Raw genomic sequence first — 70583 nt, forward strand, 5'->3', positions numbered from 1 at the left:
GAGAGGAGCTGTTGCTGCTACCACTCAGAGAGTGACACTCCCCCGACTTTTCCTAAGCCTGCATCCCATCTTGCTATTACTCCTAGTAATACTGTAGTGGCCAGGAATCCCACTCATGATCAATGCTCCTTTGTGCTGAATGAGGTACAGACATAAAAGACAAAGAGTTTACAATCTAAACAGAGCCAAGACTGTGCAGGTTGATGAAGAACACAATGGAGGGGGAGAAAAAGGCAACAGTAATAGAAATATGTTACATCCTAGAAAAATGCTCAGTTTGAAAACTTAAAAAGAAATAGCCAGAGATGCGATGTTAATGATTTGCTAACAGGCCACCTGCCTAGCCATTATCATTAGCAAATTTACCATTGGAGTCGCATCAGAAGGGGTTTGAAGGAAGATGCCTATACAAATCGATTTGGAGAAAGCTCTTTATGCATGCAGGGCAATGTGGAAGGCTAAAGGCTCTTATGGGAGAGCAGATGGGCAGCTAACGGAGTTTGCTAGCTCCGATGGAGTAAAAGGGGCGGTTATAAATCAGTGAGTTCAGAAAATAATAAATAGGGAGGCGCAAACTTGTGAAAAGCCTTGAAGGTATAGACTTTAAACTTGTGTTTGATGTGATGAAAAAGGGGGAGCCAATGGAGGGACTTGAAGATTGGGGGGTGGGGGAAGAGGGAAACACAATAAAAGAGTTGAGCTACTCTGTCCCCATATCTACTCTGGCGACACCATGAGAGGACCCAACCACATCAGCCACACCATCAAGGGCTCATTCACCTGCACATCCACTAATGTTATATATGCCATCATGTGCCAGCAATGCCCCTCTGCCATGTACATTGGCCAAACCGGACAGTCCCTCCGCAAAAGAATAAATGGACACAAATCGGACATCAGGAATGGTAACATACAAAAGCCAGTAAGTGAACACTTCAATCTCCCTGGTCATTCTATTACAGATTTAAAAGTCACTATCATTGAACAAAAAAACTTCAGAAACAGACTTCAAAGAGAAACAGCAGAACTAAAATTCATTTGCAAATTTAACACCATTAATCTGGGCTTGAATAGGGACTGGGAGTGGCTAGCTCATTACAGAAGCAGCTTTTCCTCTCCTGGAATTGACACCTCCTCATCTATCATTGGGAGTGGACTACATCCACCCTGATTGAATTGGCCCTGTCTGCACTGGTTCTCCACTTGCGAAGTAACTCCCTTCTCTCCATGTGTCCGTATATAATGCCTGCATCTATAACTTTCACTCTATACATCTGAAGAAGTGAGGTTTTTACCCATGAAAGCTTATGCCCAAATAAATCTGTTAGTCTTTAAGGTGCCACCAGACTCCTTGTTGTTTTTGTAGATACAGACTAACACGGCTACCCCCTGATAGTTGAGCTAGGAAGACAGTTTGGCAGCAATGTTCTGAATGGGGCTAAGAGGAGTAAGGCTGCAGAAGGCCAGGCCAGAGAAGAGGCCAAGACAGTAGTTGAGATGGGAGAGGATGAAGGCCCGGACAGGCACAGGCAGAGAGGAAAGGCTGGAGCTTGGAATCACTAAGGAAAAGCAGCAATATTCAGATATGGCCTAGGTGGGCGGGAGGAAAGGGGGACAGATTAGGAAACAGAATGCAGGTCTGAGCCTGGGAGATCAATGATGTTGTGATCAGCTCCCCTTCACCTCCCATCCTGCTTCAACTACCCCATCTCCTGGTAGCCTCCCCACGACCCCACCCCTCTCTACTACCCCATCCCCTCTCAGCCTCCCCACGACCCCACCCCTCTCTACTACCCCATCCCCTCTCAGCCTCCCCACGACCCCACCCCTCTCTACTACCCCATCCCCTCATAGCCTCCCCACGACCCCACCCCTCTCTACTACCCCATCCCCTCTCAGCCTCCCCACGACCCCACCCCTCTCTACTACCCCATCCCCTCAGCCTCCCCACCCCTCTCTACTACCCCATCTCCTCTCAGCCTCCCCACCCCTCTCTACAACCCCATCCCCTCTCAGCCTCCCCACGACCCCACCCCTCTCTACTACCCCATCCCCTCTCAGCATCCCCACCCCTCTCTACTACCCCATCCCCTCTCAGCCTCCCCATCCCTCTCTACTACCCCATCCCCTCTCAGCCTCCCCATCCCTCTCTACTACCCCATCCCCTCTCAGCCTCCCCATCCCTCTCTACTACCCCATCCCCTCTCAGCCTCCCCATCCCTCTCTACTACCCCATCCCCTCTCAGCCTCCCCATCCCTCTCTACTACCCCATCCCCTCTCAGCCTCCCCATCCCTCTCTACTACCCCATCCCCTCTCAGCCTCCCCATCCCTCTCTACTACCCCATCCCCTCTCAGCCTCCCCATGACCCCACCCCTCTCTACTACCCCATCCCCTCTCAGCCTCCCCATCCCTCTCTACTACCCCATCCCCTCTCAGCCTCCCCATCCCTCTCTACTACCCCATCCCCTCTCAGCCTCCCCACGACCCCACCCCTCTCTACTACCCCATCCCCTCTCAGCTTCCCCACGACCCCACCCCTCTCTACTACCCCATCCCCTCTCAGCCTCCCCACGACCCCACCCCTCTCTACTACCCCATCCTTTCATAGCCTCCCCACGACCCCACCCCTCTCTACTACCCCATCCCCTCTCAGCCTCCCCATCCCTCTCTACTACCCCATCCCCTCTCAGCCTCCCCATCCCTCTCTACTACCCCATCCCCTCTCAGCCTCCCCACGACCCCACCCCTCTCTACTACCCCATCCTTTCATAGCCTCCCCACGACCCCACCCCTCTCTACTACCCCATCCCCACTCAGCCTCCCCAGCTGCACTAGCACCTCCTTGCGCACCCACCCAGCCTCCACCTCCCCAGTTGCCATAGCTGCCGAGAGGTTTCCTCACCCGCCCACACACCCAGCACCGCGGCCCCTCTGGCCCAATGGGGAGAATGGGGCGTGTCCAGGCGCCGGAAGGGGCGTGGGCTAGCACCGGAAGTGGGTGCTGGAGCCGCCGCAGGGTGTGTGTAGTTGCGAAGCGGCCGCCGCGCTCGGAGTCTCCTGACCCGCCCGGGACCGAGGTGTGAGCCCTCCGCCAGGTGAGGGTCTCGGGCCCATCCCCATAGCTCCGGGGACAGCGTACGGGGAGTGGGAGCCGCCAAGAGGCCTCGGGGCCTCGCCCCTTCCCTCCTCCCCGCGGGGGAGGGGGTGCTGCGCGGCCCGACAGGCCCAAGGGCTCGCGGAAGTAGGAGGGGGCAGGTCCCCCAGCCTCGGCCGGCCCAGCTCCTCCCTCTCTCGGGGTGGCAGGGCCCGGGGTGGGAGGGGCACGCGGCGGGCAGAGGCCTTCGCAGGCCGGGGAGCTGCCAAGGGCGCGCTATGGGGCGCCTCCCCCCGGCTGCAATGGCTCGTGTCTCTCTGGGGAGCCGGGCGGGGAAGTGGAGCCGCCCAGGTAACGGTGTGACCCACTCCCCTCCCCCAGGCTGCTGCAGGGCCTGAACTGGCAGCACCGCCTTTTCTAGGCGCTCTCAGCCCAGCCCCACGCAGGCTGAGTCACCTTCTCCCCCGAGGGCTAGGCTGGCCTCGCACACCTGTGTGCAGCAGGCGTCGCTGGCAGGGGCTGTTCCCTTGGCTGTGATTGACAAAGGCTCTTCGGCTCCTACCGGCTGGGAAATGAGCCTCCCCCTTCCAGGGTCAGTCTCATTCTAGACCTCTCCTTCCAAAGGCTCCCTGCGATCTCTCTCGTGGGCCAGGATGCCCAACTGCCTGCGTTGGGGGCCCCCCCGCTATGCTGCTCCACACTAATCAGATTCCTATGCTGCAGGCATTGCCTACCTTAAATAAAAATCTCTTGCTGTGTTCAGGAGATGGAAATAATTTCCATGGCACTTCGTAGCACCCTTTTCACATAGGTACTTACGGTGTTGTTTCAAACAAATAGGGAGGAGGTAAAGGTGCAGCCCTGACATCTTTATAAAATAATTTGCGGGTGTAGGAGCACAGATACAATTTCTACCACAATGGGGTCCTGGTCCATGACTATAGTAATACAAATAATAAAGGTGGTATATTATTTATTACTAGCCTCTGCTGTGGCACAAAGCAGAAATAAATGTAGGCAGGCACTTGGGGAAAGAATACTGTTTCAGGCATCAGGCACAACTTGTAAGACTTGTTAGAAAAACCCATAAACTGCCCTGATGAGGTTATAATCCACAAGACGTTATCTTGTATAGTGCAAGTATCCGTGCCATGCAGACATTGTCACTGAGGGAAGATTCCAACTAAACTGTAGTAATTTATTTCATTTGGTCTTTTTGACATTATAGTAACTGTTCCTAACAAGGAAGCAAATTGAATGATATATAATACTTTAAAAGCTAAATTATACTGTACATGTAACATTAGTAGCTTGAAAAGATTTATAAGGCTGTAAAACTTTTATAGCTTTAGGAGTGGTTAGGTTACCTAAATCAGAAATCTCACGAACTGTCTCAGTGCGTTTTATGCAGGAGGATGTATCTTTTTTGATAGTTCCCCAGAACAGAGTCCATTTAAAAAAAAAAAAAAAAAACCTTGAAGGTATAAATTAACTCTCCCCCCTGTATTCCAGAGGGGAAAACTCTATTTATTTTTGGGTCTTAGATCCCAAAGTGGTGGGCAACTAGCAAATAGCTGATTGCAAGTGAAGTGTCCTGGCCATGTAACTATATTTAGATTTTGAGTTAATTTGATATGGACAAAGTGAAACACCATTAAAGCAGATGGGGTCCAGTGCAGACTTGCATGCTCAGTTTTGTCAGTGCACCATCTTCTGACTTGCAATATCATTGCTATTCTGGTTCTCACTATCCTTTAAGCAGAGCAGACTAAGTGTGTGATTTTTGTTATGTGCACAGACTAGGATGAGACTGAGTTGGATGGCACAACTGTCACATAAATAAGGTTTAGAACTATGTTCTAGAGAAAGAAGGCTAGCACCCCGATACACATTACATTAAAACTAAAACATTGTAGTGGTATGGCTTTTTATTTTGCCTCAGCCTTATCCCATCCTGTAATAGAAATACTTTCACTTTAATATAAGTGAAGGTGATTTGCTGTAATATGAACACATTTTTTTTGGCATGAATTTTACGCCTGAGGGAAGAGATTTTTTGGGAAACTCACTACTTTCATCTGGACCCTAGCCAAAAATGATTATAGTAGTTGGAACAAAAATCTAACCAGATTAAGTACATTATATACATTCCTGTTTCCACTTGTAACTGTCCTTTATTTGTACAGCACTATAGATGTGCATAATAGTTTGGACAGAATGACAGGTCCCTGCTCCAAGGAGTTTACAATCTAAGGACTTGTCTACATGGGGAAATAGCCTGGAATAGCTAATGTACAATACCTATTCTGCATTAGCTCCACATATGGACACTCTTATTCTGCAGTAGGGGTGCCTTTGTCCAGTTTAGTTTAATCGACTTTAGAAGTGGGTTAAACTAAACTGCAAAAAGACACACTTTTAGGGTACATCTCTACAGCAGTTGGGAGATGTGACTGTAGCCATACCTGGCTCTAGCTAGTCCACTAAAAATAGCAGTGAAACTGCAGTGGCATGGGCTTGTCACCCGAATATATCTCTAGTGTCTCAGAGGGCTTGCACTCAACGGCTAGCCTGTGCTTGTGCTGCCATGGCTTTGATGCTATTTTTAGCTAGCTAGCTAGATCAAAGCTAGTTTGGGAATGCCTATGCTTGCTGCAGTCACACCTCCCGACTGCTGTGTGAAGGTACCCTAAAGTGCAGAGCTAGAGTGGAATAGCTATTGGGCTTTCAATTTTTTTAGTGGGGGGAGGGATAGCTCAGTGGTTTGGACATTGGCCTGCTAAACCCAGGGTTGTGAGTTCAATCCTTGAGGGGGCCATTTAGGGATCTTGGGCAAAAATCTGTCTGGGGATTGGTCCTGCTTTGAACAGGGGGTTGGACTAGATGACCTCCTGAGGTCCCGTCCAACCCTGATATTCTAAGATTCAAAATTCACAACTTAACTTATTTCACCGTAACTTCCCTGTGAGGACAAGCCCTAAGTAAATAACATAGCAAGGGGTGGCAAAAAGATGTCGGAAAAGGGTTGTGTATATATAGGAAGGTGATTGTGCAGAAAGAGATCATAAGGCTGGCTTATTGTCAGTTTTTTCTCCCAAAGTTTTAATGAAGATTTGGGGCAGTGTTTGGGGTGGCAGAAGGGTGACCAGATGTCCCAATTTTATAGGGACAGACCTGACATTTGGGGCTTTGTCTTATACAGGTGCCTATTACCCACCACCCCCATCCTGATTTTTCACACTTCCTATCTGGTCACCCTAGGTGGTGGGCACATTGGAAAGCTAGCTGAAAGAAATGAGTTTTGTTGAAGGTTTTGGAAGAGAGTGAGGCTGCATGACATAAGGTCGGAGAGGATATTCCATGTATTATACTACCTGTTTAAAGCCATAGAATATGGAAAGTGCATTTTACTAATCTTACTGGTCAACCTGATGGTGATCAAGGAGAAACCTAGCTTTCTGTGTTTGGGTAAAATCTTACTGGGAATGTACAATTTCCTGATATGTCACTTTTTAATAATACATACTACCATGGGGGGAGCACTTTATTTCCATTAGCTTGGAGTGATGAATGGATTTTTTTCTTTGTGGAAAGGAAATTAATGAGAAATGCTGATGTCAGTGAGTAATCTATATTTAGTTTCCAGTGTTCTTCCTCACCACTCCTAAATCCCTAGGTCAAGATAAAGAACATAACTCTAGCTAAGTGAAAAAAATAAAAGGTATTAAAAGGCAAACAGGCTTCTTGTATTTAATTTGTAGGGAGCTGAGGAATGCACTGATTTAAAGAGTACCCATCAGCAGTGGTGCCTGCTGTGTGAGCTGCATGGTGGATATCATCTGCATCATCCAAACTGTCTCTTGTCAATACTGTAGTTCTTGCATTAGCATGCACATGACTGCATTATGAAGGAAGCCTTTCCCTTTGTTTTGGAGGCAATTGTCTCCTTTTGAATACCCATGTAGGCTCCAAACTTATGGAACTGAAGTGTGGGATGCTATGTAATTGACATGGATTTTTCATTTTGGGGTGAATTGCCGCATTAATGTCACTAGCTAAAACCAAATAAGATATGTTGAGATACTGTTCACTTTTGGTAGGCAAATCTGCAAATATCTCCAATACTATTCTTCTGCTCTTCCAGTACTAAATTTTATAGCAGTTTTATGATGGGAATAAATGCATATGAGTCTGAAACTACCAAACTTATCCCTTGTGACCAAATCTAGATTTAAACTAACTTCTCCAAAAGTGAAAGGTTAGTGTATTAACCCACTTTTCTGCCTGACTCCTTATTGATGTATATGGCAAACCAATAATTGCAGTCCTTTCTTTCCCAAATCTTTTCTAATGGAGAAATATTTGTCTAATTATTTCTACATAACAAGCATTGATCCTTTTTTTATAGTTTTAATGACCTATTTAGCATCAAAAGAACAGGTCATTGAAAGCAAACTTCAGGACAATGAAGGCTTATTAGTACTGCTTTGCCAGTTCAATATATTATGTAAATCAGATATTTTTCAGTGCCAGTTTTTCATCTGTTTTCTACAGTGTTTAAATGCAGTTACATCTGATCTGATTTGACTGTTGGTCTTGAATAGCTCTTGAAGGTTGGAAGCAGTAAAGCCTATAAAAGCAGGCATGATCGCTGTCAGGTAGCTTGGACCTAAAATATGATTTATCATAGAGCGCTTGTAATCTGGTGGGGAATGTTGAGTGTCTAAACTGTCACTAAAATTTACATAAATCCCAAATTCACCACCTTTGTCTTTGCTTGCAAGTCCTGTGGGTTTACGTTGACCTTGGGTGCCCTTTCTAAAATGACTGCCTTTCTCCCGCTCCTTACTTCCCCTCTCACCCAAAGGAGCCAGGGACAGCTATAAACTACTGCAGGGGTTGGCAACCTTTCAGAAGTGGTGTGCCAAATCTTCATTTATTCGCTGTAATTTAAGGTTTCGTGTGCCACTAATACATTTTACATTTACAGGGGCCGGCGGATGGAACCCCAGACTGGCAGCGGGCTGAGCAGGCCAGTGGCCTGGGGTTCCGTCCATCCAGGCCGACAGCATGCTAAGTGGGGCCGGCGGTGGGGACCCCAGGCGGGCAGCAGCGTGCCACAGTAAATCAGCTCGTGTGTCGCCTTTGGCACATGTGCCATAGGTTGCCGACTCCTGAACTAGTGTCTTTTACAGATACCTACCTCTGGCAGTACAGTTATTAATAAGAAGTCCAATCCGGGCCATGTCTACATGAGCAGGCAAACTCAGTTGAAACCTTTTAATTCCCTTGTAGACACAGTTCAATACCTTTAAGATCACTTGAGCTGGTTGTGGTGTTGGAACCTAGGCTAGACAGGACCTAGATATTTTCTCAGCTCGCAGGAATGGGAAGTAGGGTGATGGCTTCAGTGGCTAATACATAGGAGTGTTAGATTCAAAGTTCTAGTATCTGAGTGCTTACTGGCTTTGAACACTGGTTGCTGGCGTTCTTGATCAGAGATAGTGTGCAATCATAACCTTTTGGAGGGGTTCTAAGCCCTCGTTTGGCAGGCTCTTAAATCTGCCACTAATGTCTCTCACCTTCTACTTAGAACTAACAAGCCCTGTTCTCAGAACTCTTCCCCATGGCTGTGACTTGCAACAGCACCCTTCCCCCCCAATAAAGTATCAGTGCTACAGTAGACAATTCCTGTCAGTCTCTCACTACAGATGTCATTGAATGTACTGCTCTTAGTTGCAGGTAATGGCCACTGGTGACTTCCACTTGTGGCCTACGAACATGTCCAGCCCAGGCATCGCAGAGATGCTTGTTCCAGGCTGTGGCACACTAATATATTGTTAGGAAGGATGTAGCTTTCAGCTCCTTTATGGGAGGGACCAGCTATAACTGATAGTGGCTTTTTTGTTTTTTTTTCAAACATCACTCCTTTCCTTGTGTCTTTTTTTCCTTCTGGCAAACACTTCCCTCTTATGGAGCTCAAGCCATCATAGCTCTGCAAAGCCCTTCTCCAAGCTTCTAACAAGGTAAGCAATGGAGAATCCAGACTCTAACAGTGTTCCTTTATACAGCAAATCCTTGAGTGAGAGTGATTGTAGGTGTGTACTGCCAGATTATCCACATTTTGGTGTGGGGCAATGCCTTTCTTATTGGAAGAAAACACTGTGGTATTTGAATTCTTATGTTAAATTTGTTTTATTGAACAGCACTTCATACTTTTGTAGCAAACCTACTAACAAGGAAAGATTCTAGTACAAGTTAAAATAGTCAAATCAACGCCTAAATTGAGGCTCCAACACTGGCATCTCAAACTCTGTTACAAATATACACAATTAATGAAGTTCTTATTGAGTAAGTCAAACTTTTTTAGTAAGTAGTATGAGTTATCTTTAAGATGTACACATAATTTAGACCAGGGGTGGGCAAACTTTTTGGCCCGAGGGCCACATCTGGGTGGGGAAATTGCTTGCAGGGCCATGAATGTAGGGTTGGGGCAGGGGGTTGGGGTGCGGAGTACGGGAGGGGGCTCAGGCCAGGGGGTTGGGGTGCCGTAGGGGAGTGGGGTGCCGTAGGGGAGTGGGGTGCAGCAGGGGGCTCAGGGCAGGGGGTTGGGGTGCAGGGAGGGGTGTGAAGTGTGGGAGGGGGCTCAGGAAAGGGGGTTGAGATGCAGGAGGTTCAGGGCAGGGAGGGGTGCGGAGTGAGGGAGGGGGCTCAAGGCAGGGGGCTAGGGTGTGGAGTGCAGGAGGGGTTCTGGCTCCGGCAAGGCACCGCTTACCTGGAGCGGCTCTGGGGTGGCAGTGGTGCGCAGCGGGGCTAAGGCCAGCTCCCTGCCTGCCCTGGCCCTGCGCCGCTCTGGCACCACGTCCCTGCGGCCCCTGGGGGAGGGAGGGCAGAGGGCTCCGCACGCTGCCCTTGCCTGTGGGTACCTCCCCTGAAGCTCCCGTTGGTCACGGTTCCCCGTTCCCGGCCAATGGGAGCTGCTGGGGGCGGTACCTGCAAGCGACGGCTGTGTCCGGAGCCCTCTACCTCCCCCCCCCCTCCCCAGGGGCCGCAGAGACGTGGTGCCGGCCGCTTCCAGGAGTGGTGTGGTGCCCGCAGTGCCATGGGGGTGGCAGTCCCACGGGCTGGATCCAAAGCCCTGATGGGCCGTGGGCCATAGTTTGCCCACCTCTGATTTAGACAGTCAAATAACTAAGGATCGATAACATGTTTTGTATGTCATGTACTAGTGTTTGGGCTGAACAGTCAATTTTGTCAGACTTTCTTCTGTACTTTCTATGCCTTCCCTATTCCCTCTGTGGTTTTCCTTATGTGCCCTTAAGTGAACCCACTGACTGCCATGAAGGGACTTGCATTTAAAGATAAATATATCATATTAGCATCATGTTAATAAACTCTCCACAGTTCCTAAACTGAACTCTGCACAGGTAATTTGTTTTGCGATCCATAGCACTACTTGTGCTGTGCTGCTGGAAAAGCACAGACCAAATATAACACACACTTTTTTAATGACAAACTGCCAACTGCCTTAGAATACTTGTCTCTAAATTTCAGCATGCAGACTACTTTTCAAAACAAAAATCCAAATCATATGGTAATGGTATTGTGTAAACTGCTTGTGGTAAACCTAGAGCTGACTACAATGGAAATGTCTCAAGAGGCAGTGCAGGTTTGAGGAAATTGGAGTCATACAGTTGTGTGAGATATTGTAGTATTTATGGCTGGCTTTCATACACTATAAAACACTGTTTATATAGACATACTTTGATCTTCAAATTAACAGTGAAAGTTTGGGGGTCCCCAGCTGTGAACTAGTTACTGTGTTAAGCATGTAAATTGAATTCATTTCATAATTAGAAGTCTAGCAATTTGGGATGTGGCAAGAAGGTGGTGGAATATTGTTGCCTTGGAATACAGAGCACTGCATCTCTACATCACTAGTTCATCTGAACTGGTTCATGCTGGTCGTAATGACCAAAAAATGTTGCTATTTGACTGATCTGTCTTTTCAACTTACATTTTTACTAGGCAGTATATTTATTAAGGCTATGTCTACACTGTGCACTTAAAGGTATGATTTCCCCTGCTCGCGTATACGTACTTGTGCTAGTCCTTGTCAAGCTAGTGCAGGGGTTCTCAAACTGGGGGTCGGGACCCCTCAGGGGGTCACGAGGCTATTACATGGGGGGTCGTGAGCTGTCAGCCTCCACCCCAAACACCGCTTTGCCTCAAGCATTTATAATAGTGTTAAATATATAAAAACGTGTTTTTAATTTATAAGGGGGGTCGCCCTCAGAGGCTTGCTATGTGAAAGGGGTCACCAGTACAAAAGTTTGAGAACCACTGAGCTAGTGCAAATATTAATAGCAGCGGAGCTGCGGTAGTGTTAGTGGCAGTGGAGGCATGGCTTAGCTGTTTTGAGTACAAACCCACCTGAACCTCATGGGTATATACTCATCATGGCTAAGCTATGCCTCCACTGCCATTATCCTATTCAGATTATTATCATCATTATCCAGATATCCGCTGCTATCTATATTCATGCTAGCTCAATGAGAGCTAGCGCAAGCATGTGGCCTGCTAAACCCAGGGTTGAGTTCAATCCTTGAGGGGGCCATTTAGGGAACGGGTGTAAAAATCTGTCTGGGGATTGGTCCTGCTTTGAGCAGGGGATTGGACTAGATGACCTCCTGAGGTCCCTTCCAACCCTGATATTCTATGGTTCTATGTGTATGTGAGCAGGGAAATCACACCTCTAGCTTGTAGTGTAAATGTAGCCTGTGTGTGTGCATTACAAAAAAAACCTCTCTCCCACTTGGCACCCTTACTTGGAGTCATCTTCTTTCATATGGCTTGGGTAGGTAGCATGACTACAAATTTATATCTAAGTTTGACAGCCAGCACATTGCTGTAGGCCTTCGGCAAAAGAACGAAGGGGACACTCAGATATGATGTGCTCCATCATTTGTGCCTGGTGACCACAGTTGCATTCAGGTGTTTGCCTCATTTTCCATTTAAGGAGGGTTTGTCCACATATCCCATGAGTTGTCCTGATGTGATTCAATCTGCATCAGTCTTTCGGACATAAATCAAAACCTGGTGGTTCCTCGGCGGGATCAGTGATGAGCTGACTTGGAGTCCGCAGTAGCCAGTGATACAAACTACTATGTCTCCCTAGAGTAGATCCTTCCTGGTAAAGATAGAGCCATGTTAGTGAAGTAAAGTAAGGTAACTCACTGTTGGTACCTATTTTTGTCTTTGGGGGGAGCGGCAATCTTAATATCATCAATTTGGCACCTTTATAAAGTGCCAGATTCCACTCGTTTAAAAGCTGTTTTTGAAAGAGAACCAGACTTAATGCAGAACTGTGTGTCAAGAGGACTCCATTGGCTTCTTTCAGCAAAAAATCTGTATTGATCCAGTGGCTCACAGAACAGGCACATCCATAAGGTGACGGTGCATGTACCACACAAGTCCTTTGTTCAGACTTAGTTGTATACATGTTACCATTGTGCCTGGCAGACACGCACAACATAGGAAAAGCCATTTTCCTTACTAACTTCAGCATCCATTGTCCTAAGGCAGAAGTTCTTAAACTGTGTTCAGTGGAGTGTTGGCTGGTCACATAGCATATGTCTGACCTTATTTCCAGCTGCTAAATTGCATTTCAAAAAAGATGAATGTTTCTTTCCATGTAAGCAATTACTTTACAATTGCATGACTGTCATGTGGGCCACATCCTTTCTCCCTCAATCTCTGTATTAAAATATGGTTGACACTGAAAATGCTGCAGGATAGCAAGGTTGATTGTCTCAAAAATCTCGTGTAGAGAAACTCAGATATAAGAAATAATATTCCTGGCAGGGCAGTATAAAAACATTTTCTCTGGTACCAAACACTACAGCTTTATTTTGCTGTTTTAAGTATCCACAAAAGCATTGCATTTTACATCAAAGTAAAAGAGGGCTGCTCAATGACAGCAGGAGCTGTCCAGTGTTTCAGATACTCCTGCTCTAAGAACATTATTCCTGTCATGGAAGAGTACTAGAAGATACAATAACATGAAAAAGTTCTGGTTTTCTTTTTTGGCAAGTGTTTGAACATGCAGCCTTTCCTCTCAGACTTCTGGTATTATTAGATTGGGGACATGGTATCATGATAGAATTGGAGAAGTCTGTCGGGGGGCGGAGGGGGGAGACTGATATGATTGGACATAACATCAATATTAATGTCACATTTGAAAAGGTAGTGTTCACGTTCTTCCAGGAGTGTGATTGGTTGTGATTCTTAAATGTTACAGAAGATGCTGATTAGGCCTCAGCTGGAGTATTGTGTCCAGTTCTGGGTGCCAGATTTCAGGAAAGATGTGGACAAATTGGAGAAAGTCCAGAGAAGAGCAACAAAAATGATGAAAGGTCTAGAAATCATGACCTGTGAGAGAAGATTGAAAAAATTGGGTTTGTTTAGTCTGGAGAAGAGAAGATTGAGAGGGGACATAAGCTTTCATGTACATAAAAGGTTGTTACAAGGAGTTGGAAGAAAAATTGTTCTTAATCTCTGAGGACAGGACAAGAAGCAACGGGCTTAAATTGCAGCGAGAGGTTTAGGTTGGACATTAAGAAAAACTTCCTAATGGTCAGGGTGGTTAAGCACTTGAATAAATTGCCTAGGGAGGTTGTGGAATCTCCATTATTGGAGATTTTTAAGAACAGGTTGGACAAACACCTGTCAGGGATGGTCTAGTGCAGGGGACTGGACTAGATGACCTCTCGAGGTCCCTTCCAGTTCTATGGTTCTATGCTCCTCTTAGTGAAATAACCAAAATACAAAGTTAAACTCCTGCTAGTAACTCACTACATTGATCAGGAAGAAGACAGACTTCCCACTTATTAATGATCATGACTTATACCGCATCCCTTTTTACCTTTATCATTCGTTTTCCACAACCTGTGCAATCAAGATAAATTATTTTTTCTCCTTTTAAGGAATAACTATGGATAAAAGTGAGCTGGTACAGAAAGCCAAACTGGCCGAACAGGCTGAGCGCTATGATGACATGGCTGCTGCTATGAAGGCTGTCACTGAGCAAGGACATGAACTGTCCAATGAAGAAAGGAATCTACTCTCTGTTGCCTATAAGAATGTGGTTGGTGCCCGTCGCTCTTCCTGGCGTGTAATTTCCAGCATTGAACAGAAAACAGAGAGGAATGAGAAGAAACAGCAGATGGGAAGAGAGTATCGTGAGAAAATTGAGGCTGAATTGCAGGATATCTGCAATGATGTTCTGGTAATAATCCAGCAGCAAAAATAACAGTAGTTAGCATTGCAGCAATTTCCAGGGAGGCTTAAGGAGCCTCACTTACTGAGAGGCTAAAGATCCAGGCAGGAAGATAATGTCTTATGGCTCTGGGTAAAGAACTTGGCTGGGTGTAGTAATTGAGTATTCTAGTTTCTTTCATGTAACTATATTCAGTTTATCTTGGTGTTATCACCTACCAAATATAAAAACAAAACAAAAAAAATCTACTAGCCAAAGGCACAAAACCTGTTCGGCAGAGATTAATATGGAAGATGATTGGGGGAGAGGGGTAAGACACCAGAAGGATCTGTGGCCAGCTGCCCTGGCAAGAAGCCCATCACTTACACTCAAGTGTGGGATTCTTAGGGTGCTGTTCCTGTTCGGTGGTGAGGGGGAGTGGGTGATAGATGCTCCTATGTATTTTAATCACCTGAAATTTGAAGGCTCTATCCATATTCTTTTGTGGACAGGAGAGGAGCTAGCGTTTTCACCCACACCAGTTTCCTGGCTTCTTTGAAGTTAGGGGTGGAGAGATTCTGCTATTTTGTGGTTGCCTAGTCAAGACCCTATTGCATGTGAAGAGGAGAGAGTTCCTGGTACTCCTCTCGCAACCATTTTTGATTCCTCTTCCTCTGAATACGCAAGTGCAGCCTCCATTGCTACTCATAGCTTTAGACCACTTCATTGCTGTCCACTGTTCTAAACAGCAGCAGTGAAAGTAATCAGACTCTTGTGAATCTCACTCTGCCAAACAGCAGCAAAATTATGAATAGCAGTGGAGGCCCTGGAGCGCTGTACCTGCGGACTCATGAACACAGCACTGCGTCAGTTCGCATATGAAAGGCTGTCCTCGCAATCAGGAGGGCTATCAACTTTTTGAGAGCTGAAATTTTGCAGAAATGACTGGTATAGGTCCTCAACTGGGAAAGTTTCCTGCTCCCCAGTGGATTTTTCTCCAAGCTTTTGTAGTGGATAATAAACTTCATGTGTGTACACTTAGAAGTTGCGTTAGCATGTTAAATGCTAATACTTACAATGGTGGTTAAAGCTTTGTTTATCACTCCTGTGGCTTTCATGACAAAAGCATTTGTGTAATTCTGTGATGCTTCCTCTTTCAGGAACTCTTGGATAAGTACCTTATTGTCAATGCCACACAGCCAGAAAGCAAGGTCTTCTATTTGAAAATGAAAGGCGATTACTTCAGATATCTTTCAGAGGTGGCATCTGGGGACAGCAAACAAAGTAGGTAGAGTTAAAATCTTTACACACACACACCCCTGATCAGAAGTCAAATGGCCACTAAGCAGAATGAAGTATGAAGAGAAATGTTTCTGTTTTCAGTGAGGCGTATTTATATAGATTTCAACATTCACTAACTATTAAAAACAAGCATTGTGCTACTTGCTCTTGTCATGCTGTCTGGAGTGCCTTCCTCAGGGCAGACTGTCAGAAAACAGGGCAGACACCTCAAGCTGGTGCTGTGTTCTATAATTAGATTTCACCAAGCCAGTGACATATGTGAACTCCTGGATCACTATAAAGGTCTTACCACGGAGACACAGATACTCCCTTTAGACTCTCCAGTCTATCTTACCACCCAGACAAACTGGACTTTGTGAGAAAAGGTCTCTTAAACCAAAAATCACACCACATAAGGTTGCTCTCAGGCCTGAGAGACAGGTCACTTCCCCCCGATCAGTTGGTACTCTAGATCTTACACCAAAGACAATGCTGGTAGCCAATTATATAGTAAACTAACTAAAGGTTTATTAGCTAAGAAAAGGAAATGTGTTATTGAGAGGTTAAAACAGGTAAAATATATGCACAGGTTAGTCACAGTTTGTAATTCCAAATGGTGGCAGTGATGTAATAAACTGCCAGTTTCCAGAAAGTCTTTTCAGGATACCCAGGTTGTCTCTGGGGATCTCTGCTTTGCATCTAGTACACTTGCCTGTACTAGTCCCAGCAGACCAAAGGTGCAGGATCTTTCCTTGAATCCATACTTATAGCTTCTTCTCACAGGAAACAAGCTGACAGTGTCACTACCCACATGTTTTTTTCTTTGATGACAGAGTGAGGAATGCATTTTGAGTCTTTGACCTCTCATCATCTTACACAATGAGCACTTGCTTTGAAATTAACTTTTTTCTGTTAGAGTTCTTCATTTGCATTCTATAAGGCTTCTTTCTCATTTGATGGGTTATTTAGTTACAAGGGTATACACAATGTAAATGTTGCTACTACGTTATAACAGGATACAGATAAGTGAAAACAATGCAAGTAACATCCAGTTAGTTTTCATGACGTTTAAACATCAAATATACTCTTATACATTTAACAATCACTTTGATCTATACTAATACACAAGTGAATAGGCCTGGGGCTTTGGCATGAGCTGGCACGTGGTCTGCCAGCATCATAGCTCTGACCAAACTGTCCCCCTTCCCAAAAAAAACCCATTATACGTGAGCCTCTGTAATTAACATCAAGCCAAACACACTGCCATCCCTCAGCCTACTCTGTCCCCAAATGTCTCCCATCCCTGAAAAGGTTTTGCCACCTGTTTTGAAAGTTCAGCAAATCCAGGATCTGGTAGCCTGAGAGGAGGAATGCATTATTTCCTCCTGGAAAATGCCATGCTGGTAGTACCCTCCTAATTATATCAGGGGATCTAGCTGAAGTAACTTCACTGGTTGCAAGTGTGGTATCACATTTTGATAGGTGGACTCTCAAGTAACCAGGTCCTAAACCAATTAGAGTTCTCTAGGTTAAAACTAACACCTTGAACTCTGCCTGGAAGCCAGTGGGCAGTCAGTGCAGTTCATGGAGCAGGATCATAGGGCTTAGACCAGGGGTGGGCAAACTTTTTGGCCCGTGGGCCACATCTGGGTGGGGAAATTGCATGAAGGGCCATGGATGTAAGGCTGAGGCATGGGGTTGGGGTGCGGGAGGGAATGTGGGGTGTGGGAAGGGGTGTGGTGTGCAGGAGGGGGCTCAGTGAAGGGTGTTGAGGTGCAGGAGGGGGTGCGGGAGGGGTCTCAGGGCAGGGGGTTGGGGTGTAGGAGGGGGTGCGGAGTGCGGGAGGGGGCTCAGGGCAGGGGGGTTGGAGTGCTGGGTACAGGAGGGTGCAGGCTCCGACCCAGCGCCGCTTACCTTCAGTGGCTTCGGGGTGGCAGCGGCACGCAGTGAGGCTAAGGCAGGCTGCCTGCCTGCCCTGGCCCCGCACCTCTCCCGGAAGCGGCCAGCACCATGTCCCTGCAGCCCCTGGGGGAGGTGGGGCAGAGGGCTCCACGCGCTGCCCTCGCCTGCGAGTACCTCCCCTGAAGCTCCCATTGGCCGTGGTTCCCTGTTCCCGGCCAATGGGAGCTGCGATGGGCGGTGCCTGCAAGCGAGGGCAGCAAGCAGAGCTTCCGGGAGCAGCGCGGGGCCAGGGCAGGCAGGGAGCATGCCTTAGCCTCACTGTGCCACGGGGCTGGCAATCACACAGGGGTGCAAACCGCACCCCTTCCCACACCCCACACTCCCTCCCGCACCCCAACCCCATGCCTCAGCCTTGCATTCATGGCCTTTCATGCAATTTCCCCACCCAGATGTGGCCCACGGGCCGTAGTTTGCCCACCCCTGGCTTAGACAGTCCCTCTAGAGCTTGTTGTGCTACCCATCAGCCTGGGGAAGGGGACTCGTAGTTCCTCTGTGCTCCCAATTTTTAACCCATGGAGTTCAGGACAAGAGATTGCCTCTTGGACGCTTCCTTCTCAGAAGCATTAGGGAATGGCTCATTAGTTTTCTTCAGCGTTTACCTTCCAGAACTATTTCCTGTTCCTCTGTTGGCTTCTAGCTTTTAAACACAATGCAGTTGGAGTTCAACAGTACTAACCACAACTATGTCTGATGTTTTTTTTTAATCTTGGTATGAATTGTTGCATTTTAAATCTTATGAGCACTCCTGCATTAGTAGCTTAGTTTTATCAGTAGAGTTTTACCATTAAAATTATTGAAGGAAATCCCTCTGTGCTTGTTTTTTACATGTGGATATTTATTAACCTTCTAATTGGAATTGTTACCTGATGTCCAAAGTTTCTAAATTGCCCAGACTAAGGTGGTGTTAAATAATCCTTGTCTTAAATACACAGTGACTTACCATGCATTAATCTTACTGATATCGCTTTTTGCAGCAACAGTATCAAACTCTCAGCAGGCTTACCAGGAGGCATTTGAAATTAGCAAGAAAGAGATGCAACCTACACACCCCATTCGGCTTGGTCTGGCTCTCAATTTCTCTGTCTTTTACTATGAGATATTAAATTCCCCTGAAAAAGCCTGTAGTCTGGCAAAGACGGTAAGCAGACTCCTCTTATCAATATTTTTGTCAGGGGGGAGGAAACTATTGAAGGCAAAAACTATTAAAGATGTACAGTAGTACCTCTGAAGGTAGGTTTGAGTGATCTGTTCTTCTAAAAGCAGCTAGCTTCTCCTTCAAGAGTACTCTGTCAGCGGGAGGATGCCTGCCTCAGAGGTGCTGGCCTCCTTTCACATGAATATCTGTATCTTAATATATTTTCACATAAGCTAGCAAAAGCATAATAGTCAATTGACTATTGAAAGTTACCCTGTGAGGAATAAGACAAGCTGCCCTCTTCACACTTTCACAGGATTCTCCCAGAAAGTACTTGCTTTGGAAATTTAAAAATGTTTGCATTAATCTAGAGCCCCTAAAACTGAAACTAATAACACTGTCTTTAGTTGAGCATATTTCAAAAATTTGATGTGGCAGTTTCTCCAGTGTGACTTTACCAGTGCTCTCCATTCATGACCCGTAACATCGCAATCTCTCTCCAGAGGCCAGAACCATTTAGGTTTGATTGGCATGGCAAACTATTTGATGGTTTAATTGTGCCCAAATAGATCACAAGTGAGTTAGTTTTTTCTTTTTACCTCTCCTTTAAATTAGACCAAATCTCTTTCTGAGAGGCGAATAGTTCCATGTGGTATTTTTATTAGTTCACCTCTACTTGCTTCAATTGAAAACTGTCAAGTAACAGCTTGGATAATGATGGCATTCAGAGTTACTTAGCATATACGTACAGTGCACTTTGTTTAGGGGCCTAGTATTTTGTAGCAAGAAGAGATTTTTCCCTTGCAATGCACTTACTACTGTTAGTTCTGCTTTTAAGTTATTGGGTTGTAAATCAATCTGCTTTAGAAATGTGGCTATGTTTGTGATAGAAATATATTTAAATAGAAAAGGGGGCCTTATTCATGGCAGCAACCAAACATGCTGCATGGACTTTGATGGAAGATTTTATAAAACAAGTTGGTGGCAACTATGGTCATACAGTAACTCCTCCCTTAGTCGTCCTGGTTAACGTTGTTACGTTGCTGATCAATTAGAGAGCATGCTCGTTTAAAGTTGCGCAATGCTCCCTTATAAGTCATTTGGCAGCCGCCTGCTTTGTCCACTGCTTGCAGGAAGAGCAGCCCGTTGGAGCTAGCTGGTGGGGGCTTGGAACCGGGGTGGACTGGCAGCCCCCCTATCAGCTCCCTGTTCCCCTAAGTTCCCTGTGCGGCAGCCGCCCAGCAGGCTATCAATTGCCGGCAGTTCAGCTGTCCCTCCCCCCACTGCCATGTGCTGCTCCTGCCCTCTGCCTTGGAGCTGCTCTCCAGAACCTCCTGCTTGCTGTGCGGGGGGTGGAGGTGGGGAAGAGAGGGGGGCTAATGTCAGGGTGTCCCCCTCCCTCTGTTCCTGCACCCCGCTTACCCCACTTCCAAAGAGCAGGGGGGACATAAGGACAGACGGAGCTTGCTGGCGGGAGCTGCTGTCTCAACTTGCTGATCTATTTAAAAAGGCAGTGTTCTTAGAGTGGGGTCAGCGTACTTAAAGGGGCAATGCGCATCTCTCTCACTCACTCACACTCTGTCTGCCATGCTGTCTTCCCTCCCTTCATTCGTGCTGCCTTGTAGAGTGTGAGGCTACATTAACAACAAGGTCTTAACCCTTGAGGGCTCAGCCGATTGCTAGTTCATCATTTAGCAGTAAGGCATTCCCTGGGAAATATCCCACCCTCTAACTTCACCACCTCAATCAAGCATCACAGTCATCATCGCTGTGTACCAGTATTAAATTGTTTGTTTAAAACTTATACTGTGTGCATGTGTGTGTGTATATGTGTGTACGTGTGTGTGTGTATGTGTGATATATATATATATATAGAGAGAGAGAGAGAGAGAGGGGTGTGTGTGTGTGTATATATATATATAGAGAGAGAGAGAGAGAGATGTGTGTGTGTGTATATATATGTGTATATATATGTATGTATATGTGTGTATATATATATATATATATATATATATATATATATATATATATATGTAGTCTTTTGTCTGGTGAAAAAAATTTCCCTGGAACCTAAACCCCTTATTTGCATTAATTCTTATGGGGAAATTGGATTCGCTTAACATCGTTTTGCTCAAAGTTGCATTTTTCAGGAACATAACTACAATGTTAAGTGAGGAATTACTGTATTAGTCTTTAGTGGAATGTACATTGTTTCTTCAACTGTCACACTGTTTCCTATTTCTTTAGTTGCCTTTCTATGTGCAGCAGATATGACCCTGAAGATACCTCCAGTTTTTCAGCTTTATCTCTACATGCCCACTGCCTCTAATTCAATCCTTTGAGTCCTCCATTTTTAGTGAAGACGCTCTAAGGCAGGGGTAGGCAACCTATGGCACGCGTATCGAAGGCGGCACGCGAGCTGATTTTCAGTGCACTCACACTGCCCAGGTCCTGGCCACTGGTCTGGGGGGCTCTGCATTTTAATTTAATTTTAAATGAAGCTTCTTAAACGTTTTAAAAACATTATTTACTTTACGTACAACAATAGTTTAGTTATATATTATAGACTTATAGAAAGAGACCTTCTAAAAAAGTTAAAATGTATTACTGGCACCTGAAACCTTAACTCAGAGTGAATAAATGAAGACTCAGCACACCACTTCTGAAAGGTTGCCGACTCCTGCTCTAAGGAACTTGTCTGACAATGCTGCTTTTTAATTGGGTGGCCGGATTGCTTTTGAGCTATGTGAAGCAGTCCATTCTGTGGGAGTGAGCACATTCACTTCTTGAGTATTCAGTGCTGGCCTGGGAAGTAGGGCTGGTCCAAGAATTAATCTTAAAACTCATGTAACAAAATAGAATTCTTCCAGTCGGCCAGTGGCCTTGTCTTCACTTCGTTGCAGTTGAGCATGGCTGGTACTTTTTTGGGAAAGGAAAAATACTCCGTTAGATGTTGTTGTTGGTTTTTTTTTTTTTTTTTGGGGGGGGGGGGGGGAGGGGTGTCACTGAATTGTAAATATAATATGGGAAAATTTTAAGAAAAAAATTGTGTAGATGCAACTGAATTCATCTGAGCACAGAATTTGAAAATCGTGTCTCTGTTCTGTTAAACTGTCTTGCCTATTTCAGGCGTTTGATGAAGCAATAGCTGAGCTGGACACACTGAATGAAGAGTCTTACAAAGACAGCACTCTGATCATGCAACTACTTAGGGACAACCTTACTGTAAGTATCATTGGGACAAACTACTACACTTTGAACTTGTCACTGTTGTAAATGTTAGGCTGTAATTGGACCTATCTGAGAGCCATTGCCCTTGTATGTTAAATAAAATGGCAGTTGCTGTACTAGCACAAGTCAGTAAGCCTTTCTGCAATCAGTTGTCATTGAAAGGTGCACTTTTGTTGTCAGTTTCCCAAAAGCTAACTTTCCTCCCCGTGCATACTGCCTGTAAGCTTCATTTGCTTTCTGTTCCTAAGCCTCCATCCAGCCTTCTGTTTTTAGTTCATTATTCTTTCTTTGCCACTAAATTCAACCATTTAATATTCTTCCATTAAGAAAATTGCACAACCTACAGCTAATTACCCCATCTCCCCTTTCCTGACAAACGTAATTAACTGCATGCTTTCAGCATAAACATGTGTTTGTATTTTCTTACAGCTATGGACCTCGGAAAACCAGGGAGATGAAGGGGATGCTGGGGAGGGAGAGAACTAATGGCTGTCACGCTTCACTATATGTTCAATGTCACTCTGTATCCTACACATATATCCCTTTGTGCGACAAGCAAAAAGAATAGTACATCGACTTTCACAACCTCAACGTAGCAAAAACTGTCTGTGGGGTAAAAACAATTGGTTGGTGTTTTGTGTACTTAAAACGGAGATTGGTTCTACAACTGCATTCTGAACTTTCTTATTATGAACATTTGCAGTTTTGATTACCGTGTTTATATTTTTAACTCAGCACTGTGATTATGGGTTTTGTGATTGCAGTTGACTTTACAAAACTCTTCCTGGTAGAAACTAGACATTAATTATGTAACTCTGGAAAGCTTAATCTGGCACCAAAATAGTCGAAGTACAATTCTGTTGTAAAGTTGTACAGAAAGTTATAAAAATTATATTGTGACACTGGGGCATGGAAGGAAAACAATCCATTGTATGGCATTCCAGTTCAGTAACACACTTCAGTGAATTACTTTAACAGGCACACTCTATAGACATTTTTAACCAAGTGTGGTGCACCGCTTTCAGTCAAAAGCTCATTCTAAGTAATCTGACCTTTCTGAGGGTTCAGTTTTTTGGGAGTTTAGCAGCCTGATTTCCAAACTACATTGGCAAGTAATTGGGGTTTGACTTTGAAAAATGGTCCAGTGCTCATACGACATGCATGACTAAACCCCCTTCCCACTGCAATACATTACTTCGTTACAACTTGGACTGTTCTTTAGTAGTGAGATTTCTTAGTGCACTGCTGTCAACTTGCAACAGGAAAAGACTAATATTGTATGAATGGCCTTATTAGTTTTTGGATAATACTGTTAAGAGTAAAATAATACAAAGATTGCATTTCACTTAGGAGAATTAAAATCTCTTTGGGTATTCCCACTCCAAACTCGATCTGGAAACATTTCTAATATTCCACTCTGCCATCTTTGAATTCACTTTAGAGAAATCTTCCTCCCATTGAGTTGATGTTCATCCTCACCCTCTCACCTGCTTTTAAACTTCATTAAAACATTTCTGGACTCCTACATGTGTTCCATTATTTGTGGATTATAAGTGATAGGGTGATGGAGAGAGATGTGCGCTAGTGGACAGGTCTCTCACTCAGATGTTTGAGAGTTGTCAGTGCTGCTGTAGTCTTCAGCTCTTAATGTCTGCCCCCTTAAGCCAGTTCCTGGTATTACCTAAAATTTTCAAGATTTCCCATTATTTCTTACTGGAATGCAGACCTTACACATTTATAATGCTTGTTAGGAACTTGCGATATTAGAACTCCAAATATCCTCATTTAGTTGTGTTCCCAATCAGGTCCAGTCAAATAAGACCTAATAAGAGTTGCATGAATAATGCAGTGGAAAAGATTAGGAATATTCATCTATCAGTCTCACAGTATCATCCCTCTACCATTTCACCTAGCTGTAGAATCCATCTGTTTGTCTGTCCATCTGTCTGCTGGAGAGAGAATTTCATGCACTGATTTTAAAACTCCCCAATACTAGCTGAACAAATAGTGCAGTTAATACTTGGCGCTTGATAAATGCAGTAGTGATGAATGTGGAACCGAGCCTGTCTGTATATCTGGTAGCTCTTTTTGCTTTGTTTTTACTGACCAGTATTCTGCCTAAAGTTTGCTTCTGTGATGGTTATATTGCTAGCACACACGTGGTTGTGAGAATAGTATAGCAAAAAAGAAATACCTGGTTATTGATGTACTAGATATGTGTATGTCTTTTAAACGGTTCTAGTTTCACCTTACACAAAATAATCAGGAGAGTGTAAAAGAATTCAAAAGTGAATAATAAAAAAAATTTTATCAGTTCCTTGTGGTCTGTTATCTTTGTCACACTTGTGGCAACAGAAAATTGTGGTAGTAGAATCACCACCTCATTATAGTAATGTCCAGAATTTGGACTCTGTGTGACTTGTTGACTCTTATGAAATTAAGTGGTTCAAATATTTAAATAATTCCTTTCACTAAGAAAATAAAAAAACTCTGCTAGAGTACTCACTTTGTAGTAGAGGACTCTGGTTCTGTTGCTTGATGTCCATTCTGTTAGGTGTGCATGCCTGTACATTTTCATGTTGTGGGGGGAGATGAGGAAGAAATGGACCTATAAATATCCTTATTTAATTTGCTGAGAGTCATTGAGTATGGTAATGGTTGAAAACACAGTATATGAACAACATCTAGTGCAGTGACTTCTTCTGTTGATTGCTAATACACAAAAGATTCTGCCCTGGGTACTAGTGTAAGGTTCCTATCTGACTTATTAATGGTGCTTGCGTAGGAGATGCTGAGAGCACTATGTGCACCTGTAAGTCAGTCCCTGGAAATTTCAATAATATTTAATCTCTCATCACAAAAGCCACAGCTCTGCATCTGATTGTAAGATAGAGCTCAACAGTTTTGGAAGGGTGGGGATCAGTCAGTGGAGAGAGGGTTATAAGAAAGCTAATCTGACAAATGAATAGTGGTTCTTTTTCTTATGTTTCACACCTATGCTAGCTTGCCAAAATGCTTAGGTGTAGTGTAATCCTTCCCCAAATCATATTCTGTCGGATACATTGCAGTGAAGTCACTTATACTGGACAGCTAGCCTAATGCTGTGACCTCTCATGACAAATGTTTGTGCATGGAGTTTGAATCCCTTGCCTCAAACAGTATGTATCTGGGGATATGCATAAACATGACTAAGCATTTTTCATAATGGTAGTAGGTAGATGGTTTCCCCCTATTTTATAATTGTCACACAAAAAAGATCCTAACAAAGATGTCTTCCCCCCCCCCATTTCTTCTTTACCCCCCATCTCCTCTAGTCATATCTCTGGTGTGATCAATAGAATAAGGTAAATTTTTCAAAAGTGCCTAGTTGACTGGGGCATAGAGGCGCCTATTTCTCAGTGAAAGAAACTTAAGCTCTGTGCCCAAGTTACTTAGGCACTTCTGAACATTTTTTCCAGTGTCTGGAAATAAATTCAAAAGTTCCTATTTTAAGGCTCAGTAGTTTGTTGGAAAACTATCCAAGCTTGGATGGCCTTCCTCTCCCCACTTCCCCCACAGCTTACTAATAGACCTATGCACCTTTATTTTGCTAATAATCTAAAACTTGTAAAAGTAGGGCCTGCTTTCCAACAGGGCTCAACCAGGCTCCTATTTGCATGTCAGTTTGCTGTTTTTGTACATTATCAGCTGTATGCACAGCTAATAAAACTTACACTACACGGGTATCAGTGGTAGTGCATGAAAATTAAATGTGTAAGTGTGTGTGCAACGTTGCACACACACAAATGGAGGCCACATTCTGAAAATTTGCTCACAGTGAATAGTAATAGTCAAATTATTTTATGATCCAGGAGTATCCTGAACCCTGAAAGCAGGTTGACTGGGGATGAAAAAGGCAGTCCATCCTACTGTAGCTTTATAACTGTTGTAATGGCCTGTTTGCTGTACAAGGGATTGAACTAATCTGATATCTAGGGGAGCATCTGACAAAATTATGAAGAGCAGGATTACTCTTGGCAAGCCTCTCAAGGCAAGGTAGAGCCTGAGTGCGGGAGGGATTTTTGATGTTGCCCCGCAGCACTGCACTTACTACTTTGGAAGAGTATTGGCACATAAATTCCATCCACATAAAAACCACCTCTTTACATATTTGTACTGTTCAGATTTTTAGAACATTAGGGAGAACAATAGCTATGCAGACTCAAGTTACCTCAGCTCCATTTAAATGGTATTCTGTAGCTAAATGGTGTGTGGTAAGACACTTCCCCCTCAAGTCTCTGAAGGTCCCTTTCTCAAAGTACACACACCCACACACACATCCTCAAAGGGAAAAAACCCACAAGGGAAGTACTCTAAATCTCTTATCTATGATGGTGTTCCTTTTTTCTTCCATGCCCTTGAGGATTCAGTATGGTAGATTCAATTGTAACTATGCTGTAGCTACAACTTGAATATCAGGAGAGGTTTGAGAAGATTCAGAGAACTCATGCATTTTCTTTACTTTTAGAGGTTCTGTACATCTTGGCATCTTGCCCATTGTAGTAGGCAGTCTCATTTAACACTATTTCTTGTCACACTAATGGTACCGACCTTTGTTGCCCCACTCCGTTCAACTGCTTTACCTTCTCTACTAGAGAAGCATAGTGTTAAAACCTAGCTAGTTGGGGTTCAAGCACTAATCTGTCCCACTAATCTTGCATTGAATGATTTAACCTCCATTTAGATGTATAGTTATTAGGGCTGTCAGGTAATTTAAAAAATCGTGATTAATCGCGCTACTAAATTATAGAACATCATTTATTTAAATATTTTTGGATGTTTTCTACATTTTCAAATATTTCAATTACAACACAATACAAGATGTACAGTGCTCACTTTATATTTTTGATTACAAATATTTGCACTGTAAAAAAATAGTATTTTTAATTCACCTAATATAAGGTCTGTAGTGCAATCTCTTTATCATGAAAGTGCAACTTACAAATGTAGAATTATGTACAAAAAATCTGCATTCAAAAACAAAACAATGTAAAACTTTAGATCCTACCAGTCTAATCTGTCCTACTTCTTGTTCAGCCAATCACTCAAACAAGCTTGTTTTCATTTGCAGAAGATAATGCTGCCCGCTTCTTGTTTACAATGTCACCTGAAAGTGAGAACAAGCGTTTGCTTGGCACTGTTGTAGCTGGTATTGCAAGATATTTACGTGCCAGATGCGCTAAAGATTCATATGTCCTTTCATGCTTCAACCACCATTCCAAAGGACACGCGTCTATGCTGATGATGGGTTCTGCTCGATAACAATCCAAAGCAGTGCAGACCGACGCATTTTCATTATCTGAGTCAGATGCCACCAGCAGAAGGTTGATTTTCTTTTTTGGTGGTTTGGGTTCTGTAGTTTCCGCATCAGAGTGTCACGCTCTTAAAACTTCTGAAAGGATTCTCTACACCTCGTTCCTCTCAGATTTTGGAAGGCACTTCAGAATCTTAAACCTTGAGTCGAGTGCTGTAGCTATCTTTAGAAATTTCACATTGATACCTTCTTTGTGTTTTGTCAAATCTGCAGTAAAAGTGTTTTTAAAATGAACAGCATGAGCTGAGTCATCATCCGAGACTGCTATAATATGAAATATATGGCAGAATGCAGGTAAAACAGAGCAGGAGACATACAATTCTCCCCCAAGGAGTTCAGTCACAAATTTAATTAACCCATTATTTTTTAACGAGCGTCATCAGCATGGAAACGTCCTCTGGAATGATGGCCGAAGCATGAAGAGGCATACGAATGTTTAGCGCATCTGGCATGTAAATAGTTTGCGACACCGGCTACAAGAGTGCCATGCGAATGCCTGTTCTCACTTTCAGGTGACGTAATTAAGAAGTGGGCAGCATTATCTCCCATAAAGGTAAACAAACTTGTTTGTCTTAGCGATTGGCTGAACAAGAAGTAGGACTGAGTGGACTTGTAGGCTCTAAAGTTTTACATTGTTTTGTTTTTGAGTGCAGTTATGTAACAAAAAATCTACATTTATAAATTGTACTTTCATCATAAAAAGCTCACACTACAATACTTGTATAAGGTGAATTGAAAAATACTATTATTTTACAGTGTAAATATTTGTAATAAAAAATAAGTGATCACTTTAGACGTTGTATTCTGTGTTGTAACTGAAATTGATATATTTGAAAACGTAGAAAAACATCCAAAAATATTTAGTAAATTTAAATTGGTATTCTATTGTTTAACTGTGTGATTAAAACAGTGATTAATTGCAATTACTTTTTTTTAGTTAATCGTGTGAGTTAACTGCGATTAATCGACAGCCCTAATAGCTATCTGCTATTTTGCCAGTTTCTCCACCCTTTGTAGACACATCTGGATTTAAATCCCCAACTCTTGTTACAGCATTTATACTGTACACTTCCTACCTCTGACCCTGATAATGTAGCTGTTTTTTTTTTTTTTTTTAAGTAGATCGCAGAGCTTTATAGTGCCAGCTACTGCTGTTTGCTGGTGCTGATCAGCCTGCCTCAGGAATGACACCTTCCCATCCTTGCCCCTGGGAACCTAGGAGGCAGGCTTGTCAGCGGAGGCAATGGGGAAGTGAACAGGTATGTGGGGGGACAGGAAGGTAAAGTATGGGAAGAGAAAAGAGGGGCAATTATTATTTTCCTTACTTTAAGCCCATATACCTGCAAGGGCTTGCTTGGAAAGAGAAATCCCTGGGTGCTAAGCCATAGCAGGAGGGCTCTCCTGTTATATAGCCCCACTGATCCTTTGGTCCTCATACACCAGGCCAGGCTATGGTCTGAGTGCAGTGCTCAAATAGTAGTGATGGTGTTGTGAGGCGCTAGGGCAGCACTGGGCTGTGTTGAAGGAGAATCCAATTTTTCTGCTGCTACGGCTCACAGCACAGGAAATATTCTTGTTGAGCACATGCAGATCTGTTAGGTTGAGAATGTAGGCAAATGCTAATGCTCCACTGTCATCCCTCCCTCTCCTGCCTGTTTTCGCTCATTCCTCTTGTGAACTGAGAGAGCAGAGGCAGCATTGCTGTGAGGAATGGAATCTTTGTGCCAAGAGACTGGCACTTCAAGCATTCTCTGTAGTGCTGCTAAAGATTTCTGCAGTGTCAATTGCAATTAACATTCTGGGAAGTTGCCAGATAAGCTATCGTTAATATTAATGCCATTGTTAATTTATGCACCTTATCACTCAGACATAAAACCCAAAGACTCCCCAACTTCACAGCAGACTCCTGTTCAAAGTTAGAATATTACCAACCACAATGCACACATCCAGTTCCTCACTGCCAAGCTCAAATGCACAAGATGAATTTTGACCTCAGTGCTGGATTAAGATGTATTACCTATAGGCATAAAAGTAGGGCTAAAGTCTATAATGTATTTACACATGGAAAAAGTATGAGGTTAGACACAGAGCTCAGGTTATGTATCGTGAGATTGCACATATCTACTTCTTCACATGCTGGCTAGTTGCCTGAAAGGGAGTTTGTTATGGAGCAGAGGTGTCACTGGATTTAGGTGATAAGGTGTGAGTTAAGGGTTTCGTATCTTGATTTAACTACCGCCTCTCTGGATTTTTAGTGGCTGTTTTTACAGAAAATACATTTGAGGAGTTTTAACTAAATATTGTAGATTGGCCACAAATATTGAGCACTCTCATAGTCTTATAGAATTTAAGGTCAGAAGGGACCATCATGATCATCTAGTCTGACCTCCTGCACGTTGCAGGCCACAGAATCTTACCCATCCACTCCTGTACTAGACCCCTAACCTCTGGTTTAGTTTCTGCTATCATTACTGCAATGTGACTAGGGCTTGGGTGGACTGCAGCAGTCATTCTGCAGCAGCACCCCGTCTCAGCTTTTCTTTTAGGAAGGGAAGAATAACTTTTCCAACCATTAATATAGGTGCAATTGTATTTAAGTAGGTAGAACATGATTACCCACTTTGGGCTAGAACCAGCTTGCGGCCTTTAATCCACCTGTACTCTTTACAGAAAGTCCATAGGATCTAATTCCAAATGCTAAGGAGTTTTGTGTGTCACCTAAAAAAGGTAACGTACAGCTCACTAAAACCATGTTGGATCTCTATTGGTATATGACTGAAGAGGGGAAGAACACCACTTTAAATCTCCAGCTCCTCTTGCAGCATGTGGGCTTTCCTTGGTTTTCTTGTCATGTACTCAGCAGGCCTAAACCTTCTTTGCTTATGAGCTCCGCCAGTGTCAGAGGCCAAGGCAGGATGGCTGAAGGAAATACATAATTTTAAAAAGTCACATGAAATAAAATCCTGTCAAACGTCACTCATCCCAGCCATGTTCTTGCAGTTTTTCCAGTTAATGGGAGTCTCCTCTCCCCACAGCAGCATGGCAGATGGCTGGAGCTAAAGAACAATATCCTTGAATCTAAGGTGAACTCCTGGGGAAGTAAATTCTAGGATTTTCAGTTTTTGCGTTACTATTATTTATTGTATTGTGGTAGGGTCTAGGAGCCCCATCTGTGGATCAGGACCTCATTGTGCTAAGTGCTGCCCAAGCCTAGAACAAAGACAGTTTCTGCCCTCAAGAGTTTACAATCTAAGGGAATAAATACTAGTATTAATAAACCTACAGTTCTCCATATGCCTTTTCGGTGACAATTAAGACTGTGTGTTCTTTCCTCGGATGCAGGGATTGTCATTCACATATTCTTATTTTTGGCACAGTTTGGCCCCTTTTCTTCATGATCTCAGATAAATACAGGGCCTGATTTTCAGAAGGGTGGAGAACCCATGTAACCCAAACTGTGATTTTGAGCCCCTACTGCTCCCATTCATTTCAATCAGAGTGTTTTGGTATCTTTCATAAAGGTGTGGTATTTAAATGTGGATTTTCTGCCCTGCCTTGTTTGATTTCTCAAAATATCATTAGTCATCCAGTGGCCTTCCGATAAACTTGGGTACAAAGGAGCTGGTTCCCATAGTAGAGTTGATGATTCAATGTGAATGGCACACTTAAGGCTCTGCTGGAACAAATTCAATCCCTGTGGTTCAGTTGTACATTTTCACACACCTGCTCCTCAGTATGTAATCTACATTCGACCGACAGAAATGCTGAACGGCTACTGAGAAAAGATCAACCGGGTACCTACCTTACTCTGTTTTAGTTCTATCTCCCTCTATATTTCTCTTTGACTCCTATCACTATAGTATCTAAATGCCCCATCACACCTCAGTAAGGCAGAAGAGCAGTACAGTCCCTGTTTTACAGATGGGGAGCCAAACGACCACAGGGAGAGGTGACTTTCCTAAGGGCAAGGTGGGTGAGATAACATCTTTGATTAGACCAACTTCTGTTGGGGAGAGAGACAAGCCTTTGAGCTTACACAGATCTCTTCTTCACTGCCTTTCCCAAGATCAGGCAGGATTCCTGGGGTAGTGGAGGAAGCAGAACCCAACCTCTTCCTTAACAAGACTACCCTTCTCCGATTGTGGCCATAGTACTGTATCAGAAGCCCTCCTGAACACTGGTTCCCAACCAAGCGGTTCTCCGAGCACCCCTCCGCTTCTGCTCCAAGTGCTTTAAACCAGCCTGGGGTTTGGCCCGGCCAGACTAGGATTGGAGGACTAGCCGGAGCTAGGGGTGGGTTAGAGCGTGCGCAGCAGCTGAATGGGAAGGGGGTGGCTGGCACAGCCCAGGGTTTAGCCTGGGCCGAGGAGGGCCAATGAGCTGGCAGGGAGGACGCAGAGGGAGAGGGGACTGGAGCCCCCGGGCCCACCACCACGTACCATTTGCAGCTGGCTGCGCTGCCAGGTGGGGGAGTGGCCGCCGGCCCCGCCTGCCCGGCAAGGGGAAGGGGCGGGGCCCGGGGAGCCCTGAGAGCTTCGCTCGCCTCTGGCAGCCGCCGCCTGCACCGGAGCGGCTGGGTCTGAGAGCGTGACGGCCACGTGTGAGTGTGGGGCGCCTCGGCGGGAGGAGGGTGCCCCATAGCCCAGGGGGGATGAGCCCCGCTGCACCGGCTCCCATCTCCGCTCAGCGTCCGCCCAGCCCTGCGTGCCCGGGGCGGTGGGCAGGGCTGTGCCGCGGGCTGGGTGCGTGGGCGAAGCAGGCAGCGAGCGGGTGGGGCTGCGGTTCCGGGGTGTGCCAGGGCTCCTGGCTGGTCGGGGGTCAGCCCGCTCCGCTGTCCCAGAGAGCTCCTGCGGCTCAGCGAGCGGGGGGGGGGGGTCTGATGAGAGCGTCCAGCCCCCTGCCTCCCCTTGATTCCGTTGTTACAAAGCTACAGAATACCCCCACCCTCACGCACACTCCCTAGGGCTGGGGGTAGTTCTTAAATGCTGGCGACCAGGGCTGTCGCGCTATGAAAGGGGGTGGGGGCTTTGTGGGCAGGTGGAGGAATTGATTCCAGGCATGGTTCTAATGGGATCTTGGATGCTGAAACCAGCCAACCTGATGGAGTGGGTGGCGCATTTTCAACAGAAGCAATGGGGTATCCCTCCCTCCCTCCTTTCCTAAAAGAGGCTTTTACCAAACACCGAAATGTTTTACTGCTGTGCCTTACCCAGAAAAGTCACTTGGCAGAAAAACTCATTTAAATGCATCAGAATCTCACCAGCTTTTGAGAGCAACAGCAAATGGAGATTTAATTGGTATAAATGCTGAGATAGACTAACGGAATGAGCAGCACAGAAATGGAAAGCAAATTCTGCAGGTGGGGAACCAAGTTATTAAAAGCCCCTACTGCTTCCCTGGGATCTGAGATTTTTTCCTCAGTCAAGCTAACGGCTTTTGACTCTACTGAGCGATCAGAAACACACCTTGACAATTCTGTCAAGTATTAAATAATAAAACCTTGAAATTAACACAGGATTTGAGGGGAAAGTTTTCAAAGGCACAAATGGAAGTTTGGCACTGTTGTGACTGAAAGTCAATGGAAGTTGTGTATCTGCCCTTTGTGACTTGGACAGTCTCCCCTTTTAAGTACTGTGGGCCACATACTATGATGATTCATACCTTGTGCGATTCCACTGAAGCATGCAGATCCTGTGATGCTTATGGGTCCTGTAGTGGGTTGGTGTATTGAGGAAAGGGTCTTTGCAAGGTTGTATTATCATAGAACACCAGGTTCAACATCATTTTCTAACTCCTTGGACTTCCCCTTGAGCCGTGAAATTTAAACTCACTTTATAATATTGAAAACCCAAAATCTCCAACACATCAACAATCAAATGTGATGAAGTTTCCATTTAGATCTGTTTGCGTGCAGATTCTTCAGAAAGGAGAAAATCCCTTGGAAAGAAGTCACCCTAAAGAAAATGGTACAAACATTAAAGTAAATGAAGACTTGAGTGTACACGGAGATGGTAGATATCCCTCTCTCCAAAGTGGAGGTTGTCTAGGCACATATAAACTCAGGTATCTAAGCTATGAAACCACAAAGCTAGTGGCCAGTCTCCTGCAAGAATGAGTGGATTTGAGGAAGAGAGAACACAAATGGCTCGGATGGGCCCTTGATGTTGAGAACTTATGCAAACTGGCTTTGGGAACCCCAGTCCTTAGAATCTCCTTTGCTGGGCAGACATTGAATGAGAGTGCAATGCAGACCATTTTACAGAAGTAAATCCTAGCTTTGCAGAACACTCGGGGTTAGATTCTTCCCTCCACACACTGCTCCTTGGCTGGGCTCTGCCCAATTCTCTACTGGAAAGGCTCCAGAGTTGCTAATGTGGCTTTGAACTCTTCCCTTGGTGACTCACTCTTTGTGTTCCACTCTTCAGGGAGAGTGCAATTTATGTGAGGCGTTTCTCCACCGGAGAGGAAGTGTTCAGTGGTTGGAACATTAGCACTAGAAATCAGCACTTAAGGGTCCTATTCCCAGTTATGCCACTGACTTGCTCTGTGGCATGTCATTTCCCTGAGGTTTTCCTCGAGTGATAATACTTCCCTACCACAGAAGGGTGTTGTGAGACTTAACTAATGTTTATAAAGTGCTTTGAGATTCACAGACCAAAAGAACCAGAGAAGTGCTGGGGAAATACCTTTTGCCTCCCTGCTAGAGGAGACAGAACCATATTTCCAAGATTTGTCTCTTACTGGTAGTTGAGGGAAGAGGACAACCAGGGACTTACAGTGGTCAGTGGATAGGCAAGGCCAGAGTGAACTTCAGCTTCCTGGGGCAGTGAGGGCTGGGACCATTTCTGGAGACTAGGATTCCAAAATTCTTACATGTTCTAGACTCAGACTACTCTCTTTTACTATGGACTAAAGGCCACTTCTGAACACATGGGGACCAGGTTTCTTTCTGCTGTGACCTGACTGATACCATGGGCTGAGTTTTATTCTATTCCCCGTTGAAGTTTCTTTCCTGATTGCCTGAGCTTTCAGGGTGGTCTTGATGCGGTCTCCGTTATTTGCTGGAGTGGAAACCCCACCTCCACCATCTTTAGCTTAGTTGTTGATGGGCTGCACTTTTACTGTGGGCTGCACACGTAAGCCAAGATGACATTTGACTATGACTTTTCATGGCTCAAAACTAGCATCCTCAGGCAAAATGGGATGGATTTGAAAAGGCAGCTTGCTCTCTCATTGCCTAGTTTTTCTTTCCCCCCCTTTCCCAGTGTATTGATTTATTTGTTTTAGTAATCTTGCTTATGCCACGTTTCCAGCTTTATCCAGATTTGTCCACACAGATGAAGAAGCTTCTGCCATTGGCCCAAGTGTGGTGGCTAAAGGCCTTACAAAACAGCAGCCTTCTCACCAGCTGTAGAGGGTTGTTAACACCTCCTTCCTGAGCCTGTGCTTGTGGGGGTGAACATATTTGCATGAGGGCCATGGGAGGTGCTTTTCAGTTACTTCAGAAGTTAGAATCTCTTGGTATGTCACACCGGGGCACTGAGTTTGGGAGCTCATGCAAACTTCTCCAGAGATCAGCATTTGGCTGTGACTCAAAGCTGGTAGATGACTTTTAAGTATTTAACATACAATAATCATGTGCTGTGCTATATATCTATTTATTTCAAACACTGATTTGGCACCCATCACTGTGTTGTCTAAGGAGCTTTGTAACATTTAAGTTGAGACCTGAAAAATCTCCGTGAGAGAAACCAACAGGACTCTTCCCGGCTTCTTGCATCTTTACCAGCCAGTCAGGATTTAATCAGTTGGGAAGACTTGGGCAAAGGCCTGTATCTTGCAGCTCTGGAAGTGGCTAGGTTAGTACTTCGGCAGGGAGTGAATCCTAGGGGCCTGGAAGTGCTACCAAGAAAATTCTGCCACTAGCACTTGGTTTACCTCTAGAGCAGGGGTAATCAGTTATTTTTTTTATCAAGGTCCAAATTTCTTGATCAGGGTATAGTCAAGATCCAGACTTCAGAGAAAATAATACAAAAAAAAAAACAATGATAAGAAGTAAATAAAAAGATTTCACAGTCTGCTCAAAAGCGTCTGACAGTCTGGATTTGGCCTGTGGTCCACCTACTGTCTACCCCTGCTCTAGAGGTATGACTTCACTGCACAGTTCAACTCAGGTGAGCAGTGCCTGGGTTAGCCTAGCCCAGGAATGAGCATCCCCACTGCAAAGCCCTAGCCGCATTACTGCATCCTCACTGTTTCTGCACTTGTCTGTGTGTGTCTGGGGATATATCCAGTGGTTCTTTGTGCTGAGATGCTCTATGATTCTTTCCCAGTCAGTTGCCAATTGCAGGAGAACTTGTCTGTTCTTCGGGGAGAACTGTGGGAAGGGGTTTGGAGGATTATCAGCATTCCAGTGATTTGTGGGTGGTGGTGGTGGTGGGGGGGGGGTCTGCATCCTCACTGCAAAGTAGATGTGTTCCAGCCAGAGTTAAAGCAGAGCTAGCCTGGGCTTAAGACATTGAAAACCCATATTAGAAGTTTTTCTGTGTATCTGGTAAGGGGTGAAGGTTAAAACCTACGTAAGAGCCCAGGTTAACTGTGCAATTGAAGACATACCCCCCCCAGACATCCGATTCCAGGATTCTTGATAAGAGTAGGTCATGTGGTGGATTGGAGGTGCAGTGATTCTTGGAACTGATAACCTCTCCTGGTATCTTGTTCTCACTGCATTGGTCCATGGTACCAGAACAAATGGTGGTTGTACCATGCCTAGAAACATTGGTTACACTGGTTGGTGCCTCCTCATCAGCCATTTATTTCAGTCCATTATTTTTCTTTGATATTCTGCCTGAAAGCCTTTGTTTCATTTTTGCTAGTGTTCGAGTGGTACATGGAATAGTTTTGTTTGGGCCTCAGTCCTCTGAAGTGAGGGGCTGGGTTGTCAGGGATTGCTAGGATATCTGTGGCCACTATCCTTCCCTTAAGGATCCCTCTGGGGGGGGGGACGGGGGACTATTAGCGTCATCTCTGTTGTATAGCAGGGGAAGTACAGTGTGTGACTTGCCCAAGGTTGTACAGGCTCTACCTCTTTACCCTACTCCCACAAATTCTTCCCCCCCCCCCCAACTATTTAGCCTTTCCTTAAGAGACCATTTGCCAGCCTCCAACTTCTACAGCATGTATGTCTGTCCTATATCCTTCTAGATCTATGACAAAACATACACAATGGCTCCCAATGCACTCTGCTTCAGCAACATTGAATCTTGCAGTGTGATGTCACCCTGGAACAGTACAATATACAGTGATACTGAAAGCTATGATGTCATACTACGAACGGTAACACCTTCATAGGAAACGTCTATTACAGAAAATGCCCTCCATGGTCCTTGGATTTGCTTTTCTGCCTGAAGAACAGGGGAAGAAAACTAATACAGTATAAGGGATTATAATACAAATCCATTGGGTTGTTTTGCTTACCGTGGAATGAAATTCCATTTGGCGTCTCTTAAAATAACGAACAACACCCCAGCTGAGTATCCTATTGTCTGTATAGCTTGCTCGAGCTGGGGAATAGGGTTCTGGTAATATACATAAACCATTCAAGCTTTACATTATCAATATAAGTGAGAGCAAAGCCTTATTGAAAATACTGGGTCTGTGGTATACCTGGAGGGTAGTTCAGTCCTGATGTGTTACTAGAGGGAATTTATGGATTCTGGATTCTATTCTCTGCACTGCAGCCAACTTCTTTCTAGGCAACCGAGGGTTTGGGATGAGACTTTAATTGGTGGTTGCTGCATGTGACCAAAGTCCATATTCTATTATCTTGGCACAAAAATATTTTCTGTGCCACAGTAAGTAACTAGGTCTTGCTTCACTTTAAAGTTAAGCTTTGTGGTCGACCATGAACGCTAGTGGCCCTGGATATCCATTAGCTTCTTTGTATGTGGGAGATCTTCACCCAGATGTGACTGAAGCCATGCTGTATGAGAAGTTCTCACCTGCTGGACCGATCATGTCTATCAGAGTTTGTCGGGATGTTGCCACACGTCGATCGCTCGGTTATGCCTACATAAATTTTCAGCAGCCCGCTGATGGTAAGCCTGATAAAACGTAACCTCTGGAAAGTTGTCTTTTAAATCTGTGGTTTGGGATGGGGTGTGAGGGCTGATTACATGGGTCATGTTAAGGCTACCAGGTTCAAAATAAATACTGACTTAATGCTTTGTTTTCACTTGGTTCTAGTCTAAATCTGTGCTGGGTTCTTATGTGGTGCCCATCAGTGTGGTATCTGAGTGTCTAATCACATGTGTGTGCCTAGATAGAGGGTGGGAGGGGAGACACCAGGGACCCTACAGTTGAGTTTTCTACCCAGGTGAAAAAGTCAACATGCATGAATAACCTTCCTCCAAGCGCTCAAAGGTACATTTGACTTGATTGTCCTCCTCTGAGAGCAGAGCAGGGGAAAGCGGTATTGCCATGTGTGTGTGTTCATGATGACAGTGATAAACTGTACGGGACTCTCATTTTCTAGCATCAGAACTGCTAGGCAGGGATTTGTTCTCATTTTAACTAAGATGATTCTGAAGTAAATGGCAAAACTTCTAAGACACCTTTGATTTTTGGAATGAGGTTACAGCAGGTGAAGGGTGCCAGGTCAGTAGCACTGGAGACTGAAATCCTCTATTGCAGAAAGAACGTGGGCAGCCAGGTTTAAGGTTGTTCCAGTTTACTGTGAATGACAAATGGGGAGTTTTGTTCAGTGCTAATGGGCAAAAGGATTCTCTGTTTCCTGTAGATGATGAGCTTTGGGTGGCTACATGAACAGAGCCCATCGCCTGACTCCTCCATTGTACATGTTACTAGAGGACTGTCTGGTGTGTCTACTGTGGCTTGGAACCTGGCTTGCAAGATAGCTCCTAGGCTGCCTCTCTGGTTGTGATTTAATGGGGTCTTTTTCCCAACAATGAGGCTAGGAAATAACACTTCCCTGCTCCTTGTAACAATCTGATTGTGCAGACAGCCAGTGTTACAGTAGGTGGAATATCAGGCCATGTCACAATTCTTCTCTCCTTGTAATTGTCTTCACTTGTTCATAATAAATCTGCATGTTTCCTGCAAGCTGAGAGGGCTTTGGACACCATGAATTTTGAAGTGATCAAAGGTCGGCCCATTCGAATCATGTGGTCCCAGCGAGACCCTGGCCTCAGGAAATCAGGGGTTGGGAATGTCTTTATCAAGAATCTGGATGACTCCATTGACAACAAAGCCTTGTACGATACGTTCTCAGCCTTTGGGAATATCCTTTCTTGCAAGGTATGTATGTTTTTGCTGCAAGAACAAGATTTATCCTAGGACTTGCCTGCACTTTACCACCAGGGTTGTCAAACTGGTTGAGATCTGAATTCTCTTTGCATCGCTTTGTATGGTTTTCTTTACATTTTCACCCATTAAGTGAATAGGAGACTTAAAGGGTTTTTGGGGAGGAGAGCTGCTACCTTATTTCCGCTGGCAAAGGAGGCTGGATGCAACTCGCTTCAGAGCTGATGCACTCTGACTCAGCTAGAAGGGATCTCCTGAGAGCAGTGCAGACCACTTCCTATCTCAGGGGCTCAGCACGTTTTCTCAATGGTGTTTCCAGCTTCTGTCAACCCTGGGAGCTGAGCTTGTGACCTGTACTCTTATCCCCCCACGGGACAGTGTGTCATGAGCATGGGGCTCTAGGTATTGTAGCTTGGTGAAAAGCAGATGCCAGTGAGGCTGAATGTTCCTTGGCGATGGGACTTGGATTTGGCGTGGGTGGCTGCTAGGGAGGTCTCCCCAGGTGGGGCGTGGGGAGGTCTGCCTTCTGTTTTTTCAGGGCTCTTCCGTGTCTGACTCTGCCTCTCTCTTGGCAGGTGGTTTGTGATGAGAACGGATCCCGCGGTTATGGCTTCGTTCACTTTGAGACTCATGAGGCGGCGAATCGGGCCATTGACACCATGAACGGGATGTTGCTCAATGACCGCAAGGTGTAAGTGGGGGGGGGGGGGCGGGACGGGATCCTCATTTTGTGCTGCTTCTCCCTTCAATAGCCCTCTCTGAATGTGGCCTTTGTATAGTAACTAAACTCTTGGTTATCGGTATTTGCTCAGTGTGGTGTTGCATAATCAGCATTGCTCAGTGGGCAAACATGTTCCCTGTTAGGGCCTATGCTGTTTCTGCCCTTTTTTCACTGGGCTTTGGCGTGATGCTGTTGATCCTGGTAGGGTTGCAGTATGGAGGCTGAGAACTGCTGGCACAGAGGGAACAAATCCCTAGTCCAGGCAAGAGCAGGCGTACATCATGTTGGTGATGCAGCACCGCAGATGTCCATAGCTCTGTACTGGTCCCTGACTCCCTAAGAATTCAGTTTAAGATAACGTGGAGGAAAGAGGATTTAGCCTTCTCCAGTCCTCCCTTCCCCTCCCCTTCTGTGAGAGACCTCAGCGTTCTTGGATCTAGTGAGCTCTAGATCGCTGCCTGTGTATTGCCACTACTGCCCAGCTGGGATGCAAGGGCAGGGATCCACTGAGGGTGGAGCTGGCACTGCAGGGAGGACGGGCAGACCGTACACCATCTAGGAGGGAGAGAGGGCAAATAATTGAATTCCTTTAGGATCTGCTTGATCCGGTGAGATCCCCTCAGCAATGTCTGGTATGGGATGGCTCTTAGATTGTGCGCTCCTTGGAGCAGAGACCGTCTGTTGTTCTGTGTCTGTACAGCCCCCAGCAAAGGGGGGCCCTGTACTGACTAGGGCCTCTGGATGCTACTGCAGCATTAATGTTACGTAACAATAGCCAGTGTTTGTGCGGATAGGGGGAGTCTGCAGGTCAGATCTGCTCAGGTTGCTGAGATGCAAAAATACACAGTTGTTACTAGTGCTAAAGCGACAGTCACCATTAGGAGCGACTCCACTGACCAGTGGGCTCCCATGTCTTTTTCCCCTGCCCAATGGATGTATGGTGAGGATTCATGTGCCTCCATTTACTTTCTGCAGCTTTGTCGGCCATTTTAAATCCCGCAGAGAGCGGGAGGCAGAATTTGGGGCACGGGCGATGGAATTCACCAATGTCTTTATCAAGAACTTTGGGGATGATATGGATGATGACCGACTGCGGGAAATATTCTCCAAGTTTGGTGAGTAGCGTTTCTATAGCAAAATCTGCACAGTGGATGGTGAATTGGAGGCAGTGGGACCAAGGAGTATGTACAAGGGAAAGAGCCTAAGTGAGGAGTTAGACCTCGTCTCTTATTTATATACACCTCTACCCTGATATAACCCTGTCCTTGGGAGCCAAAAAAATCTTACTGCGTTATAGGTGAAACCACGTTATATCGAACTTGCTTTGATCTGCCGGAGTGCGCAGCCCCGCCCCCCCGGAGCGCTGCTTTACTGCGTTGTATCCGAATTCGTGTTCTATCGGGTCGCGTTATTATCGGGGTAGAGGTGTAATAGTTTTAGTGGTAACACTTATCCAAGAACAAAGCCAGCTGAGGATGACTGCAGTCATCTAGTGCAGCTTTGCAGAACTGTCATTAATTTAATTATTGATGATCTGCTCTTGACCGTGATGATGGAGGATGACTGATGGCTTACTTGCTTTTCAAAACAAACCACAAACAATTGCCCTCCCCAGGCAAGTGAGTGAGTAGAACTTCTCAAAGCTGTGCCAGAGCATGGAATCCAGTTACAGAAAGGTAAATGTCCTTTTAAATCCCTTTAAATTACTAGTCTGAATTTAGAATAACTTTTGCTTTTTTCCCCTCGGTCTCCTAGTGGGTTGTGACTGTCTCCTAAGTTCTTGGAACAAGGTCTGTTTGTTGCCGAGCCCTGAGCACACTGCTGGTGCTTGAGAAATACTAAATAATCTAACATTTCTGTAGTGCCTTTCATCTGTGCTTCTCAAAGGCTGCGTTTCTGTGACTAGATTCCTCGCAGTAAGGTAGATGGGGATATTTATCTCAGTTTTGTAGATGAGGAAACTGAGGCCCCAGAACTTGTGACTTACTGTGTAACCTTGGGCATCAGGAATAGAACCCAGGTCTGCTGTGCCAGCCAGTAGATATGTTGGGTCATGACTCGTCTGGCTGTATAGTTCCTGTGGGGAGGGCTTGGAGAGACCAAGCTAGTGAGTTGGGGTGCCTGTATCTACCTGCTACCAGCATTGTGTCACTCCTGTTAGTTGGGATGCCTTAGCTGGCAGGGGACTGTCCACACTGCAATAGACTCTTGTCATTGCCCCCATTCTGCACCAGTGTATTTTTGGAGTCACCCCAACACGTGGGGTGCTGCTGCCACTGCCCCCACCCCCACATCACTCAGCACTGGCCTGACCTCTAACAAAGTCTTTGTGATGGTTAACCAAAGCAGGAGATGTGGGAGGGGGAGAGGGGCAGGGGTGATTTCCTCAAGCTGTGAGCAGAGACCTTGGTGGACAGTATCTTTCTGCTCCAGGTTGTTCTCAGGGCACTGCACTCTTCTGTTTGCAGGGAAGACGCTGAGTGTCAGAGTTATGATGGACGACACTGGTCGCTCGAAAGGGTTTGGGTTTGTCAACTTTGAGAAGCACGAAGAAGCCCAGAAGGCAAGAGGGTCTTTGCTTTATATATTTAATTGAGTCTGTGACATTTAGAAGCCTGGCTGGGCCTTTATTCTCATGAGCAGGGGCAGACTGGTGCCAGCTGCTGAAATGCAACTAACCGATCTGTTAGTGTGAAAGATTCCATAACTTCCAATTCCTGTAGCTTCTTGTTAACAACGTGTGTTTGGGTGGCCAGTGAGTCTGTCTGGGCAGTCATCCTATGCAAAGGGAAGCTCTTATCTGCCCTGTAATCCAACTTGGAAGCAAATCATACCTTTTATTTTGAAAGATCTCTGATAGCAATGGGGAGAAATAAAGCCTACACAAAGGGGGGCTGGGAGGGTTCTGGGGCTGTGGCTTCTCTTTGTGCTTAGTCTTGGGATCATCTCCTGGCAGGCTGTGGCAGACATGAACGGGAAGCAGATCAATGGCCGGATGGTGTACGTTGGCCGAGCTCAGAAGAGGATGGAGCGTCAGAGCGAACTGAAGCGTAAATTTGAACAGATCAAACAGGAAAGAGTGAGCAGATACCAGGTAATGGGAAAGAAATAGAGGTGCCTCATGCCATGTGCCTGTTTGCTCTCTGGCATGGTCGCCAGATGGAGTAACAGCATGGGATGTCTCTGCTGAGCCTCCTAGTCTCAAAGGGAAGCTTTCAGGCATTCCAGATACAAAGGTGTGGCCATTGCTGAGCGAGCGCTGTTGAAAAGCCCAACGGCAGCCAGCATCTCTATCAGGGAAATGAGCCTCCTTGCTTGCCCGACGTGCTGGGATTTCATATATCTGCATTTGTGGCACTGGATCCTTAAAGAAGCCAGCCCAGTTCCCTGCGTTACACACTCCTCCGGGGTGTGTCTTATAGGCGACACCTACAAGTGAGGAGCGTGTAAAACCAGTGTGGTCCTAAACCCCCACGGCAAGTAAGTGGCTTCACTGTATCTGCCACATTCTTTCATGCCCAGAAAAAAGGGAGGATTTGTATTAATAGAGTAGGTTGGAAATATGGTCTTCTGGGAAGATGTCAGTAAGACACAGCAGAACAAGTTCCTAATGGAACGTTTATTGTGGGCCTTCTGTAGCCATCCTGAATTGTGCGAGGCTTGCTGTCCTTTTTGGAGAAATCTAGTTATAGCCCTATCTGTTCTTAGGGGGTGAATTTGTATGTGAAGAACCTGGATGATGGTATTGATGATGAGCGGCTGAGGAAGGAGTTCTCTCCATATGGTACCATTACTAGTGCAAAGGTAAGAGAGCTGGGCTACCATGGGGAGTCTAATTCACAAGGCATTAGATCCTAAATGGTCACTGATCTCGGTGTGGCGGTGCTTTTTGGGGGACTGGTACTGAACATAGCAAGTCCTAGACTTTGGACCTGCGTAAGCCTCAGTCCCCGGCACTTGAGTTGTGACTGGCTTGCATTTTCGCCTATAGCTTTTCAGATTATGCAAATAAATCACTAATAGTCTCCCACAGCAGCAGAGAGTATCTGCTGCCTCTGCAGTGCTCACAGCCCCTGCTAGCCCGGGGAACTCAGGTCAGGAATCCAGCTCCGATACGTCCCCTGCCTCACCCACATGTGACAGCATGCTGGACTGCTACTAGAGCTGTTGTGTTTTGAAGTCAGCTGGGAATAGGTGCCTAGAAATAGACACTTAGAAAAAATCACCCTTGATTATTACATGTGACTTGCACTGTATGATGGCTGCAGCCAGGGCTCCTGCCTCCAACCTTGCTTGAAAGAAATCAGTCCCACGCAGCCCCTAGAGCCTCAGGCCACAGTGTCGGTTGCCTCTGAGTCTGGAGGCTGGCTGCTGTCCACTGTTTCCCTCCCTGCTCACGTCCCCACCTGTGATGACAGCTCTGTGTGATACGCGGATGGAGTGCCTGGCACTCAGTGGACTTTGTTGTGTTCTAATCTAATTTTAGGTGATGACAGAGGGTGGACACAGCAAAGGGTTTGGGTTTGTATGTTTTTCCTCCCCAGAAGAGGCTACCAAGGCCGTGACGGAAATGAATGGACGGATCGTCAGCACCAAGCCTTTGTACGTTGCCCTCGCTCAAAGAAAGGAGGAAAGAAAAGCGATTCTCACTAACCAGTATATGCAGAGACTGGCCACCATGAGGGCCCTGCCTGGCCCTCTCCTTGGCTCCTTCCAGGCACCCACGGGGTACTTCTTGCCTGCCATCCCACAGGTGAGGCCTCGTCCACTCCTCTGGGAGGGGCTCATCAGCAGACTAATATGGAGTCTGAGGAGCTTGCCTAGGGCCAGACTCACCTGTCTGGGGGGGTGGGGTGGGAGGAGCGGTGTATTTGATTCTTTGGCACCTCAGCACCTCCAGCACTGAGAATAATTGAACCAAATAGCTTGTTTTGGGACCCTAAAGATGACAAACCGAAGATTGTGATTCTAAGGATGTCAGAGCTACAGGTGTCATTCTGAGTGCTGCTCTGTTCTAAGCACTCATAGAATCATAGAATATCAGGGTTGGAAGGGACCTCAGGAGGTCATCTAGTCCAACCCCCTGCTCAAAGCAGGACCAATTCCCAACTAAATCATACCAGCCAGGGCTTTGTCAAGCCTGACCTTAAAAACCTCTAAGGAAGGAGATTCCACCACCTCCCTAGGTAACCCAGTCCAGTGCTTCACCACCCTCCTAGTGAAAAAGTTTCGTAATATCCAACCTAAACCTCCCCCACTGCAACTTGTTCTATCATCTGGTACCACTGAGAACAGTCTAGATCCATTCTCTTTGGAACCCCCTTTCAGGTAGTTGAAAGCAGCTATCAAATCCCACTCAGCCCATCCGTCCTTCCACCCTACGACACACCAAGCTGATGCAGAATTGGTTACCATTAGAATCTGTCCTGATCATCTCTTCGCTTACCTAATGGACAGATGGGCTAATGTGCCACACTTCACCTGACTCCAGTCTGCCCTGCGTGCTTGTGTTGTTGGTTGAGCACTGTCAGCGTGCCCAGCACTGCCGACCTCGAAGAGTCTCTGCCCCCCAAGAGCTTACAGTCTAACTGGTGTACATAGTACAGTGTGTAAACACCATAGGCAAAATTTTCAAAACTGGGTGCCTAAAGCTGGCTCCTACGTCCATGTGTAGACCCTTAAATGAGTGGACTGTTTGTTTATTTGTGTTCCCCAGAAGTGCTGGAACACACAGTGCTGCCTTCTCAACACTTCTGAAAATCAGGCCATGTAATTGGGTACCCAAAGTGGCACCCAGATCCATAATGTTGGGCACCCATTTTTAAAAAATCTTGGCTACTTTGTACAGACAGTGAGATTCAAGTGAGCTTGCTGTGAGTGGCATACCGAGTGGATTATGGTTGAAAGGCCTTGCCGAAGAAGTGTGATGCAGGCGAAGGCACATGGAGAAGGGGCTCGTGTGTTAGACGAGAGGGTGTGAGCTGATGTGTTGGGGTGGCATAGAAGGTGCAGAGGTGAGTGGGAGGAGCAGAGGAATGGGACACTTGGAAGGTGTACAGGCAACAGGAAGGGAAGCAGCAGGAAATAGGCCCGTAAAACACTTCAGGACATGGCACTGCATGTGGTATAAATGCCTAGAATGCGTTGGTGTGATTGGCATTATAGAGAGATTTCTGAGACGCTCAGTGTTTAAATATCTGAATTATCACAGGCCTATCCTCTGCTTTTAACCCCAGAGCTATTATTCCCTCTAGAGATTTCACCAGACTTGCCATCTGGGGCTTTACCCCTTTATTGTTGTGCCAGAAGTTACTAATGACTCCAGTCCCTCAGGATATCCTAGCCCTGACTGGCCTCCTTACCTGGGTACTAACATTTCCCTAGCCTCCAGACTGGGCGTTATTGGGTCCTGGGTCTGTAGGCATGTCAGTCACTTATGGAAGTGTATGTCTCATGCTGCTGCCAATTTCATGAAGGGATCTGTTGAGCTCTGCTTCGATCCGTTCATCCAGTCACGTCTTCAGTTCCCAAGTTACGGTCTCTGTCGCTGCTGCTGCAGGGTTGTACTAACTGACTCACGCTGGCGAGTGAGAGACTCTGTATTCTGCTCCTTTCATAGCCACAAACCAGAGCTACTTTCTACAGTCCTAGCCCAGTTGCCCCAGTCCGTCCTGCCCCTCGGTGGAGCGCGCAGCCCTCCAGGCCTCCCTGTGAGTGAGTCTAAATCTGCCGTGCCTCCTCTGACCCCCTGTGACAGGCAGTCTGTGTGTGGTGGAGGGGAGCAACAGTGTGCTTTTGTGTCTACTCTGCGCAGCTTGGTGTGTGGTTTTGTTTTTTTCCTTCTGGTGCTGGGGTAGTTTAGGACTGAACGCTCTCTAAAAGCAGCACAAACCATGCAGCTAGGGGGAAACGGTTGGCTGGGGGGTCACCTGCAGGCAATAAGTTTTGGGAAGCAAAGCTGCCTGCATTGCACCGAGTAAGAGAAAAGGCCTCCCCTCTTGTCTGCGTGTCAAACCCTTCGTTCTCTCACCCTACCGGTAAACACTGCCTGTTCGGGCTCACGTCCCAGCACAGACGTTTCCTTCCGCGTCTTCACCATCGGGAAATTTACAATCTGTTCAATCGTTACAGCCGCCTACCACACGGCTACCCCAATCCTGAGGGCTGCAGCTCCACCCAGGCGCCTGCTATCCAACATCAGCACCATGAGACAGGCATCTACCCAGGTGCCCCGAGTGCCACCGCATGCCCAGAGAGTGGGTAAGTCAAGGAGGCAGTGGGTTACAAGTATCTAGTGAATGTGTGTCCAGGAGGGCGTTGGCCACAATCTTGTTTCTTTCTCTCTCTCTGCCTTTTGGAGGAAGGGTTGGCTTGTGCAGTTGTTCATGGGTAGGCTTGGGAGGATTTGATTTTTGTCGATAAATGTCGATTTCACAGTACACACACAGACTGACAGAAATATTTCCACTACTGATGATCAAAATTGCAGATAGGCAAAATTAGAAAAATGCTGCTTGAGAACTTATTAGAATTTGATTTCCAGCTAATGACTTTGTCTAGTTTGACATGTGATGTTGACAATTTGTAATTTATAAAACTTAACTTTTTTTGAATCTCAACATCTACTGTCATTAAATAATTTCCCGTACCTGTGGAAATTTAAATCTTTCCCAGTAAACATTGATATTACCTGTCAACATTATAAAAATAAAGAAATAGAAATTGAATTCTACTGAGCCTATTAATGGTGGTGGGGGGAAGGAGGATTTTGAAAATCTTGCCTTCTCTCCCTTTGAAGTTGGAGTGTAGGTAAAAATTCACCCCAAAAGCTTCAAGTAGAATGGTGTAGTGTGCTGTGTCCCCAATGGACTTAGGGCTTGTTTACACTTACCGGAGGATCGACAGTTGATTTAGCGGGTCTAGTGAAGACCCGCTAAATCGACCACTGATCGCTCTCCCGTTGACTCCTGTACTCCACCGGATCGAGAAGAGTCAGGGGAGTAGTAGTGTGGACCCCGCAGTAAGTAGATCTGAGCTACGTTGACTTGAGTTACGCTATTCACGTAACTCAAATTGTGTAGCTTAGAAAGACTTTCATGCGTAGTGTAGACAAGGCCTCAGACAGCACTAGTAGTGCATGGGTTTGTAGTTCAGGGAATGTTGTCGTCTTCGGGTCGGTGCCTAGCACAAAAGGACCCTGATCCTGACTGGTTCCACCGTGTGCAGTTCAGTAGTAATGACCACAGTCCTAGATTTAACATTCAGGCAAAGTGGGTTCTCCAGGCAAAAACTGATTTAAAGGGATTCCTTGGACAAAGGAAGTGGTTTTTAATGTTTCCAGTTAAACAACAACAGAGGTTTTCAGATTCCAAGTAAAATAGAAATTGCCAGTGCTTATAGTAGAGACTGACAGGGATGAATGGTCTGAAACTGTTCCATGCTTAGCTTGTGCCTTTAGATTTGATTTAGCTCTTGCTCTCAGGGTTTCCTCTGAGCAATGAGTGCCTGCCCATGACTGCATCTAGTTCATCCCCTCTGGGCTCACCTACTGACATGCAGCTCTTGCTTCTGCAGGATTGGGGAATGGGGTTTGACTGTCTTGGCCTCTTGTGTTAGGTATCCAAGTCAAAGGATACCTATAAGAGAGACTCAGTGGCTTGTCAGACACTTTTCACTAGCATAAGTGAAGTGGTGGTGGAGAGTTGAGCAGGTTCAACAGCAGAATCTGAGGGCCAGATTCGGAGGTAATGTGTATGTAGGACTTAGTTGCTTTCCTTGCTACTCTCTTCATTTCTGGCTCCTTAGTGTGAGAGTTACACCAGATCAGTCTCACACTCGGACTTAGTTGGCCAAATTCTAGGTGATGTGTAAAGGGGGTGAGGCAGAAGCTGCGTCTTGGTAAGAGGTACAAGCCTGAGGTTGTCTAAGATATGTAATTTACTGGCTGGAGGTGCCAGGCAAGAGAATAAATTGCACTGGCCTAAATTCATTCTCTCTCTCGTCCTTGTGGCACTTAGACTTGCTCCCGTATTTGGCTCTCAGTCTTTTCTGTTCTTTAAATGAGCAGGCAATCTGAAGCAGTTGGTGTCAGAGACACTTGTTGAGTCCATTCTCTTGGGCAGGGTTCTGGGCTTCTGGTAGCTGAGGGGAATGAAAGTGGTTCCCCAATGAGTTTTTGGAGCAGGGTGCACTAGGAAGCTATAATGCTGCTCCCAAATGGTGAAGTGGGAGTTCTGGTGGCCCCACAATCCATGTGAAATGGATACAGCCCACACGTACGTATGTGGGTGGGTGGGTGAGGAGGAGGGTTTGGAGGGGCCCATCATTGTTGTTTCTCCTCAGTTTTCTTTGTCCTTTTTCCGTACTTTCCTTTTGCGGAGTCAGGCAGGCAACAGGAGGAGGGCAGCCTCCTGCTCCTGCACGAACGGCAGCATGCTGTCTGTGGCTCCTGCTGTGAGTGAGCACCGTGCCATCCTCGCTGATGCATTCGCAGTAGGAGTCCTGGGGCAAGCTCCTTGGTACCAGGGCATGGTGCTGCCCTTCAGCTGCTGATGCTGAGAGGCATCAATCTGTGGGTGGGGAATGAAAAAGACAGGTCCATTCGTTGACATCCCGCCACTCCCCTGATTGATTACTCTGCGCTAGGAGAGCACGTAGCCTTTTTGAAATTCAAAGCAACGTGTGGGTGCCATTCAAGTTGTAAGGGGCGTATTTTGCCTGTCCTGCTTGGCATGCTGCTTTCACGCTCTTGGCAGGTGTAGAGTTAAAGCATGTGCAGACGCTTATTGGCACATCGCTTCCTTGCTAATGTTCCTGTGTCTCTTCCAGCCAACATAGGGACCCAGACGCTTGGTGCCCGTGCACCCACCTCACCATCCCTGCTGCGGGGCGTGCCACAGTATAAGTACTCCTCAGCAGTGAGGAACATCCAGCCGATGGGAAGCGTGGCACCTATGCTGGTACAACAGGTAACCCATTCATAGGATTTTGTCCTAGAGATGCTGAGGCTGGGGCAGGGCCCAGCGATCTGCTAGAGAGTCACAGGGAGGGATAAGCGGAATAGAATGCGGAACTGTGGCCATTTCAAAACTAGCCTGTGTTTCCTGAGCCCCTGCGGTGCAAAGATGGCGGCCAAGTTCTGAAAGGCCTTTGGTGTTCCCATTTGCATTTGATGAGAACTCTGCTGCTGCTAAAGAGTTTTTTTCTGGTGGGGGTGGAGGAAGGATGGACTCGCACCTCTAGTAGGGCTGCCAACCCTCCTGGTTTCGCCAGGAGTATCCCGGAATTGGGCTCTATCTCCTGGAGGATACTGAAGCCAAATCAGAAGACTTTAGGCCACTAAAAGTCCAGCGGCACGGCAGGCTTCCTGCCTGCCCTGACCCCGCACCGCTCCCGGAAGCAGCTGGCACATCCCTGCAGCCCCTGAGGGTGGGCAGGGGTCTCCATGCACTGCCTGAGCGATGACTCTGCAGCTCCCAGTGGCCGGGAACTGTGGTCATTGGGAGCTGCAGGGGCAGGTGCAGTGCCTGCAAGCAGGGGCAGCATGTGGCAACCCCTACCCCCCTCCATTCCCCAGGGGCCACAGGGATGTGCCGGCCTTTTCTGGGAGAGGCGCGGGGCCAGGGCAGGCAGGGAGCCTGCCTTAGCCCTGCTGTGCTGCCAACTGGGAGGCGTCCGAGGTAAGCGCTGCCTGGCCAGAGCTTGCACCCCACACCCTCTCCTGCACCCCAGCCCTCTGCCCCAGCCAGGTGAAAGTGAGCGAGGGTGGGAGAGAGCAAGCAGGGGATAGAGTGAGTGGGACAGGCCTCTGAGAAGGGGCGGGGCATGGGCAGAGCCCCGGGGAAGGGGCAAGGCCGGGGTGTTTGGGTTTGTGTGATTAGACAGTTGGCAACCCTAACCTTTAGGGAGTTGCTCTATCTTGCATGGTCCTGTTAGAGGACAGGGTGGCTAAAGCATTGCCCACTGAGCACTGCCATCTGGCTGTTCAGCCTGTAGATAGGAAAGGCAGGCACCCAATCATACAGAGCTGCATCTTGACTTTACCAGCCAGACCACTCAGATCAATGCAAAGCATTGCATGCTGGGTCTAGTGCCTTGTGTGGATGCCTCATCTATGTGCTGTAGTCTGCTCCATTTGATACGTTGGTGCAGCCCTCACTCTCCATGGAGACCATCAGCTGGGCCAAATCTGACCAGCCCAGATACTGGGAGTCCCCAGTGTGGGGAGGGGAGAGGAGATGGAGTTTAGTCTCCCTCCTGAAGCGTAAAGATTCTCTTTGTATTCTGACTCCGCTCTCTTTTATCTGCCTGGTTGGAAACTGCCAGGCCCTTGCCACTTAGAAGAGTTGTTTCTTAATGCTGGTAGCAAAGCTGGAATTGAGTATCTCCTCCTCTGTGGGAATGGGGAAGCTCTTCCTCTAGTACTGAAAATGGGACTCCTCAAATGGCTTTCAGCAATGCTAAAAACAAGTCTCTTGTGCCTTTTAGAGAGATGCTGTCTGGAAGCCCCTGGGTGCGGGTGGCCCTGAAGGAAGCCAGCGATTTAACGGAGCTGTGCTCTAGTGATGAGGGCAGGGGACTGGGATTCCAGGCTCTTGGGGGCCACTTCTGGCTCTGCCATTGATTCGTGTGTGACCATGGGCAGCTCATAATCAGCGCAGCTTGGGCTTCTCATCTGCAAAATGGGGGTAACTTGCCTTGGGGCTGGATTAAGGCCTAGGCACTACAGGTCCCTGCTTAGGGACCCAGCTGCTGGAGTTGTGTGATTATACCACTATTTTTTTATTTTTTTATTTATTTATTTTAATGAAAGCTGAAATTAACTTTCTAGCCTCATGATTGTGAATAAAAGCTTGAAAACCTGAGTCAAGCGAAGTCTCATTGCTTTAGGCTCCCTACACGCTAGCTCGCAGAGGTGTGAATAGTCCCCAGCGCACTTCAGTGGCGTACCCCACTGCTCTGAGGGGCACTGCCAGCACCACTCCAGCTGAGAGCTGTGTGGCAGGAGAGGGCAGCAGGCACAACCCCTCACCTCCACACACGCATCCGGACTGCTGCTGGATAAGCAAGCCTCCCCCCACTGCCTCTCCTGCCTTTTGGTGTGGAGAACAGGCCTCTGTTGCCACTCCTAGTGAAGGGGCTGATAAGTGGGCCCCATGCTGCTGCCCTGCCTCTCTGGGCAGGGACACGGGCCGTGTCTATGCTACAGCGGCACAGCTATAAAGCCTCCTGCATCGGTGGAAGGGGTTTTTTCCATTGCTGTGAAATTTTCCCCAGCCCTGAGTGACATAGTTAGGTCAACCTACATTTTAGGTGGAGACCAGGCCACCTGATGTGCCTAGGCCATGGATTGCCTTAATCCAGCCCTGACTTGCCTTCCTCACAGGGGTTAAGGTTAATCATTGAGATCCCCAGATGAAAAGGGGCTGTAACTACCAAGCCCTCCCAATAGACCGTGCCCTTCTTCCCTGAATCCTTGCTTCTCAAATATGACTTGCACGCCTTGATTAACCCAGATGCTGCTTCCTGCTGTTCTGAGTGATTCTATCCCTTGTACTTTGTTCAGGCTGGAGAACCTGCTGTTCATATTCATGGGCAGGAGCCTCTGACTGCATCCATGCTCGCTGCAGCTCCTCCTCAGGAACAGAAGCAAATGCTAGGTAGGTGCTGGTGAAGCTGTTCCTTTACACCCGGTAGAAGGAGGATAGTAACCTACTGGAGCTGTTGCTGGCTGTGTTGCTGCACTGTGTGTGCATTGCATGTCAACAAGCCCAAGGTTTCATCCTAGCCCCGTATGTGGCACTTGTGGGATTTCCACAACCTGTGCGATTGTTTCTGTTGCCTTGGAGACAAACTCTTGTTGAATATGGGCTGTTGTGGGGTGCTCTTGCTTGTAGTTCTTTGTTCCATAACCCGTGGGAGGGGTGTGATGGGTCACTGCATCCTGGGCCAGGCTAAGGGAAAGCCTGTGAGCTCTGAACACGAAGGAGAGCTCCACTCTGCCGGGTGACAATGTTTCAGGCTCCCCTGAATTTCAAAGAGACACTTCACTGCTGCTGTCAAGATTTGGGGGCCTGTCAATCAGCTCATAGGGGCTGTCTCCAGCAGGCGATCGGGCTCTGCCAAAGTGTTCAATTTCACATGGAGTCTGGCACTTCCCGCTGACTGAGCAGCTGGTGCTGGTGCATGAGCGCAAGCTGTGCGGAGACGTTGCATCCGGATCTTTGTTAGGCTATAAAGAGCTTAGCTACAGAGAGACTTGCCTGGCTGTTGATTCCATGGGTAGAGCACTTGCCTAAGGTACTTGGGCCATCCAGAGATAGAATTGAGCAGAGACCATTCCTCCATCACTAGACTGGTACTCCAAGCAAGCTCCCTTAGAAATAGACACTCTTAATACTTTCCATATTGCCCTTCTCCCGGTACCCTTCACGGTGGGTCAGAAATGTGCTGTTCTCCCTTCCTCCATGCTTGCTGCACTTTCAATACAGCCCAGCTGCAACAGGTGGCTGCTGCTATCCAGTTTCAGCCAACAGCCTTGCTCCCTGGCATGTGTTCTCTCTACAGCATGCATGCTGAAAGCCTGCTAGCCTGAACCCTGGGGGCCAGGAAGCTCTCCATGAGCTGCCATCTGCTGCGATGCTGTGTTTCTTGATTACTAAATTCTAGTTCCACCGGAGAAATGCTAGCGACGCAGGTTATTTTCGTGACCCTACCAAAACGTGGCCTTTGCAATCTTTTTTGGCCTGTTTTCAGCGCATTAGAAACATTACCAATTCCCGCCGTCGCTCACAGACGAAAGGATGCCAACCAGAAACACTGCCAATAAAGTCAGTGCAAGTGCTCCACGCAGTCTTCGGGGAGGAGCTCCATAGGGCTCCTCACTCGACTAATTGGTTAGTATCTCTGCACCTAGGTAAAGCTGCCTTTCTCCCTTTCTTGAGCCAGTGAAACTGGTTGCTGTTCACACATTACTTAGCCCTGGATGGCACTTCACAGTTGTTAGTGACTATGACACCTAAGTAACTTTGTTCCAAACCCACTTCCATTTGCAGATGGGACCACAGCTCTTGCAGGATAGAGAAGCTGACATAGTTCCTTTCTAGCAGTCTGGCTCTGGCTCTGGTTCTGGCCTGCGTGTCCCAATGACAGACTGTAAAGGAAGCAGCAACTGTGCCTCTTGTTAATACCCAGAGTCCTCCAAACTTTTTTCCATGTGAGGTCTCCTAAGCATCACCCTGTTGTCATAGCTAGAAGCATTTTAATCCAAGGCTTTCAGATTTATGGGGGCTAGTGCGAAACAGCAGGATTGAAGAGCTGCAGCTGGAGATGCTGCTACACTCAGTTTTTCTCCTGTTCAAGCAGCAAGAGGCTGGGAACCAGAATCAGCCCTGTTCAGCATACAAGTAGAACAGGTCTCAGCAGCTGTGTGTTGATACCATCTCCATTTTGCACAATGTGACTGGCTGGCAGCCATGTCTGACTCTTTTCTTGGGAAGCCGAATGGCAGTGAGTCAGGGCATCAGCCCTTTAACTTCGGCAGGCTTTGAGTTCAGCTTTCTCTTAAACCCACCGGGCTCACTGTCAGTCTTGAAATCATCCAGGTCCCAATCTGTGCATATTCTCTGCTCAAGAGAGGCCCAGGAATGGAAAAAATATGAAAAATTTCACACAGGGCCAGCTGCAGGGAGGCATATGGCTGTGCTCGGGACTGAGGGGCATTGGCAAAGCTGTGTATGGTGCCCAGCACTGAGGGGTATTGGCAGAGCTGTGTGGGGGAAGCTTGCGCAGCACCTGCCTGGTATAAGTCTTCGTTCCTGGCCCCTCATCTTAGCAGCAGATTCTCTCACCATGGTTCAATGTCAAGAAAGATGTAACTAGTGGTAATGTCCCTGATTGTGCATTTGCACCCCCAGCGGGACTTCAAAGCTTTCTTGGAACATGGTATCTGGGTGCCTGCGAACACTGCTGCAGCAAAGCATTGGTGTGTGAACAGTGATCTCCTTGATCTGTACCCCTCCTACCCTGATGAGAGAAGATCAGAGCTGGGACTCAGGAGGGATAGGGCTGGAGAGAGGATATTGAATCGAAATGGTTTGAAGTCGCCTTGGATTTTTCCATAATGTGTAAGGCTATCCTTGATGTTGTGACCAGGTGAACGCCTTTACCCCCTAATCCATGCCATGCATGCCTCCTTGGCTGGGAAGATCACAGGAATGCTGCTGGAGATTGATAACTCGGAGCTGCTGCTTATGCTGGAATCGCCAGAATCCCTCCACTCCAAGGTAGGAAGTAGCCAACGCTCTAAAGAATGAATGTTTCCAATGCAATGCACGTCACAAAGGGAAAGAATCTGGTGCTGCAAATAGTAAAGCTGCTAACGAATGTATGTGTGTAGAGGGGCTGCAGGGATGGGAAGATGGGGGCAGGGAGGTATGGGTCAGCAGTGTTTTAGGGAGAGAGATGAAAAGCAGATACAGCTCCAGATAAATAAGCAGCTCAAGTGACAGTGCCACCCCTTCCCCTCACTCCCCAGAACTGTGGGAGGAGAAGAGGCCAGGCTAGAGTGCAGCAGCTCTCCGGAAGCTAGGAGACCAATTTTGAAATCCATTTGGAGATGGCTAGGAAGCTAGTGGATGTGGGAATTGAGGCAGGGAATGTCCTAGTTTTCTGGGTCAAGACAGTAAAGATTGCAGCATTCTGAATGCCCTGGAAGTTTAGAGAGCAGAGTTCTAGAAACATTGGGAAGATAATGCAGAAGTAGAGGCAGAAATAAGGATTTCAGCAGAAGCAGAATCAAGGATTCGTTCTTTCAGTGTGTCTCTACAGGAGCATTTTGTACCTCTCATTGACTGATTGCCAATTAGCTCTAGGAACTTAGCACATCAAGGGTAGCCTGGACACGCTCCATGTTTGTTCCTGGCTACAAATGTTTGGAACCCTCTGAGTAATGGCCACGCTGGCCTTTACAAAGCTGTGAAGTTTGGCAATCAATTAACTGAAGGACTTTTTTAAAAAAATCCCTCTTGTTAGAAACAAAATACTCAGTGATCAAGAATGGATGATAGCTTGGCTGATTCTTTCCCATAAGGAAAGTCCAGGATTCTTAGGCCTTCTTGAGAACAGTCAATGTGCATGTAGGGAGAGATGAGAGGACTTGTAAAGTCAGATTGGAATACTGGCTGGGTGTAACCAGAAGCTGGGAGAGTTGAGACCAGAGGGATTGGAGAGAGTTAAGAGACTTGGAGCAGTACGTGACTTGCTTCGAAGAGATGTCCCACAGTGAAGATAGCATAGGGATATCCAGAAGTCAAAGACAGAGATTTGTTGTGTCTGAATGTTTGGTGGTCTTATTCAACGTATTTTTAATGTTTTTAATCCTCACTAAACCCATGTCAAATTCATCCTGGGCTTGGGGGCCAGGCTCTGTATAGTATACACAGTCCTTAAATGTTTGGGGCATTTTGAGTGAATCCAGTGCTTTATGGAAATATCAGCACTGGCTACAGCCAGATAGAGTATGTGTTGGTGCTGTACTAGGTCCCGCCCCCCACACAGCTTGGCCATGGCATCTCAGTCCTGCAAACATCCCCTGCTATTCCAGTTTGGAATCTCTCCGATGTGGGTGTGTCCATTCCAAACTGTGCTTTGGCTGTATGATATGGACATGCTTCCACCTGAAACCCCCAATTTCCCAGCACGCGTGACGGAAGCAGCTTCCATTGTATTCATTTTAGTCTGAGAGTTTAAGTACGACTGTTTTGTTCACATGTAAAACCTTAAAGGAACCACTTGGTTCTCAGTTATTTGGAGGGTGTCTGGAACCTGTTTGTGGACAGTTGGCTGGCAACTACTTGGCAAAGCACAGAAAGCAAAGGGATAGAACAAATCAGATAGAGAGGGGTATACATGGGCTTGCATATTCCCTGAACAAGTGAAGTAACTCCAGGCCTCCTCTCCTGAAAATGAGACCATTCTTGCTGGTTTAAATCTTGGATTCCAAAGTCCATGATCATAAAGTGAAGGTGACACAAGAGCAGATTTATAGGGTTTTGTTCACACACAGCTGAGTTCCTAGAGATCCTTTGATTATATATTGTGCTAAGAAGTGTCAAAAGCCATTCAGTCAGTCTGTAATAATACAAGATCCTGGCGACTTTGCTTGTAGTCATTGGCAACATGCTCTCAGAAGGCAAATTCTGCTGTAAGCTATTTCCTTTAGCACTTTTTAGAAGCTGTAGGTCATCAAGTCTACACGTTTTGCTTTCTCCAGTCCTGTAATATCACTCCCATAAGAGAGAGCCCATAAAGGAGCCTGGATAGCATGAAAATGAATCTGCTAAATCTGAGGCTGCAAACTCCAATCCTGTCTGACACGTTCAGTCTGAGGCCTGGTCTACACTGAAGTTGACGTATCTTAGATCGAATTAAAATCACTTACTTCGCGTCCTCGCGGCGCAGGATCGATGGCCGCGGCTCCCCCGTCGACTTTGCTTCCGCCTCTCACACTGCTGGAGTTCAGCAGTTGACGGGAGAGTGAGCGGGGATCGATTTATCGCATCTACACTACACGCGATAAATCGATCCCCGATAGATTGATCACTACCCGCCGATCCAGCGGGTAGTGTAGACGTACCCTGAGAAGTAACCCCTTTATTCTGAATTTTGAGCTGGTAAAATACTGGCCCTGTGTGAAATTTTTCATATTTTTCTTGCATATCTGGTGTATGTTTGGCCACTGGGTCCCATCAAAACCTCTGTCCTGAATGGATTGGCTGTATTCTGTTGCTGCTGGAGGCAGGATTAATATTTTTCACCTGTCTCCCCTTTTTAAAAGGAACATGGGGTTTATCAGGTAGGATCAGACTGCTGGTTCATCTACTTAGGAAGTGTGTCTCAGTGGCCAATACCAGGCACTTCAGAAGACATCAAAGTGCCCCAACTGCGCAGAGCTGTATGAAAAGGGAGGTGGGTTGTTGTCTGCTGAATAGATCAGCAGGAGCATGTGGGACGCATGTCCTGATAGCTACTGCCAAACTGCCATTGACTGTCCATGTCGTGCTCGAGATAGTTGGGGGACTCCTCTGAAGTTATTACAGAAGGCAGAACTCCACATAGACCTAGGAACTGGCTACAGTAGGACTCACCTAGTGTCTGAGTGAGTGTGACTTCTGGGTTTTGAGGCAGTGGGGAATCAGACTTTAAAATAAAAATAATCTAATGTAAATGCAATGTTGATGAAACATAGGAGCCCTGGTAACTAATTTGCCTCTTGGAAGGGACAGCTATACTAAGATCAAGTTGGGAGCCTTGAGTATCCTGACTGTTACCTGTGTAGGAAGCTTCCAGGTGTCAGAGCAACTAAACTTCTCTTTACCTTGTGCTTTGCTTTGTGAGATCGAGGAAGCGGTTGCAGTGCTCCAAGCACACCAGGCTACCGAATCATCGCTTAACAGCAGTGCTGCAACATTCCTCCTATGAGACCCAGGTAGGTGTGGAAGGCTGTGCGGAAGCTGGTCTCATGGCAGGGTATAATGTGGAAAAGGGTCCCTTTCTGCCTGGAATGTGAGCACCAGAGAAGTCTTGTCAAGATCAGTCAAGTTGGACTTGGGAAAGCAATGGGTGTGTTTATTTGTCTTGGACCCCTACTTCAAGCTTAATTCCTTTATATGAACCAATGCCTCCTGCTATTTTCCAAAACTTGATGATTGTACCAGAGAAAAATTAATGCTAAGCAGTTAATTTCAATGTAAATCTGGGGAGGCAACTTGGAGGTGAAAAATAAAGCAATCTGGCTTTTCTTGTAGCCCTCATGGAATCTGATGCAATCATTCCTGATGCCTTTACATGGGATTGCAGTATAGCTTAACCCAGTGGTTCTCAAACTTCATTGCTCCGTGACCCACTTCTGACAGAAAAAATTACTACACGACCCCAGGAGGGGGGACTGAAGCCAGTGCCTGCCCGAGCCCCACCCAAGCCCCACCACCTCGGGCGGAGGGACAAAGCCAACACCCAAGAGCTTCAGCCCCGGAGGCTGTAACTTGAACCCCACCACTCAGGGTTGAAGCCCTTGGGCGGTGGGGCTCAGGCTTCAGCTTTTGCCCCAGAAAGTCAAATGCCACCCCGGTGACCCCATTAAAATGGGGTCTCGGCCCACTTAGGGGTCCTGACCACAGTTTGAGAACCGCTGGCTTAACCTATTCTCCTCCTTAGAATCTTAGAGCCTCTAATCTGGATCTATTAGCAGTGATCATGCCCCATCCCAGTACAACTCCAGCAGAAGCGTCCAGCCTTCCTGTTTGGTAACCGAAAACAAATGTGCAGAACTTCTAGGCACCCCTTTGTAAGATAAAGTTTGGTCATGCAGTTTCCTTGCTCTCACTGGTCACTTAATTCAAGTTCAGTATTGGTATGTGAACTCTAGGCTAATTTAGACTGAGCTTCTGTGTCTGACATGTCTAAAGTGTATATTTGTTGTAGAGGAGGGACTGTGAAGAATGCTTGGCTCTGAAGATAAAGCAACTACAACCCTGACATGCATCACCACATATATTGGAAGCATTTATTAATTTTTTCTGTGTACAGACAGCGACACTGACTTGCATTCAAAGCCCAGCGTTACTTTTTCTTTGTGCATCAAAAACTTTGCAAAATGATTTTTCCCCATAAATGAACTGCATCTATGTAACACTGTCCATGTGAGCTCTCTTCTGGCAATCCTCATCGCTGAGAGCAGGTAGTGAAAATGTTAACGAGGGGGGCACGTGGTAGAATGACAACCTCTCCTTGTGAGTGGCGAGGAGGGAGACACGATTGATTCAGTTGTAGTGTTCCACGAGATGACAAATCATCAGAGCTTGTCATTTTTAGTAAGTTCTTTTGGGTTCTGTAATGTTTTATTTGTTCCTATGGTTGACACCATAAACAGCTGATACATCCACCCTCACTGTGTGCTCGTCACTGTCTTTCTTTCAAGAAGAAATGGTTTCTTCTGTACAAATGGCGGTAAAAGTGATTAGACCTAAGGCTGATCTTCAGCAATAAGGAGGGATGGTTGGGTCAGAGGCCTATGTTCCTGAAAACTGACTGGGAGACAGAAAAGGGTAGGACTGAATGGTCAGTTTTCATCCTAGCAAAAGGCTAACAGCAGGCTGCCCCAAGACTCTGTATTAGGTCCAGTGTTTTAATGTATCTTCTTAATGATTAGGAAAGTGGGGGGAGCCATGAAGCAGTAAAATTTGTAGATGACACAGTTGTCTGTTAGTCAAGACCAGGGAGGACTGTGAGGAATTTCAAAGAGATGTAACCAAGCTAGGTGAATGGGCAAATGAAGCTCGGTGTTGATAAATGCAAAGTGATGTGCCCCGGAGAGGAAAAAAAATAAATCACTGTCTTGCTTGGTTCTAACTTAGCTGCATGCAGTCCGGAAAGGGACCTGCTTGTCACTGTGTACTGCTCCATGAAGACATCTGTTCCATATACAGATGTGGTCAAAAAAAGCAAACATGTTAGGATGCATAAGGAATGGGATGCATAATATAGAAAATATTAGGATACCATTATTCTAGGCACAGCAGGTAGTGCTGCCTATAATTAAGGTTGCCTGACCCATTCCTTCAGTTGCTTGTATCTTTGCCCAAACAGCTATAGTTTGGCAGGTTCCATGCTGGGTGTCTGCCTCTGCTGAATGCTGTTTGGGTGAGAGGGGGAATGTGATCATGTAATTATAGACTAATGAATGCACAATGACATGGGGTGCTAAGGTAAGGTTGTACTGTCAACCTTAATTCTGGCATTTCCTAACTTGAGTGCTTGATTCTGCAACCTTAACATTCTTTCTACGTAATTTATTTTCTATGTAACAGAGATCACTGGTGCAGCCTCATCTGGAATACTGAGTGTAGTACTGGTCACTCCATCTCAAAAAGGATATTGCAGAAATAAAGGGAAATGAGAGAAGGGCCCCAAGAATGACTGGGGGGAGAAACAGGAAAAACATAAGAGACTGAAAAGAGTGGGATCATTAATCTTAGAAAGGAGATAAGAGGGGATATAAAATATGGAAAAGTGAATGTTAAAGAGATGGCAGAGTGGGAGTTTCTGTTCTCCCTGCCTCTTAACACAGGAACAAGGGGACATTCCGTGAAATCCAACCAAATTGTGCAACTCATTGAGATCAAGAGCTAGTGTGGGGGGACAGATTATGGAAGATGTAAGAATGTCACACTAAGCAGATATGAAGTAAAGCATCTAGTGCTGGCCACCCTGGGAGACACAATACTAGACTAGCTCAGAGCCTAGGTCTATCAAAAGCAACAGAGTCCTGTGGCACCTTTAAGACTAACAGATGTATTGGAGCATCAGCTTTCGTGGGTGAATACCCACTTCGTCAGACGCATGTGTCTGATGAAGTGGGTATTCACCCACGAAAGCTTATGCTCCAATACATCTCTTAGTCTTAAAGGTGCCACAGGACTCTGTTGCTTTTTACAGATCCAGACTAACACGGCTACCCCTCTACTAGGTCTATTGAGTATGGCAACTCCTGTGAACGGGAGGGATTCCAATAGTAGTGAGTGGGTTAGTCTGCTATATTTACATAAAAATCCTTTGGTATAAAAGGTATTAAGTATTACAAACACAAAATAATATGAATTGCTCTGCACACCAGTGAAATGCCATTATCTTGACTAGAAAATGTCATGTTTTTCATCCTACCCTCCCTTCTCAATCACAGCCAGTTTTGCTGTTTCAGTTTTTGGCCTCTCTTGGGCAAAGACTCAGTTTATTGCCTGCAGAAATGTTAGTAATCAATAATGCACCTTTTCACTTATGACACCCTAGTCAGAGCTGGGACTGAACTGGCTGTCAGAAACACTTAGCATTAAACTATGTCCGTCATGGACTTCCTAGTCAGAGATGGCAAAGATGTACAGCTTACGGCATACAACTGAAGGGGGAGAGGAGATGGGGAAAACTGTGTGAGGGAAGCTAAGGTCTATAAGCAGCAATCACACTTGTAAAAGTGAGTGTAACTGCTATCTCCTGGGTAGAGCCACTCCTGAGCTTCAGCAGAAATAGCCTATTCTGTCCTGGGCCAAGACCTAACAGGAGATGATGCTCCCTTTCTCCTGTGTTCTGATGATGTCCTTTGGTTACCTTCTGTGAAAAGCTTCTACATGAATGCGCTGTGCTCCCTCCTGCTCTGAGCATGTATGTGTTCACAGTTAGTACCTGGAGCTTAGGCTACATAATAGAAAGCTGTTTGTTTCATTTTTTGATTGCCTGATTCTTCCCATCTAAACATTTCCAGTTTGGGGTAAAGAAAGTGTAGTTCAATGTGATATGAACAGTATGAGTACCAGGCACCTGTACACCAAATAGTAATGGCCTAGGCGGGCAGTGGTTCTCAACCAGCAGTATGCATAGCCCTGGGGTACGCAGAGGTCTTCCAGGGGCTACATCAACTTATCTAGATACTTGCCTAGTTTTACAACAGCCTCCATAAAAAGCACTAGTGAAGCCAGTACAAACTAAAATGTCATACAGGTAATGACTTGTTTGTACTGTTCTATATAACTATACACTGAAATGTAAGTACAATATTTATAGTTGTTGATTTTATAATTATATGGCAAAGAAAGTAAGCAATTTGTCAGGAATAGTGTGCTTATTTGTCTGATTTTGTAAGCAAGTAGCTTTTAAGTGAGGTGAAACTTGAGGTATACAAAACAAATCAGACTCCAGAAAGGGGTACACCAGTCTTGAAAGGTTGAGAGCCCCTGGCCTATAGGCAGGATCATGTATGATATGCAACAATGGGACCAAATTTAATAGCACCAACCTCTAAATAGCATGGTAATAACTTACTCAGCCATGTACTACCCTTCATTTCTATCTCCCCAACACCAGCTGTGGCGCAGTGGAAAATACTCCTTGACAATTTATTTTTAAGGGTGGATTTTGCTTTTCTCTCCAAGTAGCACAGTTTCACTGCATCAGCCTCTGCTCTTCCGAAGTTGTGCCTGACTCAAACTCTTTCCCCACCACCATGTGCCAAGGAAAGGAGAGTATAGCCAGCCTCAGCAGGTCAGTGCCTTGGGGACTGTGAGGCAGTCCAGCTAACCAGCCTACACTTTGCTTAATTAGCTCCCTAACCACCTGCTTCCTGGCTCTATGGGCCCCTAGAGGGAGAAGGTGCTGTTATCCAATCCGCTCCCTCGGTTGGGAAAGACTGCAGCCAAAGAGGCAGCTGCAGGCAGACCCAGCAGCACAGGGAGATACCGAACAGTAGATACTTGTGTCTTCAGCAGAATGGCCTGTAGTAGAGCTATAGCATAAAGAGCCCATGGCATCTTGAGTGAGATGAAGGGGGCCTCTTAGACCTACTGTTTTACTCTTGCTGTAGACATCTTTGCAGCTACAAAGGCAAGCAGTGATTTTACAATGAAAGGTGAAGTGTTACAACACAGCTGTGTGGCTGTGGAGTGAATAGATGCTCAGCTAGACCCAGCTAAGGCAGCAGAGGGTCCCAGCCCTCTCCAAAGCTTTTTTTACAGCAAGGATGGATGATCTGTGTAAATGGTACACAGTGAGAGCATTTTCTAATTCCTGAATTCAGCTAAGGTAGAGGTAAATAGAATGTGAAATACTGATCTGTTGTGAGAGAGCAAGGGCATGCCACACCAACCCTACAAGGGATTAGGAGTGGAAATGAAAATAGCATGTCCTTCAACTTGCATTGAGTGTACTTCAATGTAAGTAATCAATCCCTGCTTGTAGTAAGTGTCCTGGAAACATCTCCAGTGAGGCTTTGTCAGCACTTCTGTTTTACACTGTAGCTAATCTGCAAGGCTTCTCTTCTGCCCATGCAACAATCTAACATCCTAAACATACACCAGGATAGAAGTTCAGAAAATAGCTGTGTTTTTATCAGTGCATAAATGAGACTTCTGCAGTGACACTGCATAGCGGATGCTCTTTGACCATAAGGACAAAAAATAGTACTTTATCATGGTGAAAGGTTGAAATATTCCCTGTCCCAGCAACAATTATGGTAACGTAGTACACCCAGACCCTTATGTCAAATACACAATTCTAATAAAAACACACAGCTGTAACATATGCTGGCTTTTAATAGAAGTTGCATTGTTCATACAGTAGCTTTGCCAAACAAATCATCCTGTTACCTATTTAGATCTCAGCATTAAACGATAACTCCTTGCCACCACTAGATGGGAAGAATCAGAGTATAACATGTTCATAAGTCTGTGATGGAGGAAGGTAGTTCTTCACATCAGAGGCCTCATGTGGGATACTATTGTACACCCTCTTCCCTGTACTAGTGGTAATAGCAGCTGGTCATCAAGACACAAACAGAAGCTAAAATGTTAGATAGAAAGAAGTTGTGAAAATTCAAAGTTGCTAGGACCCAAACTTCAGCAGTGCATGGAAGATTGCCTTGATTCTGTATTTGTGGGCTGTTTTAAATTAAATATTTGGTGGTTGTTTCTGTGGGGGATAAGAGCTATGTCGAAGCAGCTGCAAGCTTCTGAACAGTTACTCTAAACAAAAGCAGCTTTGGGCCAGTAGGCACCAGCTAAGACAGGGAACACCTGAGCCATTTATTCTTGTAGAGGTCTCACCTCATATTTAAAGGATCTGGAACTGTGCTAGGGAAACCCTGACTTTAATTTCTCATGCAGCAGCCTTTGTAAGTGGCTTGTTTAAGCAAGCAGAAGCAGTATACACAGCAGATCTGCTTCTCTCCAATCTGAGTACATATTACCATAAACTCAGTTTACTGCTCTTGAATACATGCCCCAGCCCACACCCATCTTTGCAGACAGATTAACTTAAATAAATAATGAGTTTACAAAATTATCTTATACCAAGGAAATTAACCTGAATGTTTCTCAAAGACAAGATCATTTAAAACTTTTAAAGATCTTACAGGGAGATACCAGGTTTGATATAGATGGTTCAAGTTAATGTACGTGTAATTAAGCAGCCGAGAACTAGCTACTACTCAGCAAATCGGGACGGTAGGTTTCAGAGCTGGCCCTACAGTGTTTGGCCCCTGTATCAGTATTAAAAGGAAAGCCTGTCTTCTGCAGTAAAGAGCAGACAGATTTCATGCTCCTCTTTATTTTAAGTTCTTGTTCAATTCTTGCAGTAGCTTCTGTGCAGCTATGTTCTTTGGTTCAATTTTCAGAAGGCTGTTAATGTCAGTCAGGCTTGATTTGTAATCCTAGAAGCAAAATGCATTTTTAGAAAACTGAAAAGGCAAACATTTTTAAAACTTGGCCTTTAAAAGCTCACACACTGAAACACTACCTGCCATAGCCCCTTGTACTTCACATGTGCTTCTCACAGAAGAGACTGACAACTGCATAGCTGTTCTGTAATGCACATAAATTGGGGACTAGAAAGGCACTCAGTTTATACAGGAGACGAAGCTCGTGCGTTAACCTGCTCCAGTCTCACACATATTCTAATATTACACCTAGATTACATGTCCTGCTTTAATTGATGAAATACTGCAGAACCCCACAATTAGCTGTAGTTTAAGATCTAGGCTGTTTGCCAAAACATCTCTCTTTAGTCATTTTCAGTGCCCCAAATACAGGATCTAGCTGTTTCCAGGAATTTATCAGGAAACTCAAGACACCAAGAGACCTAAAGCTAGCAAATGAGAAATCCACATAAAGGTGAAGGTAGCTGCTAATGACTTAGTAAGAACCATGATTGTAAGTTTTTGGTAATACAAGCATTGTTTCCAGAAAACCTGACTTGCAGGATAGCTATAAAAGGACACACACCCTGATTCAGGTCTCTTTGTTCTCCCAAAGAGAAAGATCCACACATATCCATGCAGCTGTCAGCCAGTGAAATGACTAGGAATCTCCCTTCACTATGTACCAAACCTCAGCTAGCAGATTTGTAGTTGTTTTGCACAGAGGCAAGTTATAAAAGGCCTGTGGAAACTCTACAGTTGTGGATTCAAGATTCAGTGATGCTTGTGAGAACATGGCTTCTCTATCCCAGTCCTGAAAGGGGTCTGAAACGCGTTTGCAGTTACTTACCTTTAGTTCTTTAAATGCTTGAGCACGTCTGTAAAACGCCTTAATATTTTTAGCATCTAGCTTCAGAGCTTCTGTGCAGTCTTGTATTGCTTCCTTGTACTGCTTCAGAGACAGGTAACAAAGAGCTCTGGAGCACAGACAATGGTAGTTAAAGGTTTTAGGCTTCAAGTGGTGGGCTACAACAATCCCTGCTTTGGGGCACTATATTCAATCTTATCCAAGTTTCTTTCTTGGAAAGAGTCACTGTACAAACCCTGCACTGACTGGCAGAGATTAAAAGGGTTTTTCAAAACAAGGCTAGACAGCATCTCACTGTGCAGCATGTGTGTACCCACAGCAGGTCTCATCTCAACCTCTGCCCAGTCACAAACTGCCCTTTAATAAAAAACCTCCTCTATAAACTTAGAATGAAGTACTAACAATCAAGGATCTTCTCATTTCCTGAGCTCAAAACTGGTTTTGGTTAAAAGGGGAGAAAAAAGTAATTGCTCCACAAATCTGCAAGAATTAATAATTTTCAGTCCCCAGCTGTCACTAAGAATTTCTAAGGTTGCAATTTTCTAGGTATACTGTCCTGGAAGGTTCTCTGTTCTCTGCAGCTGCCTTCAAATGCACCACAAGTAGTCAAGGTTTTGGATAAGTCCTTACACCATTATTTGCAGGTAGTGGAGAGTAGGACCATCAAAAACAGAACATTCTTAGCAGAACTAAAGATTTGACAGGAATAAAAACCTAACAATTTAAGCTTAGAATTTCCATACAGGCGCCTCAAAGCCACTTTAGAAAATAAAGGGATCTCCACTTGCAGAGCAAACATCTGTTATGAGGAGAAAATGCTTCACCTAATCTCCCACACACGTGCACAAAGCTATGTATTCTGATCAAAGAACAACACTAATAGATGTTAAAGGCAAAATTCTACCCTCATACATGCACCTGGCTCCCATTCATTTAAGTGGGAGCGGTGTGTGGGCATCAGACAGCAGGCTTGGGTCCAAACTCGATAAGAGTTACTGGAATTACTTAAAGAGTGCCCCAAAGGGAAATAGGATAATAGGTGCTTGTACATTACCTGTTGGTGTAAGTTGCACATTCTTGGTTACTGAGTTTTAGACTCTCGCTGTACTTTTCAATAGCTTTCTTATGGTTCCCTTTCTTCACAAGTTCATTTCCTTCTTGCTTCAAAGTTTTTGCTCTTTCAATCATAGCAGCAGTAGGCACTGGAAGTTGTATTTGAGAGAACATAGTGCTACGTAAAAATGAAAGAGCTAAGCAGTCACATTTGTTAACGGCAGTGATCAATACAGTTAATAAAAAGTAAGGTTTTTTAAGTATGGAAGCCTAAGCAACCACAGAAAAGCCTGAATTCTCCCAGAGAAATCTGTACTGTGGAAAGACTATCTTTGGACAGAAACCCACCTAGATATCTGAGTGCTGCCACTGGACACCATAGATTTACTGAGAATAAGAGATGGCTAGACTTGCCTGAAGGGATCAAGGCCACAGGAGGATAAGGTTGAGAATCACACACCTGGTTTTACTCTCTGAATTGTACTTAAATCAGATTAAGCTGCAATCCCATCCATTCCTTGTTCAGCAGAGTTCAAGAATCCCAAGGTGGTGGCTTGTCCGCAGCATGATACAGGATGGAATGACTGGTTTATTAGTATCTATTATATGTATTATAGTAAAGCCTACAAGTGCCAAGCAAGAATAGCACCCCACTGGATAAACTCATTGTAAGAGACAATTTTTGCCCTAAAGAGTTTACCGTTATGGGCAAATGGTGGGAGAAAGAAAGTATTATGTTAGAGACAGGGAATTGAAGTACAAAGCAGTTCAGTGACTTGGCAAAGGTCACACAGGGAGTCTGTGGCAGAGCCAGGAACTGAGACCAAGGCCAATGCCTTAAGCACCAGACCAAGTTTAGCAGATGCCTTGTACTTTACTGTCCCGTCTGAGTCCCACAACTCCATGTGCCATCTAAACACAGGAAAGGCTCACCTTGTTTTTCTAGAGATGCAGTTTCAGTTGCTTTGAGTCTTGGGGCAGCCGCCTGGCTTCCTGCAGGAGGAAAGTCCCATCTTCGCTGAGCAGAAACGGGAACTGAAGGAATTGGTGGGAGCTTCTGGCGCCACTCGAGGCCATCCTTCTCCAACAGGGCTTTTGTCATTCTGGAAATAGAGATATAGGCTGTGCAGCTATCAAGTCTGCTGACAGAACAGGCCATCTTTCCAGAACAGTGCTCAATTTCAATAGGCAGGCTCCTAACTGAGCATCTGCAGGCAAATACTGTGTAACTGCTGTGCATGCAACCTTGCTAACTGCATGTAGCTAGGAAAATGTGCCTTTAGGGTAAAAAACTGTCATTTTAGTGCTTGCCATTTGAGTAGTTCAAATATTTAATGACTTAAACCTCACATACACCCATGGTAGACATGTTTTCAGTTTACAGGTGGGAAAATGGAGGCCTTTGGGTTAAAGGACTTGTCCCCAAGGTCACACAGTGAGGCAGTAGCAAAGCCAGGACTGGAACCAAGGCATCCTGAATCTCAGGGTAGGTCCACACTACCCACCCGATTCGGCGGGTAGAGATCGATCTTCTGGGATCGATTTATCGCGTCTCATCTGGACGCGATAAATCGATCCCAGAAGCGCTCCCCCGTCGACTGCAGAACTCCTGCTCGCCAAGAAGAGGAAGCGCTGTCGACGGGGGAGCTTGCCTGCGCCGCGTGGACCCGCAGTAAGTAAACTTAGTTCGATCTAGGAAACGTCGACTTCAGCTACGCTATTCTCGTAGCTGAAGTTGCGTTTCCTAGATCGATCCCCTGCCCCAGTGTGGACCAGCCCTCAGTTCTGGGTCTGAACCACAAGGCCATGCTTCTTCATGAGGAGATCTAGATATTCCAGGCAATAAGTACATGAACAGAGGAAGTCTGTGGCTATAATACCATTCAGAAAGGAAGCTTAAAAGAAGAAAAGACTAACCAGTTACCACAAACAGCAGTTTTTAATTTAATGGTATACACTCTTTCGCAACAAACTTAAAATGCATTTCAAACATGCTTCAGTCTTTACATATTCTCCATTCTCCATATTTCTTGTCCAGGGCCCCTTTTGCCAACTTCTGTCAGCTCAGGTGCTAAGGAAAGTTTCTCTCTCCCTTTGTGAAAAGCAAAGCTGGGCTCTTCATACACAATGGGTTTAAATGAAAGGAGTCTCTTCTCAGTATTGACAATACCAAAAGCAGAAAGATCTGCTAGGATGGGAACTATGAATTTACTAGAATTCACCGGTGCTGTGAAACATAAGAATATATGGAGCAGCACAGAGGCTTAGTAGTTTAGTAGAACACTCTGTTCCCAAGAGCAGGTCTATATGAACACAAAGGTACCAAGGAGGCTTCAGGTTGGAATGTGGCCACTTGTAATTGGTTAGTTGCCTAAAAATAAGCATTATATAAAATATGGAAAACTTGCATGGCCAAATGGAATAATTTCCCAGCTATAATAAAGGGAAGTAACAACTTGACGGGAACAGACATCTGTAGTACTGGCAGCAAATATCACCAAAGAACTCACACCACAGAAACGGTGCTAGGCTGCATAACAATCAGATCTATTGCCATTTATGAAGCATTCCAATGCACCCAACCTGCTCCCAGGCAATCGTCCCAGCTAAATGGGGCTGAGATTCGCAGAGGCAGCTGAATGACCTCTGCTGTACTTTCAAGTCTTCATTCTGGTCTGTGTAACAGTACAGAGTTAGGAGTTACCTGTTGACACCATCATGTGCAGCCTGTACAGTGCAATCAATCTGTAATACAGTCTTGTAGTCCACGTAGGCCAACTGGTATCTCTCCAGAGCTTCATAGGCTGCTGCCCGCCTCAGTAGGGGTTTGATTCCAAAAGGGACCAGGTCCAGTGCACTAGATCAGTGGGGAGAAAGCAACACAGCTCACTGGGCCACCTGAGCTAATTTCATCAGGAAGGTAGTCAGAAGGTCAATTTTTTTAATATCAGATTCTCCCATGTGGGTACCATTATCACCTGGGAGCTTGTCCAGTCTTAACCTTCTATGACCCAAATTTTCAAAGGCACAGTCTTGAAATGTGTGGCTATATTTCAAACTGTGTTCACATACTGCTTTGTAGGGAACAAATCCTGCAGTAGTGGAGACTTGGTGAAGTTTTCCATCTCTAATTTCTACATTTTCAAATACATTGATTTCAGTTACAACACAGAATACAAAGTGTATTGTGCTCACTTTATATTTATTTTTGATTACAAATACTTGCACTGTAAAAAAAAAAAAAATAGTATTTTTCAATTCGCCTAATACAAGTACTGTAGTGCAATCTCTATCATGAAAGTTGAACTTACAAATGTAGAATTATCTACAAAAAAAATCTGCATTCAAAAATAAAACAACGTAAAACTTTAGAGCCTACAAGTCCAATCAGTCCTACTTCTTGTTCAGTCAATCGCTCAGACAAACATGTTTGTTTACATTTGGAGAAGATAATGCTGTCTGCTTCTTGTTTACAATGTCACCTGAAAATGAGAACAAGCGTTTGCATGGCACTGTTGTAGCCAGCGTTGCAAGATATTTACATGCCTGATGCGCTAAAGATTCGTATGTCCCTTCATGCTTCAGCCACCATTCCAGAGGACATGCGTCCATGCAGATGACGGATTCTGCTCGATAACAATCCAAAGCAATGCAGACCGACGCATGTTCATTTTCATCATCTGAGTCAGATGCCACCAGCAGAAGGTTGATTTTCTTTTTTGGTGGTTTGGGTTCTGTAGTTTCCGCATCAGAGTATTGCTCTTTTAAGACTTCTGAAAGCACGCTCCACACCTCATCCCTCTCAGATTTTGGAAAGCACTTCAGAATCTTAAATCTTGGGTCGAGTGCTGTAGCTATCTTTAGAAATTTCACACTGGTATCCTCTTTGCATTTTGTCAAATCTGCAGTGAAAGTGTTCTTAAAATGAACAGCATGTGCTGGGTCATCATCCGAGACTGCTATAATATGAAATGTATGGCAGAATGCGGGTAAAACAGACATACAATTCTCCCCCAAGGAGTTCAGTCACAAATTGTTTTTTTAACAGGAGACATTAGGGGGAAGG

At 45.7% G+C, this 70583-nt stretch overlaps 3 protein-coding genes across 5 annotated transcripts in view; 2 read left to right on the forward strand and 1 right to left on the reverse strand.

Annotated features, from left to right (window-relative positions):
- Positions 1-3005: 3005 nt before the first annotated feature.
- On the forward strand, positions 3006-24276 carry YWHAB (tyrosine 3-monooxygenase/tryptophan 5-monooxygenase activation protein beta). 3 transcript variants are annotated; one of them, XM_065414260.1, is made up of 7 exons: positions 3006-3098; positions 9076-9123; positions 14083-14384; positions 15515-15638; positions 18572-18735; positions 21862-21957; positions 22393-24276. In XM_065414260.1, exons 3-7 carry the CDS (start codon positions 14091-14093, stop codon positions 22447-22449), a joined length of 735 nt encoding a protein of 244 aa, XP_065270332.1. In that variant the 5' UTR covers positions 3006-3098; positions 9076-9123; positions 14083-14090; the 3' UTR covers positions 22450-24276. The 3 variants fall into 3 exon arrangements, with proteins under 3 accessions (XP_065270332.1, XP_065270331.1, XP_065270333.1); XM_065414259.1 differs by lacking the exon at positions 9076-9123; XM_065414261.1 differs by lacking the exon at positions 9076-9123 and having other exon boundaries at positions 3006-3080.
- Positions 24277-37220: 12944 nt separating this feature from the next.
- On the forward strand, positions 37221-57839 carry PABPC1L (poly(A) binding protein cytoplasmic 1 like). The gene is made up of 14 exons (XM_065414357.1): positions 37221-37413; positions 38439-38632; positions 39214-39329; positions 40335-40474; positions 41828-41922; positions 42316-42453; positions 43068-43163; positions 43846-44112; positions 45979-46069; positions 46491-46619; positions 49188-49327; positions 51925-52018; positions 54513-54643; positions 57756-57839. Exons 1-14 carry the CDS (start codon positions 37221-37223, stop codon positions 57837-57839), a joined length of 1908 nt encoding a protein of 635 aa, XP_065270429.1.
- Positions 57840-63845: 6006 nt separating this feature from the next.
- TOMM34 (translocase of outer mitochondrial membrane 34) overlaps positions 63846-70583 on the reverse strand; it is a 9948-nt gene continuing 3210 nt past the window's right edge. The window contains exons 3-7 of the mRNA XM_065414592.1: positions 69222-69374; positions 67451-67620; positions 66519-66666; positions 65447-65573; positions 63846-64611 (exon numbers count right to left, since the gene is read on the reverse strand). Of these exons, the coding sequence (XP_065270664.1) occupies positions 64507-64611; positions 65447-65573; positions 66519-66666; positions 67451-67620; positions 69222-69374 (703 nt within the window). The 3' untranslated portion in view covers positions 63846-64506. The remainder of the gene's footprint in view (positions 64612-65446; positions 65574-66518; positions 66667-67450; positions 67621-69221; positions 69375-70583) is intronic.

The sequence above is a fragment of the Emys orbicularis genome, chromosome 12 (assembly GCF_028017835.1).
Source record: "Emys orbicularis isolate rEmyOrb1 chromosome 12, rEmyOrb1.hap1, whole genome shotgun sequence".
Classification (NCBI taxonomy): Eukaryota; Metazoa; Chordata; order Testudines; family Emydidae; genus Emys; species Emys orbicularis.

Bases quoted from the DNA above. Each gene is read 5' to 3' on its own strand.
- YWHAB (XM_065414260.1), top strand. From the start codon at position 14,091: ATGGATAAAAGTGAGCTGGTACAGAAAGCCAAACTGGCCGAACAGGCT. The intron at 18,736-21,861 runs GTAAGCAGACTC...TGCCTATTTCAG, and splicing joins CCTGTAGTCTGGCAAAGACG to GCGTTTGATGAAGCAATAGC. The intron at 21,958-22,392 runs GTAAGTATCATT...ATTTTCTTACAG, and splicing joins TACTTAGGGACAACCTTACT to CTATGGACCTCGGAAAACCA.
- PABPC1L (XM_065414357.1), top strand. From the start codon at position 37,221: ATGAACGCTAGTGGCCCTGGATATCCATTAGCTTCTTTGTATGTGGGA. The intron at 39,330-40,334 runs GTAAGTGGGGGG...TACTTTCTGCAG, and splicing joins TTGCTCAATGACCGCAAGGT to CTTTGTCGGCCATTTTAAAT. The intron at 42,454-43,067 runs GTAATGGGAAAG...ATCTGTTCTTAG, and splicing joins AAAGAGTGAGCAGATACCAG to GGGGTGAATTTGTATGTGAA.